Here is a 60,948-nt window from a genome sequence, read left to right as displayed (position 1 = left end):
GCTGGGGGCAGGGGGGGATTCAAACGTAAAAAGACCTTGCCAGACGCTCGCTCGCCTGGGTGGCCGAAGAGCTCCCTTTTGGGAGAGAAAGATGGCGAATGGGGCAGTTTCCCACTGTCCAGGGAAATGATGAGCATGCAGAGGAGGAATAGAGCAGAGTACTTGGAAACTAACCAGGCGGTGACACAGAGCGGCCCGAGGAAGAAATAGATGCGGAGGAAAGAGAAAGAGAAAGTGCCCGGAAAACTTCAGTCACAGTAGATAAAAGGTTACAGGTTCGAACTTTGCCAAGTGGAGGTAGAGGGTCAGGAGGCTCGTGCCAGAGGCTGGCAAACTTGTCTCTTTGGGAGATCTTCAACATTTTCAGCGTTTTGGTGTGGGGGGGGTGGTGGTGGTGAGAATTTCAGACGTTTGCCCCTGGGGTACTGCAGATAGATATGTTCAGGGCTTCCTTTGCGCCTGAGTGTCAGAGAAAAGGCAAATGGGCAGACAGTGCGGTCAGGAGGACAGCAGGGTGGTGGGCCCCGGCCTGACCCCCAGAAGAAGTAAGTGACGAGGAGGGGAGGGCTGCCTGTTTCACCTGCCGGTGCTGTAGGCTGGGTGTGTGAGTGTGCCCAGTGGGCATTTTGGGGCAGCGCATGTCTCTGTCCAGTGAGACGCAGATGCCTTTCCTAGGGCAGGATGATGGCCTGAAGCCTCTGTGCACTTGAGAAGACAGAGAATGTGTTCTGGAAGTCTGCATTTGAGAAAAGCAGTGTGAGTCAAGGTTTCCTTGCCTCCCTCCCTCCCTCCTGTGTGTGCTCACCTGGAGCATTTGCCAGCCGGTGCTCCCCAAGCCCCACCTGCATCTCTCCAGGGTCCCCCGGGGTTCCAGACCTCTCCCCAGCATCAAGGTCGTCCGCATCATCTTTGATTCAATGTCTGCCCTCCTCCCCTCCTCTTCCCTCCCTGCCTCCAGCCAGCTTTCTCGTCACTTCCTCACCTCCCCTGCCATTGTTGGCCTTGGTGGCCCTCCTCCCCTCCAGGCCCTCCTTCCCACAGTCTGAGCTCCTGTGGAGTCTCCTAGCGGCTCTCCGGCTCTCCGAGAGACCCTGGGGCAGAACCTGGGGGGCTGAAGCCCAAACACCACCCTTGGGGGGGTGGTCTCAAGCACTCTCTGACCCAAGTGCTTCTGTGGTCAATAAAGCTTCACTGCCTCCCCATTGCCAACAGATTAAAAGTCCAAACTCTTTAACTTAGCTTAGGAGTCTCTCCGAAGGCTGCTCCGTCTTCTACCGTGACCCCCCTTGCCCCCGCCCCCTGCCTGTCCCTGAACAGCCCTTTCGTCAGTGCCCGTGTGCAGCTGTGTCCTCAGCGGTTCCGCGCCATGTCACCTGCACCGCCCCGCCCCCCAGTCAAGGTCCAGTTCCAGCCCCACTTTTACGTGGTGCCGTGGCCTACCAACCCACGGCCCTGTCTCCCCAGAGCTTTATTCTCTGAGGTGTCCAGGCCCCGGTGAGATTTAAGATCTAAGGAGCTCAGGCAGGCACAATCCCGCCGTCGTGGGCTTTCTTTGGAGGCCTGGGGGCCTGTGACCATGGGGTCGTCTTCGCCTCCTGATTTTTGCCTTCTGTACATCTGCGCTCCCCTCGCCACATCACCCTGGGTGTCAGGTGCAATCAAAACTCTATCACATAAGAGACGTGGAGGCAGCGTTTGGGTTTTCTGGAGGACGTGGGCATGTTCCTGAGAGGCCTTGCCTTGTGCACCGCAAACACATGCACACACTTTTACAAGGGTGCCTTGGACGTTCCTGCCTGTAAGCGTTCTTTCTGTCCCCCATCCCTGCCACTGGAATGTTCCCTTGGCTCCAGGCCAGCGGCGTCCAGCCTCCTACTCTTGCCAACGACACTCTTTTTACTTGCCCTCTTGCCTCGCCCTGCTTACTCCTCCCATCCCATCACCCCCCCACACCCCCCAGCCAAAAAATCCCAAATCCCCCTGCTTGTCCCGTGCAGTAGTGGGTTCACCCTGTTCCCTGTGCCCTCAGGCTCTGGGGCCCTCACCTTCTACCACAAGGACTGATCAAACCCTTTCCCACATGCCCCTCCCCCCGCCCATATCATTACTTCTCTAGGGAGGTGTCACAGCTATTCCTGCCCTCCTCCCCCCTCTTTCCTCCCCAGGCACTTGTTGATGTATCTGTGACATCATCAGAGAACACTCACTGGCCCCACCTTCCCCGTGAGGCTCCCTCCAGCTTCCAGGCAGACACAGACTGTTAATTCTCTTTGTGCTCAGTACGGGGTCTCCCACTGGGACCACTGAGGCAGTGACCACTTTTGATAGCGACAATGACGGTAGTATAGGGACGTTGCCAGTAAATGAATTTGGGAGTGTTTTTAGAATGGAAAAGAGTCGAGCAGCGCTGTCCTAGAAGAGCCTACTCTAAAAGCGCCGGAGGACACAGGCGCCTGAAAAGTCTCGTACAAAAGGAGGAGACAAAAGAAGAGGAAAATGAAGGGAGATAAGGAGAAGGGCTCCCAGTGTTCCTGGAGGAGGAGGAAGTCCGTCACTGAAGCAAAGGCCGGGGGAAGGCCTGTAGCCGGCTGTTCAGTCTTTGGGCTTCACAGGAAATGCTGTGATTTCATTCATTTGCTTGTGGAAAAAATTAACCCCCCCCCCCAAAACAACAACAACAAAAAACCAAACGGCTGAGCCCTCCTCTGTGCTAGGCAGTGTTCTGGGAACTGTGAACACCCTCGTGGACATAACAGTCTTGGCTTTGGTGTCTGTGGAATTCGTACTAAGCGAAGTCAGACATCAAGCGGATGAAAGTCCCCCATTGTTGGGAGAGTTCTGAGGGGTGGGAGCGGTGGTGGGCCCTCAACTGGATCCGAAGGGGCAGGAAGGGATGGGGATGGGACAAGGGAGGCCTGGGAGTGAGCCTCAGGAGAAATGGCCAAGGGGTGGGATGTGTCCTGAGCCCATCGAAGAGGGGTACTTTCCTCTCAAAGAGGCCGAGCCCTTTTCCCGGTGTTAGACACCCTCCCCCGGCAGGGCCACCTGCTTCCCAAGAAACCCTCCTGGCTCCTTGCAAAGAACACTGGGGGAAAAGATGGTGATGGGTTTTAGTGGTTTCAGTTTTCTAAGTTTTTGCATTTCTCTTATGGAGAAGGGGCCTCCTTCATGCACACAGCTCTGAGGTCACAGAGAACCTGCAACTGGGTCCAGCTTCATCCCAGAAAAGGGCGCAGTGAGGGCTCGTGACAGCACGGGGAGCGGTCAGGTATGTTTCTGCCCCGTGGGGCGGGCACTCCAGTGTCCTTGTGAGGTGACCTCCGTGTCCTTCTCAGGGAGGTGGCCTGCCAGGAGTTCCCGGATTTCAAGGATGGCTCTTCCTGCGTAGGAACGATTTGAGGCCTAGGGTGACGTTAACCTTCTTCCAGAGAAGGCTTTCCCTGCTTTTCTGACAGATGCTTGCCGGCAGTACGAGAGCCGGGGCCACCATCATGCAGGCTCGAGGCCTGGGGCTCCCTGAGTCAACCAGAGGGCGCGGAGCGAAGCCACAGGCCCACGGAGGGCTGGCTCAGTTCTGGTTTTCCTTTGCTCTGGGGGTGTACGCCTTCGGGGGGGTGGTTGGCGAAGGGGGGTGCTCAGTAGGGCCCCAGACTGTGGTGGGCGCTGGGCGGTGACTTTTGCCCACGAGCCCATCGGAAGCACAGCTTAGTTTCTAAGTAGATTCATCTGGATCCCAGTGCCCTCGAGGCAAGAGCAGATTTGAGAGCTGGGTTTTCCGTTCTGGATTTTCTTCTCTGCGACTCTGCTCGTCAATTCCTCACTAGCTTGTCATCTCTTTGAAGCCTTTAAAAAAGAGTCTTTCTCTTATAATATCCCATCTGTTTTTTAATTTAAAAAAGAATAACTTTTTTGGGGGGGGTATGGTTTCAGTGACCTGATGGGCCATTTCCAGAAACAGATGTCTTAGTTACTTCTCTAGGCTCCTCTTTGCCGGCGGGAAGTTTCATCCAGCAGAGCTGTTTGTGGGGTGGGTGCAGGGTTGGGGGGGGGGAGGTGCGAGGTGGGAGTCGGGCGGTGGGGAGTGGGGAAAGGCAGAGAAAGGCCGGCTGGGCTCTAGGGCAGGCAGACGAGGCAGGCGCATCCGGGCCTTTGGAGCAGGAAGAGCTCAGAGGCACAGCCTCCCGTCCGAAGCTCCCAGGAAGGCTTGGAGGGTCCGGCATCTGGGCCACCCGAAGGGAGCCTCCAGAACCGGCACCTTCGTTTCGTTCACCAGCTGGCAAGTCTGTGTTTCTCTAAGGGGTTTGGGGCATGAGGACCACCCACAAGGAGAGAGGAGGCAGGAGTGCTGGATAAGCCTGCAGACCTTGGGAGGATCTAGAAGAGAGATCAAATTGCATGCAGATACAAAGAGCCGGCATACTTGTAGGGGACCCCTGCCGAGGCAGGGTTCCGTAGGATAGTCCACGTTTTTTCTGAACTTAGGCATTGGTATAGAAAAAGAGGCCCAAGTGGAAATCAAATGACATTTACATTTCTTCACATTCGCCTCGATTCTTTTTTCATCCGTGTATGTATTTTACATAGATAAAAGTACATACATACATATGTATATACAGCGCCTTCTGACAGTGGCCCGCTTCTGCCGTGCTCGTGGGTGCCTGTGCCAGTGACCCCCTATTTGGCCTGGAGCCCATCGCATTTAGATCTCTCTTTTTATAAATATCTAATAAGGAAGAAGACAGAGGCCATGGGGGATGCTGGATCCAGAGGGTCTGGCTGACAGCTGGGTGCTCAGGGGCTGGACATACCCAGGGAGCCCCGGGGACAGGAGCTGAGTGTAGGTTTTTTTTTTTTTCCTTCTGTTTGGAGTGAAATGCCACGCGCGCTGCAACGGTAAGCCATCTCTGCAAACCCCTACCCTTCGTGCAAATTTCTAAAATCCTTTGCAGGCATGGTTTAATTACGTTTGGAGGCTCCTGTCATCTCTTGGTCCTGCGGCATGCTGGGGGCATAAGTGGGTTTCCTGAGGACCACACTCTCATTTAACCCTTCTCTCCAGGGCGTGTATGTAGCTTCCAAGTTCCCATCATTATTAATGCATTCAAGAACATCCTTTTTCAGGTGTATTGCGACGCCTCCTGTCATCACTTCTAAGGGTTGATTCCTGGAAGTGGGTCACGGAGGGCAAAGATTCTTGGTATATTTGATAGTCGTTTTTGCCTTTACCAGGAGTTGCTACCAGTCAGTACCTCAAGAAGCCACATACGATGATGTAAATCTTGCCCAAGTGGCCCCACCCCCCACCCCTGTTAACGTGCCTTGTCCTGATTCCACACTTCCCAGCCCTAAGGTAGACTCCAGATGCATCCTGGAGACAGCCCAGGAGGGGAGAGGAGAGGTCCAGGGTGACGGAGGAGACTCTAGACCTCAGAGGATCGGAGAGGAGGGGCCAGGTACCAGGGAGGTGTGTCCGCAGGACCTGCTGGTGTCCCCTGGGACAGAAGTCTTCCTCTTTTTTTCTAATGATCACCCTTGGCCTTGGAGTTTATCAGTTTTGGATACCCAGGAAAACCAGGCTTCTGAGCTTGCAGGGGCTGGGTGGAGGGAGGTCCTCCACTTTCCTGCTGTCCTCCCGTGGTCTCTGGGAGAAACGTGCACCTTGGTGGTGAGCCAGCTGGCCTTTCTGCCATCCAGCTTGGGCAGCCTAGCTGGCAGGGGCTCTCTCCAACTACATAATTCCACACGTCTACTTCCGGTCAGTAAGGAACCATCTTGAGTCATTCATTCATTCATTCATTCATTCCACAAATATTTACTGAGCACCTACCATGTGCCAAGTCCAATTTTGGGCACTGGGGACACACTGATCTACAAAACACACCAAAAACCCTACACCTGTGTAGGCTTCGCAATCTCAAATGTTCTAGAATCCCTCTCCTCCCAGTCACCCCCCCCAGCCCAGAATCCCTCTCCTCCCAGTCACCCCCCGCACCCCCAGATTTATTTGTTCCTGAACCAGCACGGTCCCCGCTCTAGGACTTGTATCTGTCAGCCCAGGTGCATGGAGTTTCTTTAACTTCCATCACTAACCTTTTGGGGCTGGGTAGTTCCCTCCGTGGGGCAGAGCAGAGCTCCATGCTGGCACCAGCAGGCTTTTGCCAAAGGAGGAATTCAAGCTGGGGTGGGCTGCGAGGGGGCCAGATGCAGCCAGTGGCACATTGCCTGGGACTCAGAGGTCAGCTAAGGGAGTGACGGCAGAAGCTTTAAGCTTGAATGTCAGGACCCCAGGTCGTGGCATTGCTGGGGTTTTGAGGTCTATCTTCAGAAGACTGTAGCAATTGAAAAAAGACTTGATCCAGTTACGGTATCTTCTGGATACTTTCATTTGCGTTTTCTTTCCATTACATGGATTAAGAAATGGGATGTATAACATATTTGCATGATTGCAATTTAGCACTTCTCAAAACATGTACGTGACCGAGCTCCCCTACGACGCGCAAGTCACCAGCAGGCTGCCACCATGAATACAGCGGTTAGTTGAGGGCCTTCCCCATTGCGAGCACATTTTGGGATATTTTACTTGGGTATTGGGGAGAGAGTATATATCAGGTTCTGCCGTGCAACATGTCAACAACGCACTTTGCGTGTGCTTAAAAACATAAACTCTAAAAGCATCCTGGAGGGTTCAGGAAGACATCTTAGCCACTGACAGCCAGGCCTCCGTCCCCAGCCCAGGTACCGCCTTAGGTTCCTACTGGTCATGATTGGTGCTGTGCTGACAGCAGTAGTTTTCTTCCTAAGACACAATTCTCCTCTAAAGGACAATTCTAAGGGTGGAGGGAAAGCACCGTCCCTCCTTCCAGAACACCTTGGGTTTTCTCTTTTAGACACAACATTTGCATGATGTCAGTATCCTCCAGGCCTGCAGAAAGAGCTCGGTAGGTGAGAACCCGTTGGGTGGCTATATTTGATTGCTTTTCTGGAGCCCAGTAAAGGGTACCATTGTTTCTAGGAGGCCACTTCTTCCATTTTGTATCCAGCTCCCTTTCTAAGAGTTGGGTTTACCTGGCAGGGGGGACTCTCAGGGTATGTTTTTTGAATTGAAAAGCAATCCTCAATTAGACACCTCCTTGGAACTGGCTGCCAGCTCTGTCTTCAAATTCAAATGGAGATATACAAAGCTAAAGTTGACATCTCCAAAATGTTTTAGGGCAAGTTTATGAATGTGTAACCCTTCATTTAAATTGCCACCTAATTTTCTCTTTCCCTAAGTTATCAATACCCAGAATTGTAAGTAATTGAGTTTCATTAACCATTCTTGAGTCACTTGTTTGACTGATAAAGGAAAACTCAGGTCTTTGAGATTATGTTAGGGTAGGCCAAAATGCTCTTAACAAATAGACCCAAGATACAATAGAGCTCAAGGGCAAGAGACGTTTCTTTCTTTCTCACCTAATAGTCCAGGCACATGTCCTGGATGGTTGGAGATGGGGCAGAAAGTATACTGCTCTGTGCATTCCTATAGGACCCACACGGAGAGTGGCTCTGCCATTTTCAACAAGTGGCTTCCAGGGTTGCTATTCTGGTCATCATCACTCCGGCTCATGGGATGTGGGAGCGTATAATGCTTTTCTGGGCTACCTGGAAGTCATCCACACCTTCTTTCCACACTGGAAAGAACGCAGCCCCATGGCTGTGCCTATCGACCGTGACAGGGAAATGGTGAGAGCTGGTCAACCAGACACCTGACAGTCTTGGAAATGGAGGATGGATTTGGGAGGGAGTAGAGAGATTCGCCAATCTGGGATCTGGAAGAGATCGTCGGGATCTCCTTGTCTGATGGCCAACCCAGCACAAGCATGAATCTCCCCGCTCACAGAGCTGTGCCGCCGTCATGTATCTAAGCTGACTTTCTGATCTAGGACGTTGAGAAACGCTAGACATCGAGTCTACAGGAAGAAAACAGGAAGGGTCTCTCTCAGACGCAGGCTTTTGTCACTTGACAAAAATATGACACGGAGGAGGGAGAAGCGACTTGCACGGGAAGCCCATCTTTTGTGGCCCAGGGGGACTGGGATGGTGCCATATAGTCTTTCCCTTTGGTGTGGCCACCCTCTCTTCCCCTCAAATTCCTTCTCCCCTCACACCGCCCCCTGTCACAGCACCCCAGTCATCCCGCCCAGCTCCCACCCCCTAGACGCCTAGCTTGGCCTCTTGCAGGCACTCATACATGGCTTGGACTGCTGTCTTCCCTGTGGCATTGCAAGCTCCGTGAGCATTTGGAATCTGTCTTGTTTCCTTGTTTCCTTGGGCTTGAGTGCAGTGTAGTGAGTATTCTGTAAACACTTGTAGACAGTGGCGTTTATAAGAACTTGGGGGACGCTGCAGTGACTTGAGTCGGATGGAGATGAAAGTGACTCTTGGATGTCAGGGATGGACCACACCCCTCCTGCGGCCCAGACCCTGGTGGCTTGGAGCAGAAGAGGAGAGAACAACAAAAGGAGAGGCTTCTGACCTGGCTCAGCAGCAGTGAACCCAGCTCTGGCAGGGTCAGATCCTAGTGGGCAGCGCCCTGAGGCTCGGGGCCGTCTGGACCATGCCAGGGTGCTGGCGGTCTGAGGGATGCCGCTGGAGACTTGACTACCATGTTCCTGGAAACACTAGGCTCAATGGTTAGGGCAATAGCTTCCCAGAGCTGGGGATGCGACGCAAGGCAAGGATACTGAGAATGGACCGCAGCCCAAAGCAGGGCTTTGTGTGGGAGGGCTTTGGGGCACTTCACCCACCTTCCCTGCTTCAGTCCCCCAGGGATCTTTCCGAAGATGCTTGTAGGGGTGCAGTGAGAGGGAATCACTAATCTCTTGTATCCCTTGTGAAAAGATATCAGGTGAGCTCAATCTTGCCCTCTCCCAGCTGGAGTTTAAAGGAGTCCCAGCTGCTCCTAAACTCTGGTCATTTAGGGACGGGTGAATGGAGCCTGGGAGCCCAGGATTCCCCGAGGGACATCCCGTGGGGTAAATAGTCTTTGTCTTTCCCCAGCAGGGAGGAGGAGGGGTGCCTGGCATCGAGAATGGGAAAAGCCTAGAAAATACAGGTGCCTATGCTTCTGCCGTGCAGCTTGAGCCCTGACCTGGATATGAGACATACCTCGAAGCAGTTTCCCTCCGAGATTCCCTCTCCACTCCTACCCCTGGCATCTTTCCTACAGGCACCAGCCCGTCACCGCCCCCCCCCCCCGGCCCCCCTTAACCTAAAAGTGCCAGGTGCTTACTATGACCTAGCACGGAGAAACAGAGAAGGAGGGGAGGCCCGTCACCAAAGCCTTCCAATTCGGATGGTTCCTCTCCAACACCTGATGGGAGGCTGTCAGGGTGCCCGGGGGCCTTAAACTGCCAGCTGCCAGCCAACAGTGAGTCATGAAATGGTTTAGTGGGTCTTGAACAGCATCAAAACCGTAAGAGAAAATATCAGTGTGTGCTACACGTACTGGGGTAAGTACTGTTTTGTGAAACTTACGCTTCCTCTTGGAGTGCACCCGTGGGTGTGATGGGTACCCACATCATAGGCGCTTCTTACTGTGGTCCGGGGTCACTCCTGGAGTGAATCTCAGCCGACCCCGACTAATCCTGGAGTCGTGCAGAGTGAGCCCAGAATGGCGTGTGGGGAAGGTCCCAGAGGAAGGGGGGAGCCTTTCCATCTGCTTCCTGGGCTAGCTGTGGAATGCCCCCCCGGTGCCCCCTCACCCCTCGAACATCTAAGGTCGCTGGACCCAGCCTTTCTGGGCCTGAGGGACCGCCCTGAGCCTCAGGCCCCATCACTTCTTGGAGCAAGTCTTGCCACGTGTACTTGGGCATTTGACTGAAAGGGATTCGGCAGTTAGCTGTGAAAGTATAAACGACATGTCCGGGCTTTTCTTCATCTCTAGAATCCTGTGCATTTCTGAGATGCCCAGACTGGAAGAAGAGGGGTTTGCCTGCTGCCGCTTGGAAGAAAGAGGAGGAGGGGGTTGGCCTGCCCGCCTCCTGCCCCTGCCCCTGCCCCCACCGCCCCAAGCCTCCCTCCTTTCTCCCTCCACAGGCAGGGGCAGATTGGAACAGGGCAGCCTTTGGGGAGCTGGAACCCTCCTCTGGGTAGGTGAGGCCCCCAGGGGCCCAGAAATATCCTACTGGGGCTGGGAACAGCGTTGGGGGTGGGAGGAGTCATCCAGGACCAGAGTTCATGGTTTCTGTCCGAGAGAGACAGCTGTGGCTGGCCGCAGATACAGGAGTAAAAAAGCAAAAAGGCGAAGTGACCAGAGACGGGTCCTCAAGGGAGGGGGATTCTAGGGGTTTCTTTAAAAGTCCAGACTGAGAGGCATGGATCTCCGCCCCCTCGCCCACGTGAGGGAGAGGCAGACGAAGCAAAAGAGAAGAAAAACAACTCCTGAGGAAGAGTCACTTCAAGGGAAGGCTGCCCTCCCTTAGGGGTGGGGACAGTTCCCCCCGGGGGCCCGTGGCTGCCTAGGCTGCAGGCACTCAGGTAGATGAGCACATGACGACTAAACCTCAAACTCCTTCTAGCTGCTTCTCGCTGTGGGTGCTTTCTCTGGGTTTAATCTGGGGATTCAGAGGAATGGCAGGGAGAAGGGAGTATCAGTCAGCTGGCAATGCCAAAGAAACTTCCAAGGCTTTCCACGGACTGGCTTAGCACTTGAAGACTCTTTCCTGTTCTGACTTGAGCTTCTCAATCTTTCCTATTGTTTTTCTCATTAAAAAAAACCAACCCTGTTCCCACTTCCCACTGATGGTTCAGACCGTGCAATTCCTGCCTGTGGCCATGGCCACTCCAGTCATCTGAATGTCTGTTGCGGCCTTTCCATCTGGCCTGGGGCCGGGGGCCCTCTTCCCCTTCCCAGCCCATCACAGTGGATCCTGTACAATTACACTGGGCTCCTGTTCTATTGCCCCCTCTTGTTCTGGCCTGCATTTAAATCTTGTTGTTTAAAGCTCCTGACTATGAAATAATACCTACTTTCTGCAGAAAATACAAAAAACGCAGAAACGTATAAAGACGAAAAAGTCGTCCACAGCCCCTTCCTCTGACATGGCCACCCTGTACATCAGGGTGGATTTGTTGCCCGTCTTTCTTCTATGTGTCCATCTATTACATGTGATGGTTCTTTGAAACTCATGTCATGCTGTCAATGTAGTTTCTCACTTTAGCCAGTTAAGATTATAAAACAAATATTTTCCCATCAGGGTTCTTTCCAAACCTGACGGTTCACAACCACACAATATCCTATTCAATGAGGAAACACCGTTAATTCCATCGTTGGTAGTTTCCAAAAAGGTTGTGCTCATTGACAGTCCCATTAGCAGAGTAGGACGGTGCCCACATCACTTCCTGTGTCACTCTAGTGTCTTGAGAAGCAGGCACCCAGATGTATGTGGATGGGGGTGATGCCAGTGTGAAGGGGAAGGTGAGGAGGGGGGCAGGGCCAGCAGAAGAGCCTTCAGACGGAAATTTGGGAAGGCGAGAGAGGAAAGGGTAGTGTAGAAGTGGCTCAGACTGTGGCATGATTCTAAGAAAGTTTTGAGCAGAGGTAGGGAACCCCCAAACCAAAGTTTCTTGCAAGAATGGGCTGGTCTGAGGACCCTTGTCACTCTCAAGCTGCGGTTGGGACCCTTAGGGGTCACCAGGGGGCAGGCAGCTAGAGCTGTCAGTCAATTCTGCTTCCCAGGCTTCCCAGGCAGGCTCCCTGGAAGGGGACCTGAACAGCCCCACCCCCCGCCACCCTTCTTCACCTCATCAACTGTGAATATAATTAAAAGACACAGTTATTAACTGCAAAAAAGATCTCATTTTGCTGATGTGCCTTTTTCTGATTAACCTTGAGATCAAACATTTATCATGAATTTAGTTACACACTTGTATTTCTTCTAAAAATTGTATGCTTGGGATTCTCTGTCTGCCCAGGATTGTCTTCCTTATTGATGTATAAAAGTATTTGCTGTATTAAACCTTTTAGCTCTTTGTTCATTTCCTTCAAATATTTTTAGCCGATTTATCATTTCCTTTTATGTTTTGTGCAGGTTGTTTTTGATATGTTTTTAGATAACTCCTTCTGTTCTGATCATCACTTTCATTTACTTCATGATCAAAAAGCTTTTGCTAGGGGCACCTGGGTGGCTCAGTCTGCTAAGCATCGCGCTTCAGCTCAGGTCATGATCTCATGGTTCACGAGTTTGAGCCCCGCATCCGTCTCTGTGCTGGCAGCTCGGAGCCTGGAGCCTGCTTCACATTCTGTGTCTCCCTCTGTCTCTGCCCCTTCCATGCTTGTGCTCTGTCTCTCTCTCTCTCTCAAAAATAAATAAAACATTAAAAAAAATTTTTTTAAAGCCTTTCCTCACCTAGGCTTTAGTTAAATATACACCAATATTTCCTTTTAGATATTTTTGGATTCATTTTTTTTTTTTACATTTAATACACTCAAATGTTTTTGAGTGTATGTTATGAGATAGGAATCAAATTTGATTCCTTCCCCTTCCCAAACGGCCATATTTTCCAATTTCCCTTTTAGATAATTCAAACATTAACCATTGCTTTCTGGTATTTCATTTCTCAGATTTAAGTTTAAAAAAAAACCATATAATAGGTTTCAGGACTGTGTGGTTCCACTTCTTCAATTGATTTGAGTCTTGCAATCAGTAACACACTATTTTAATGACTGTATCAATAATAATATAGCTGGATATCTCTTAGGGAAAGTACTTCCTTGATATTCTTTAAACAACTCCTAACTATTCTCCTCTCATCATTTTTTCCCCTTCCAGATCAGCTTTAGAATCTTTCATCAAGGTAAAAAAAAAAAAAAATCCCACTGGAATTCAGTTAGGCTTGCATTTCACCTAACAATTACTTTGGTGAGGATTAACAGCATTAATATATTGAATGTTTCAATCCAAGGTTACGTCTTTCCATGAACTTTTCTCTTTTATCAATCTCTGTAAAAGGTTTGTGTTTTTAATATAGGTCTTTGACATTTGTCATTAGTGTGGTTTCTGAGTTTTTTCAATCCTCCCAATATACTCCTATATTTTCTGTTTGTTGTTGGAATAGAGGAAAGAAATCAATTTGGGAGATTTTGGTAGATTTGGGTAGATTTAGGTACATATTCCTTAATGTCTTATTAATACGAAGAATGTTCCAATTGATGCTCTTGTAATATCTTGATGAATAATCATATTATAGTCTACAGGACTATAGAAAGGAGTTTCCGCCTTTCTAACAGGTGTGTGGCTATTGTAGAGTGTGAAGGCAAGTTGGAGTGTTGTCCTCTTGCCTTGATGTTTGAATTTCCAAGTTCTGGGGTTGAATTTAGTTTGGAATTTCAAGTAACTGTATAAAGGATGGCCGTGATTTGGGGTTGGGGGTTGTCAAAATGCCGAGTGGGTTTAAAAAACTTGAACAGTGCTGTTCTGGAGTGCCAGATGGACAGGATGGGCTCTATTTCAGGAGAGTCCCCTTACTGTGCCCAACTGATATCCCTGCTGAATGCTAGGAGTATGCTTACTCCAGGATGCTGGCTAGGTGCTTGGAGAGGCAGTGGGATAGAGATCTTCTAGGAAAGCTGAGAATCCTAACAAGGCCACGGGTTGGAAGAATGTGGGGTTGCGAACGCACACACGAGCCAACAGGACCAAGGTTTCCCCTCAAATGAGCCAACCAGCAAAAACCAACCCCAAACAAGCCCTTTAGATGCTTTTCAAAGTTCTAATCCTTGTGCCTTTCCATCAGCTGTTCCAGAGGATGTTTCCCGACTGTTGGTTCATGAACTCTGAGAGGCGCATGAAGGAATTAAAGAAGATAAATATCCAATTTTCAAACCCTATAAGTTAAGTGTTTTTGAACAATTCCCCTTAAGGCCAAGTGTGGGTGCTATGTATGTGTATTGGTCACATCTGTGGGGTAGCTTGGGGAGACTCTCTGAGCATCTTTAAAACTTACGCCATCCTTGGGCGGCCTGGCTCTCACTGCCAGCTGCCATGATGTTTTCTGACCACCAAACAGTCTCAGTTTTTTTCCCTTAGTCCTTCGTTACTTGCTTTAGACCCGCTTTGGCCTCGTTAGTTAAAAATGGGGAGCAAAGGGAATCCTGGTGCTGAATTACAAGTTACTGCAGAGCACAAACATGGAAATAATTCTATAGAGGTGCTGCAGGATAACCCTTTCCAGGTCCCCAAGTGGTGATCATCTCCTCAAAATCCTCAGTTTGAGCAGCATTTTGAAGGACTCTTGCACCGAGAGGCCTCCGATTCCTCAAACACCATTGTTCAAAAGGAAAATGAGTGTGCATTTCAGGGAGGCAGAAATAAAAGCCTTCGTTTGCTGCAGTGTGATGTATGTGGAAGTGTGGAATAGGTGTGATCGTTCTCTACCCTTCAGAAACAAAACATAAAAATCATGACAGCAAATCCACGTAATTAAAAAAAGTGTATCTTTCTGCAGCTTTGATCTATTTTTCAGACTGTGATGGGTAGTTAAATTTCAATTTGTGTTCTATTTTTTGATTTCTCCAAACCAAACACAATAGAGGTTTAAACATACTTGTTGACTGTGCTTTTTCTTTTAGCCGGTATCATTCTGAGAACAGGTGTAACCAGATGCCCTCCTTAGCCTATAAACACATTTCTGAAATTACTCTAAATGCTCAATTAACTTTGAGCAAAGTAGTTTCCTGTATCTGCAAGAAATGTATGTTTTCTAAAACAAAAAAATAAATAAAAAAGAAATCCATGTTTTCAAAATGTCACCCCAGTAAATGATATGTCGACATGAGGCATGAGGATATTAGAGAGTGGGGGCAGAATTTGTAATAGCTGATTGAAAGTAGGGCCAGTTGTCTATCAAGGTATTTCTAATCTTGGCAATGAGGTCATGTTATTTGCATGAAGAAGAGCTCAGCTACAGTGGGGGACTTGTATCTGGTTCACCTAAAAGTGGGTCCAAGTTACTCACAAATATGAATGGAATTTCAGACTATATCCCATATTCTCGAACTGGAAATTCTTATCTGAGAACGACAGTTTCTATATGCCTTGTTTTGATGCTAGAATACAGACTTCCTACATGCATCAGTACAGGGATCTGAACTGGTCTCATTTAGTGTATTTCAAAGCCTTTTTTTTTTTTTTTTTTTTTTTTTTAATCAATGGAGCCAAAAATCCACACGAGCTACAGCCTTATGTTGTTCCTACGAGATGTCTCCTTGGGGTGATAATCAGCAAGCTAATTTGTCTCTAGACCACTGTGCTTAAATCCTTGTTTCTTGGGTATAATAGTAGCCAAAGACAGCTATAGTTGGGCTTAATCAAGAAAGAACTGACATTGGAACTTTAAAAAAAATTAAGAATTATAAAAGCATGAAAGAGACTGCTTACTGTAAAAATGTCAAATAATCTGACACTATATGTAATAAATGAGTGTTCTAATTTACCTGCTTTCTTCCTTCCTCTCCCCAGTACACCCCACCCCCCCAACCCCTCCCTGGATCTCATGGACAGATATGCTGGCCCTCCATTAAGGACGTATATTATCTGAGATTTTTTTATTGCAAAGAGAAATTGATAATAATTTGTGAAGATTAGATGTGGTTTCTGACTAGGAAGATTTTTTATTTTTTTCCTGGCTGCAGGCTCGACAGTTTGTCCGAAGCCGACCCCAAAGAGTTCAGTTCGAGGAGCCATCGCTTGATAGGCAGCGAGGTAAGAAACCCTCTCTTAGTTGTCTGCTGGACAGACTCGCACAGCTCTGCTACAAAGCAGCATGTGGCCAATATAGCCTTGCACATTTTGGTTTCTAATCATCCCAGTTAGATATCTTAAAAGTTTAAAGAAGGGTGATAAACGCAGCCCGATGTGATATAATCCATGGTGCTGGCCCCTGGTAGAAACGAAGTTATATTTTGTTTTTTTCAGATGTATACTATAGACCACATTGAACACTACCCGTGCTATTTATGAGTCAGGGAGATTTTCTGCTTAGATTAATAATCTGTTTCTAGAGGAACAGCTCATGGGAAAATATTCTCTTTTCCATGTTTAAACAGGGAAGGCCCGTTGCCTGGGCTAAAAAAGTCTTAGAATTTAGGTTTTGATAACTCTTTAGTGGAGTAAACAGAATCAAAGATCATTAGAGGAGACCATAGTCCCCAAGCAGACAGAAAGGACCACACATACAGAAGGAATGTAAATGTAGCTGCCTTAATTTTTTTTTTAATTGAGAGAAGCTAATCTCTCCCCTTTGAAAAACCCACTTGAACGTCCCTCTTTGTTATGTAGAGAGAGCAGTGAGAGCAAGCAGTTGCTTTTTTTATGGATTTAGACTGTTATAGAACCTTCCTTGACTTGCCCTCAGAAGTCTCCTGAATGCAGAGCTAATTAGGTGAGGAAGTAAATCTACTTGCATAGGAGCTAGAACCTTCTGGCAAAGACTCCAACCTCTAATTCCTGATATTCAAAGTCCTGAAGTCTTTTGGGATGGATAAAGGTGCGCCACACTCAGGCATAAAATTCCACCTTGACTACTGGCCCAGGCTCAATGTAAGGCCACATGGAGGAGGTCAGTTGGGGGAAGGGATGGGATTCTAGCACTCTCTGTGGGGATGGAAGCAATCCTTGACCCAGTCACTCAGGCACGCTGGACGTGCTTTGGAAATAGCCACCGAGTGTGTGTGTGTGTGTGTGTGTGTGTGTGTGTGTGTGTACACACCCATGCATACTCATAGGCATGCTCAAAGGTGGGGCCTAGGTTGAGTTTAACACCATGGAAGTGGGGTCACCTTCTCTTGAGGAAGTCTACAGCCTGCTCAGGGCATCGTCACTGCTGGACCAGCTCAAGTCCAGGGACCCTCCACAGGGTCAGTGTTCAATGATGACACCATGTGGCAGTCACACCTGACAGCGAGAAGAACTGGCCAGACTCCACCTTTCTTTCCCTGAGACGTTTGAGAGTCACACAGCACTCACATAGGATCCCAAGGAACCAGGGAAGGGCAAGCCAGAATGGCACCTGTTGAATCCCAGAATTTCTGGAAGCCAGTCTTTCTGGCCTCCTCCTTTCCTGTCTAAGAAGGTGCTTTCCAAGGACCCTCTCTGGAGAAAGGGTGTTGAGCAAGAAGTGAAGACCAATATTAAGCTTTGCCCACTCTGAGAGGTAATAAACCAACCGGGGTCTAGGCAGGCTGCACACCAGATTTGGCTGAGGGTTATCTGGTGGCAAATGCCCATTTAGATCCACCCCCGGGAGCATCGCCTTCCTGCTGTGAATTCACCTGTGATTACAAACAAGGAGATTGGTCTACTTCTCAGTGTTCAGCCACAGGTAAGTGGTACAGGCTACAAACTGGACACTGCGATGCAACTTGAGTCTCTGGAAGGATTTCTGAGCACCCCCTACTTGGGAGACAAAGGACCCAAGCTTCTTGGGGCAAATGACCCAAGGCAGCAGGGCCTCTCCACGGCGAAGGCACCAGGAGCAGGTACAAAGTGAGTTAAGTTTCCATGTTTAGAACCAGGCTCAAAATCGATCTGGCCTTTTTAAAACCAAAGGATAGAGATATGGAACAGAGAAGGACCAAAAATAAGCTAAAATCGCTATCTAGCCGCTCAGCCTTACTGCATGTGCAAGGTTGTCATGTGATTGCCATGTCTCTCCAGCCTGAGGCCTGTGGGAGCAGGTCTCTGGGAGCCCCAGTGACCATTGAGACCCTCAGGGCGGCTTCTGGCTGGCATCCACATGGGAGTTACCTGCAGGAGAGGAGCTCTTTTATCTCACCATTTGGAAGGAAGTTGGGAAGAAACCATCATCTGTTCGGAAGTCAGATTCAGCTGGGGCAAGAGGGAACTAGAAATTTCTAGAAGCCTGTTCTCTACTTTAACCTCCACTATGCTTACAGCACCCTGGGCATTTTCTCCCTGCTCTTAGAATTGTAAGTACAAACTTGGGTCATCATTTGGTTAATATCTGTCTCATTGTTCTAGATCACTGTTTTCCTGGGGGCAGAGATCCTGTCTGTCTGCTAGACACTTTTTAATCTTTATGAAGTCAAGGAGGTTGAAGTGTCCACACACACTTTTGTGGACGTGACCACCTGTCAGTATCCAGGCACAGAGTAGGAGGCGTTATCTGGGGCTATCGGGGCCACTTTGTTTTGAGTTGGGATGCTGCTTAGAGTCAGGGGACATGTGCTCAATGGCAGCTTCAAAGCTACTGTAGAAAAGATCCCCCCGCCGCCCCCCACTGACCCTGCTTTGGCCCCACTGACATACTTCTAAGCTAGTTTCAGGCTGTAATACTTCTAGGCCTTCCTTGTGATGATTGACTGGGGCAAAATGGGACAGAAAGAAAGGTGGGGGGGGGTCTCCCAGGCCGCAGGAGAGTTTGGGCCAACCTGGGGGACAGTTGCCATGGCTTAAAAACGTCACCCAAACATATAAGCTGGTCATTTGTTTCAGAAGGAACCTGGCTGAAGAGAAGGGCAAAGAATAAAGGGGTAACGGGTGCTCCTTTGGGGGGTCCTGGGATGAGGGCTGGTGACAGTTTCTGCCACTATCTCTGGTGTCCCTCCATTTTCCCAGTGCTGAGAGCACCATCATCGATACTCCAAGATTTCCTGTCTCATCTGGAGTTGGGGCTCCCAGGTGACAGTGCCCATCAGGAAATGGGCGGAGACTCTAGGTTCCAGGACGAAAGAATCAGTGTACATCAGCCAAATTTATAAAAGTTTCTTAGTAGTCAAGATCCTAATCACCTGCAAACCAAAAACAAAGAAAGTGCCAAAGCATAAAGCAAAAGCTAAAAGGGTGTTGGGGCTCCGGGGTTGAATTGGGAGTAACATTATTTCCCTCTCTCCCCACTGCCCGATTCGAAAGTCCATCATCCCATGCTAACCGGGGAGAAGGCAGGGCCTTGGGCTGGCTCGGACCCACCAGGAAAGGCTACATAGTTTAGATTTTCTTGTTTATTTGTTGGTCCATCTCCTCCTACTGAGCCGTGGGCATCTGGAGGTGGGGTCTGCCACGTGTTCCTGGTGTCCTGTACCCACCAGATGCATTTGATCCATGCTTAGGGGTGAAAGCGCCTTCGGAGCGGGGGTCCTTCCCGTGCTGTCACCTGGTTTCTATTCAGGCAAATGTTGAACACAATCAGGATATAATCCCCAGGACATGGCACTGGGCCACATCGTGGGGGACTCCCGCCTGCGTCATTGATGTGCAGGAGGCAGGGAAAATTCAGTTGTGGGGTGAAGAAGAAGAAGCTGATGGGTTTCAGACAATCATGGACCGCTAGTACTGGAGGGCCACTTCCAGGCCCTCAAGTTCAAAGACCTCATTTTACATCAGAAGCGACTGTGGCCTGGAGGGCCCTGTGTGTTTCCTTTGCTCAGGCCTTTCTGGGGCTGGGTCCAGGGAGCCTCCACACTGGACAAGGTGTAGCCTGCAGGGGTGGATCCCTGGGGCTGCTTGGTCACAGCCTATAGTGGCTTGCATGGCTTGGGCAGCTGCCCTGTCTTGCACAAGCCCCCTCCCCGGGTGGGGCCAAAGAGGGTTTCACAGCTGAGGGCCCAGGCACAAGGGACCTTTCGACCCAGAGTCAACAGGAGTTGCTCATTTTTGGCGGTGTGACCAAAGTACAGAGGGAAAGATACAGGAGGGCTTACTCCAGAGCACTTGACCCTCCAGAGAATGAGCCCTGGACTAGGGAACCCTGCCCCCACCCCCCAGAGGTCAGGTTGGCCTTCTCCTCTCTGATCGTCTTCTGGAGCAACCCCTACCTGATCTCACCCTTGCTGCAAAGTCTGCCCCATCCCCACCCCTCCCACACGTAGGAAGTATCAGGGACCACAGACGCTATTCCAGAGGTAGAAGCTGAGGGTCTTAGGAAGCTTTGACAACATCAAAGAGGAGAGAGGAGCAGGGGCCTCCTGTACACATCGAGTGTGAATAGAAATGGCACTTCAGGGGAAATAGCCAGACGTGGGCACCAATAGAAAGTGGCCCTCACGTCTGGGCCCAGGTAGACTTGGCTGTGTGCCTTGTGAGGAGCACCAGTAGATAGATGGATCAGATGGTGGGGAAATAGGATTGGCCTCATTCTTGGTCTAACACACTTTTCTGCAGAGATCCTCGTCACTCTCTGCAACCTACTCGTCAAGAAGAAAGGCCTGAATCACAAGAAGTAGGAACTGGTGGGCCACTGAGCCAACAGAAAGACAAGTGGCACCATTTGTTCCCTAAGCACAAGTCAGTTCAGGGGTCTGGGGGTCTCTAGGCAGCACACCAGCCGTCCTCTGTGAGCTGCCTTCTGCTTGAGTCACCTGGTTGGTGGAACAGCTGGTTGCAAATCTCTCTACTGAGATGCACCAGTATTGCTTAGGGCACGATGACCGAGGTCCAAGGAAAATATTCTCTGATGCCTGAAGAGATGTGGTCTAGGGGTGGGGGAAGAGTGGAGAGGGAGAAAAGACGTGTATAATCAGACTCATCCCTCTGGTGGGATTTCTATTCTGCATCCAGGATATAGTCCTTTCCTATAACCTGACTGCAAATGAACTCTTTGACTATGCTCTCAAATAATGGCCAGCCCCCCGCTGTGGAACGGCACCCAGTTCTTCCAAACCAGAAACCTCAATGTCATCTTTGACCCCAGCAAAGTCAGTCACTACTCCCTGGTGCCTTCCCAATGTCATTTGCTGACTCGTGCGTCCCCTAAGTCTCCAGATGAGCTTTGATCCTGGCTGCCAGGCACCCGAGCCTGTGCAAACGTTCCCAACTGGTCTCCCAGACTCCGGACACAACCCTTCCAGTCCTTTCCATGCACCACTGACAAGCGATTCTCCCCTGCCACCATTTCCTCCCCGCTAGGCTCACAGAACCTTCAACAGCTTCCCATTGCCCACAGATTAAAGTCCAAACTCTCCAACTTGGTGTGAGTGACCGGACAGTTTGTGGCTCCCTGCCTCCCTCTCTTGCTTCGTCCTTCTTGTCTTCTGCAGATGCCCTCCATCCCTGTCCAAATATTCCCTCAAATGTTCCTGAGCACTTGGTGTCCCCCCACCTGCTCCCCCTAAGCGTTAAATTTCCCTCAGATTCCAGCTGAAACTGGCCTCTGCAGTCATGCAGACTTCTTTAGGAATCTTAAGAACCAATTAGTCCCCCCGCCCCCCTGCCTTCAACGGTTCCCTGTATTTGTTCACCTCTTGCTAAAGACACTGTAAATTCCTTGAGGGCACGGATTGGCTTTTATGGTTCCGAGGCCTCGGCCTTGACCAACGGGCCTGAAGACTGTGCCTGCTGCCTCTCCTAGCCCGCGGGCTTACGATGTCCCCTGACCCCCCAGGACTGGGTTCCGGGAGATTGCAGCATGCCATTTGGAGAGGTGCATCTAACTGTCGACGCCGTACTGACGTCCAGGGTGGGCTGGAAGAAACTTGGACTGAGGTGAAAGAAACAGGGAGGAAGGAAGAGAGGACAGGAGAGTCTGGAGGTGCTCCTTGTGTTCTTGAGGGAAAAGGGGAACCTCTCTGGACCCATCAGCAAGGAATACCAACCCTGCCCCAGCCGCAGAGCGGAAAGCACTGTCACTGTGTGGAGCGTTCATCACATCCCTCCGGACTTCCTGGGCGCACACAGACGACATGGCTATAGGTCATAGGAGAAGCTGGTTGGTTGGACATAGTCTCATGGGCGCAACAGATCCATCGCTTTCAGGGGACTGGGCGTCTCAAGTGGACACAGAGCGACCCTTGCCATCCAGAGAAGAATGGAGAAAAGAGTGTAGGTAAAGATGCGGGCAAGCGGCTGGGGCTCCTGCTGTGCCCACCCGGGGGGCGGGCAGTGGCAATGTGGGGAGGCCCAGAAGATGACAAATTTCTTCTGTCCAAACTAAAAGACTGTCAAGTGATTCCCAAGGTCTCACCCTCTTCAAGCTGGAACTGAACACCGTTCACAGATGTCCTCAAACCCCAGCCATTTGGGGGTGTGGGTGGCAACCCACCCTTCTCTGGATTCTCAGGGTCAGGGAAGGCCTGTGACATGGAAGGAGTTTTCTGAGTGGAGAAAAGGGGTTGGGATCTGAAAGATGGGGGTCCTCTGCCTGGCGGGAGAAAGGGAGGGGGGCAAAGGCCGGTGCCCAGGATGTGGTGCCGACAGGCGTCATCCCGGCGATAGGGTGGTGCCTTTTCTTTCTCTGCCTCCTGCCCACCTCTCCCTGCCCCTTCCCCTCCCACCGGGGCTCAGCAGCCATTCACCTCAACAACTCATAAACGTCATGGAGAGAGGGGTGCAGGGGTTCAGGGAAGACAGACATGGAGAGGGATGCAGGCTGGTCCTGCCCACGCCTGGCCTGGCCTCCCTGAGACTTTGCTGGGCATCCAGCTCCCTCCGCCTCCCTGGGGGCAGAGGGGTGGGGGATGGGGCGGCTCTCAGATCAGTTCAGATTTGGAACTTTCCTTGGTACCCCTTGAGAATAAAAAAGGCTGTCGGGGGCAAGCTGAATAAGGCACATCACCTATCTTACAATAGTGTTTTTCACACCGTGGGTCACAAACCGTTAGTGGGTTGTGAAATCAGTTTAGTGGTTTACAGCCAGCACTTTAAAACAACGAGATTAAAAAAAAAAAAGCCTCAGTGTATCGTTTACAGAAAAGGTAAGTGGGTTTTTTTGTTTTTGTTTTTTTCTGATTATAGGTACATCTATCTGTGCCTATATCTCAATCTAGATTGTATAAAAATATCTGTATTGGGTGGGGGTGAAAAGTTAATTTTTTTCCATGGTTTTGGGGTCAAAAAAAATTGAAGAACATCGGCCTACCCTAGGATGTCACTGTTGGGCCCAGCTGACCCTGAAGTCGTGCAGGGAGGCCAAGTCTGAGGCTCAGGGCCTACTTTGGCCACATGGACTGGACACCCTGGGATTAGGTGACCACTTCATTGGGCCCCATCTCTCCTTGGAGTGAGGACATGTGGGGCAGCTGAACGAGGAAGACTGAAGACGAGAAGCCTCCTTTGGAGGCCTCTGAGTGGCTCTCTCCCCAGTATCTCACCGCTGCATCAGTGCAGGCATCAGCAAATTAATGAGAGGAGAGAGGAGGCCCCTGCTCTTGGGCACCCGCAGGAACTTACTCCAGCTCCAGACACACCGTAAACACTTTCATCTAACGGAAGATAAGCTGTGAAATCGGATTTCTGAACCACAAGACACTTGTGTAAAAACTGCATTCCATGCCAGGCCTGAAATGTTCCAAAGCTCAGTTCGCTATCAGCATCCCAGGTGGTGCAATTAATAAAGAGCTAGCGTGGGGCCACTGGCCCAAACAAGGCAGCTCCTTAGAACCTGAACTTCCTATTTGTTCCATTCCTTGGGTAGATAACGCCTGTTAATTACTCTGGAGAAATTATTTTGGCGAGGAGAGAGGGAAGATGGCGGCATAGGAGGACGCTGGGCTCACCGTGCGTCCTGCTGATCACTTAGATTCCACCTACACCTGCCTAAATAACCCAGATAACCCAGAAAACCGCCAGAAGACTAGCAGAACGGAGTCTCCCGAGCCAAGCGCAGACGAGAGGCCCACGGAAGAGGGTAGGAAGGGCGGCGAGGCGGTGCGCGCTCCACGGACTGGCGGGAGGGAGCCGGGGCGGAGGGGCGGCTCGCCGGCCAAGCAGAGCCCCCGAGTCTGGCTGACAAAAGCAGAGGGGCCTGATGGACTGTGTTCCGACAACAAGCGCGACTTAGCGTCTGGGAGGTCATAAGTTAACAGCTCTGCTCGGAAAGCGGGAAGGCTGGAGGACAAAGGGAGGGAGAGCTGCTGAGCCCCCTGACGACAGAGCTCAGTTTGGTGGGGAACAAAGGCGCTCGCCAGCGCCATCTCCCCCGCCCATCCCCCCGCCAAAATCCCAAAGAGAACCAGTTCCTGCCAGGGAACTTGCTCGCTCCGCGCAAACACCCAACTCTGTGCTTCTGCGGAGCCAAACCTCCAGCAGCGGGTCTGACTCCCTCCCGCTGCCACAGGGCCCCTCCTGAAGTGGATCACCTAAGGAGAAGCGAGCTAAGCCTCCCCTCCTGCCCCCGTGCACCTTGCCTACCCACCCCAGCTAATACGCCACATCCCCAGCATCACAAGCCTCGCAGTGTGCAAGTAGCCCAGACGGGCCACCCCACCCCACAGTGAATCCCGCCCCTAGGAGAGGGGAAGAGAAGGCACACACCAGTCTGACTGTGGCCCCAGCGGTGGGCTGGGGGCAGACATCGGGTCTGACTGCGGCCCCGCCCACCAACTCCAGTTATACACCACAGCACAGGGGAAGTGCCCTGCAGGTCCTCACCATGCCAGGGACTATCCAAAATGACCAAGCGGAAGAATTCCCCTCAGAAGAATCTCCAGGAAATAACAACAGCTAATGAGCTGATCAAAAAGGATTTAAATAATATAACAGAAAGTGAATTTAGAATAATAGTCATAAAATTAATCGCTGGGCTTGAAAACAGTATAGAGGACAGCAGAGAATCTCTTGCTACAGAGATCAAGGGACTAAGGAACAGTCACGAGGAGCTGAAAAACGCTTTAAACGAAATGCATAACAAAATGGAAACCACCACAGCTCGGCTTGAAGAGGCAAAGGAGAGAATAGGTGAACTAGAAGATAAAGTTATGGAAAAAGAGGAAGCTGAGAAAAAGAGAGATAAAAAAATCCAGGAGTATGAGGGGAAAATTAGAGAACTAAGTGATACACTAAAAAGAAATAATATACGCATAATTGGTATCCCAGAGGAGGAAGAGAGAGGGAAAGGTGCTGAAGGGGTACTTGAAGAAATTATAGCTGAGAACTTCCCTGAACTGGGGAAGGAAAAAGGCATTGAAATCCAAGAGGCACAGAGAACTCCCTTCAGACGTAACTTGAATCGATCTTCTGCACGACATATCATAGTGAAACTGGCAAAATACAAGGATAAAGTGGAGGCCTCTGAGTGTGTCTCTAGCCGTAGCCAGATCCCTCAGCTCTCCCTTACTGTGGTTGTTCATGTTAGCTTCTGAGATGTACGGACTGGAAAAAGAGAGCCCGGAAGAACTGGGTGATGGTGAGGCAGAATGGGAAAACAGGAGTTTGTCAGCATGTGTCAGCAGCCTTCAGGGCCCTGATGCTTATTTGGGCTTAGGGGCTGGGCAGGGACAGGCCCTTGCCTTAGCTAAAAGGCATGACATCCAAGATATGGAAGAGTTGGGAGGCCCCAGGGCTGGAGACCTTTGTCCTGGCAGATCAGTCCCAAAGGGCCCCATGGGGAGACCATGAGTGAGAGCACAAGGGTCTGGGGAGGGAGCAGGTCCCACCAGACTCCTCAGTTAGAGCGCTCCCTCTGCTAGCTGTGAGCTGCATTGGAGAAAGACAGAAGTGTGTCAAACTTTGATCATTCACTACAGGAATGCTTTGCAAATTACTAAGAATTAGAGACTAGCATCCGGAACACTGAGAGGAGAAAATGTTTGAATGTGTATGTGTGTACGCACACACACACACACACACACACACACACACACACACACGTGATGCCCTGAGTGGTTGCTAGGGGTGATGGCACGGCTAGGAGGATGTCCTGTGTCGAGCATCCCTGAATCTGGGTGGTAAGAATGTTACAGAGAGAGGTGGCATGTTTTACTAAGGAAAAAATTATGTAGAATCTAGCACACTGCCCTGAATATAGATTACATGCTTAATTTCATTGGGATGATTTTTTACCAAATTATTTGTGCTTGCTAATCACTGTGGAGATGCGGAAGAGGGTGGGTCAAAGTTGTCAGTGCCCAGGATGTGGGCAGCGTGCAAAAATAAAGGAAATTGGGATTCCAGTGTGAAATTAAAGCTTTGGCTTTCGAAGCTTAGCGTGTGCGCTGTTCTTTGCTTCCTTCAAAACCCCTTTTATTTCCCCGCTGAGAGAGAACCTTCTCTCATTTCCCCCCTCCTCCCTTGTTCCTTCGTGCGCCCCTCCTCCCTGCTGCCCAGGGCTACCCACGCCCCTGGCTTTCAGTGCACCACACGGAGGGTAGAAAAATGATCTGGACTAAGAGGAGCTGTGGATTTGGGGGTTGGGTCTAGTCTATGCTAGTTTCCAGGTCTGGGCTTCCAGAAGATTGCAGCTTCTGTTTACTCCCATTTGGGAGTACCAATAAAGGATCCTACCCGCCTCGGATTCATTACTGAGCCCACGTGAGACAGCAGAGGCTGTCTGGAAGGCACTTAGCTTGTTATTGTCATCTCCACCATCCCCGGGGACACCCTGAGGTGGCAGTGGCTGTTCATTAGTGGCCATGTCCCACGACTATTTCCACAAGCACTTTGGAGAGCCCCTGTTGGCTAGCGTTGTGCCTGGGGCAGGGTGGGGAGGGGACCCACAGAGGCCGGAGGCCAGAACGTCCGCCCTCTAGAAGGTTCCTGAACTTGTCTGGGTACAAACAGAGGCACACAATGGATGTGAAGGCAATGCCAGCTTGGATGAGTTTGGGAATCCAACCGCCTGAAATGGGATTTCACTGCTATTGTTGCTTTCAAATGGGATGCACGTTGCAGATTGAACTTCCGTGTGAGTGAAAACCCTTCCTGAGGCCCTTGGAAACATCTTCCGACTTCCACTGTGTGGACTTGAGTCAACGAAACTACCCTTTACAGGCAAAGGTTCCCAAGAAGACTTAGTATTAGAAGGTGGTTGGAGAAAGGAAACTCACTCAGAAACCACACGGGCGACAGAGTGACCTTTTACAAAATAAGATTTTACAAAAATTTGAGACCACACACGCCTACCGTCTCTTACTCTGTTAGCAGGTAGTTAAGTACTGCAGGACTCTTAATTCAGGGTTTGTGTCAATTCTGCGCCCAGGTGTCCCAGGGCATGGCAGCGAACTCACAAGAGTGCCACAGAATATTTTTAAAATGTTCAAAGTGAACACAGGGACATTTGCCAGGTGCCGTGCTAGCAAGTAGTTTGGACCTAAGTACCTATTAATGGGGCCATCAGGTGTATCTTTTAGCCTGGGGGTACTGCAAAGCATCACTGAGACACCAAGGGCACCTTGAACCAGGAATGTTTGACAGCCCTTTACGGGTTCGGGTGGCATCATCATGGGCACCATCTGACGGACAGAGGGCAGCATGCCGGCTCACAGACATCTCTTCTGCGTATCCCCTGCTCAGGTTTGTCATTGGCCAGCAACTCTGAACGTGCCATTGCTGATTTGTGTCTGTCAAATGGTTGCATGTTCGGGACAAGCTTGATCGTGATTCATAGCACCCACCGATAGTTGGGCCCTACAGGCAGCTGGGATCCCTCTGCCTTTTGGGCTGAGAAACAGCCAGTTAGCACAGTGGCTAACTGTGTCAAATGGACACAACAGAGGTTGGCAGAGTTTGCCTTTAAGCCATCTGATAACAGAGCCCGCTCCTCCTCCTCCCAGAGCTCGTCACATTTCTCCTTGCTGCAGGTGCCAGCTGGGATCTCTGCTCACTACTTCCTCCCTCCCATCAGCCTTCTCCCGCAGGCCCTCAAGGGGCCTGTCCCCGCTTAGCACCCCTCCCGGGACTGTGCATTCTGCCTTTCTGGGGCTGCTCTTGACCGTTGCCTTCAACTGCCGTTGGAATCTTCTCTCGCTAAAATTCTCAGCAGTTGGTGTCCCGGTTCTGCAGCCAAGTGGGCTGGACTATCATGCCTCAAGGACGCGGTCCAGACCTTCATGTGGGGACCCAGCAGCGAGCATGCTGGAAATGCCCAGTGAACTTGTGATAAATGATTCAATTATGAACTTAATTCCCAGCATGGGTTCTGGACCAGTCAGGGCTGCATATGACACCCTCTTGTCACTGCCTGATGATGGTTTTCCAGGGGCTCTCTCTGCCTTAGCTGAAGAAAAACTTGATGTAGTGGCCTTGCCAGGCCCAGCAGATGAGGTTTTTGGGGCCTGGGAGACTTTGGCCCCCTCGTATGGCCCCTCTCCTGTCCTCCCTGGGCTCTTGTGTGTGTCTTTCCCAGCAGGCACCCGGCCAAGTGCATCCAGCTCAGCGATGGGGCAGGGCTGTATGGGGATTTGTGTGCTGAATTTAATAACCTTTCTCCCTTCTCAGGGCGACAGAGGAAACCAGTATCCCCAAGGTGGAGGTGTCCCCTTCCCCTGGGAGCCCTGCCTCCTCACAGGCTGCCATGCTCTGTTGTCCCTGTGACTCACCAAGTGTGTGCAGAGGCTGGAGGGTGGGCAGGGGCTGGGAGGGGCTGGAGAAGAGGCCGGTCTTGCTTCTGACACTCGAACTCCTCAGAATTGCCACCCGCCCTGTGTGTCAGCACTGAGAGGGCATTTTAGAGATGGACAGAGGCCTGGCCTTTTCCATTTTTTGAGTACCTTGAATATTTGAAAAAAGAAGAAAAATGCCAGAATTGGTACAAAAAATTGTAGGTGGTATATTCTATTTAGATGCTTAATAAAAAAAATGCTGCTAAACACTTATAAAAATACAATGGCTAGGAGGACCCTCATTTGGAGAGAATGATTCCATAGATCCATAGACCATAGATTCACAGTCTATGATTTGAGGTCGTTTGTGAATGAGATTCAGAACACGTGGCTCTCCTGGTCCTCTGCTCCCCTTCACCTCCGTGTTAGATATGGGTGCCTTTGGCGGGGTGGGGTGGGGGGTCTCCTGCTGGAGGGCTCAGGGCCCCACTTTTCTACGGGACAAAAGCCTTCAGATCAACCTTGTGCCCCTGGGGAGAGGAGTGGTGCCCTCAGGGTGGCCTGGCCTGGGCAGGGAGGGTCTCCTTGCTGGGCTGGGGTGAACAGCAGGTGGAGGGACACAAACTGAGTCATCCGTGGGACACGATGCCCCCTTCTCCTGATGGCCTCCTCCTCCAGCCAGGGGCTCATCACTGGGGTATCTGGGTTACCTTGGTTACAACATGGGAAAAGGAAGTTTTGTGAATGGCTTCTCCTTGGGTGCTTTCAGACTTAAGAAATAGCTCCATCATTTGTGGCCAGCTTTCTGCTGGCTTCCTTCTGTGATGATAGCAGCCGCCAGTTCAACTCATGACATGCCTACATCAGCCAGGCATTGTGTTAAGAGCTGAAAATACAGTGGTTATTCACGCTGGCTGTCCTGGGGGCAGGGGAGCTGACCGTTGATTTGGGAGAAAGGCACAAGTGTGTGAGTCACCTCCATATAATGAAGTGAGCACTCTTCTTGGATTATGACAGAACCATAGAGGAGAGCCGCCCACCCAGGGCGGGGCGTTCCTGAGAAGGTTCTGGAACAGAGAGGGAGGCTGAGCTGAATCCTGATGAAGAAAGGACTTAGCCAGGCTGGAGTGGGTTGTGAGAAGATCCAAGGGATGGGGGCACCCAGCTTGGGTCGAGGTATAGAGGTGTGACAGAGCAAGGGTTGAGAAGATGGGGGCCTGAGTATCTAGGAAACAAGTAGGGGTGGATGTGGAGTGGGAATGAGGGGGCAGGGGTCTTATCTCTCAGACTGGTGAGGAGCAAGAGAGCGAGGGGGTCCGGTGGGTGTTTTGGATGAAACTCTTTAGCTGCAGTATGAAGAGACAGATCTCAGTGGGGGAAGGGGGGGTAGGGCTTGACTGGAGGAGGTAGATGATTGTATGTGTAGGGGCGGCCCTGGGGAGAAGCCATCAAACTAAGAAAGGAACAGAGTTGGGTGACAAGGTGTCTTGTGGCCTCAGGGGCAATGGAAGGGAATGTAGCTGGGCCAGGCTGATGTTGGGCATCAGCACTCAAGACCCTTCCATAATAGGAGTGAGGCAGCTGGGAGGGTGAGAGGAGCAGTCGAGAGGAGAAATCCATGGGGACAGATGTGTAAGGGACAAGGGGTAGGAGCCAGACAGGGGCAGGGGCTGGGAATGGGGAAGAGGAGAGCTTGGTGGAGAATCCAGAGGGCACGATTGGGTGGGCTGTCCCTCGTGTACCCATTTGGGCATTCTGTTCCACCAGCAAGTGCAGGAACTCTGGGGTCACTGACCTGAGGCTTCAGGGTTGATATCTCCCTCCAGAGCCTGCCTAACACTGTGCCTGACACACAGTAGGTACTAAATTAATGTTAAGTCCACTGAACACAAATACAGCATGGAGGCCAGTGAGAGGAGGGCTGGAAACATCCAGTGGATTTGGCAATGGAGGCGGGGCATTTCTGGGGAGTATTTCTGGGGGACAGGTGGAAGCAGAAACCAGATTTCTGGGGAGTAAGGGAGGAGGTGGAGGAGGCAATTTTTGTGGGTGGAGTTGGGTGATGCAAGGGGTGAGGAAATAGAAGACAGGGAGTCTGTCTATTCTTTCTAGAAGCTTGGCCATGACAGGAAGGAGAGAAAGGACAAGACTCATGGTTGAAGCACTTTTCAAACATTAACAGTAACTTTCATTGCTTCCCCCATCCCTACAAAGATTGCACGTTCCTTACAGAAAAGCTGGGAAATGCATATAAGGAGGCAAAAAAATCAAAATGAAAATCACCCGTTAATCCCATCCATTGGCAATATGCGCTGTTAAACCTTGCAGTCCTTGCCTTCCAGACTTTGTTGCTGTAGTTTTTTTGTTGTTGTTGTTTTTAGTAGAAATGGGTGTCGTGCAGCACATTTCTTATTTTGCGACATACCTTTTTCACTATCTCTTGTATAACTTCCTCTGTCTGAGCTACTGTTCCTCCAAAACATCCTTTAAAATTTTATCTATCTACCTAAATGGTCCAAATGGATCAAACCTCAACACTTACAAAAGAGGATTGATTCAGTGAGAAGTTGCCTTTTATTGCCTGCCCCTGAGCTACCGAGTTGGCCTTGGAGGCAACTGGTATTTCCTTCTTTCGTCCAATATGGTGATTAGATACTATTCCAATGCATGTGTCTTTCAAAAATTATTTATTTTTTTTTAAATTGTTTTTTCAACGTTTATTTATTTTTGGGACAGAGAGAGACAGAGCATGAACGGGGGAGGGGCAGAGAGAGAGGGAGACACAGAATCGGAAACAGGCTCCAGGCTCTGAGCCATCAGCCCAGAGCCTGACGCGGGGCTCGAACTCACAGACCGCGAGATCGTGACCTGGCTGAAGTCGGACGCTTAACCGACTGCGCCACCCAGGCGCCCCTCAAAACTTATTTAAACAACTTCTCATCTTAGATATTTAGACGTGACTTAGTTTTATTTTGCTATTATACATCAGGCTATAGTAAGTCTTCTTCTAGCTAAATCGTTGTGCACATACCTTGTCTTCCTAGACTACATTTCCAACAGTGGGAGTTCAGGGTCAGAAGGTGGAATGACAGCTACAGAAAACTTTCAATACCAGGTTTTCCCTCCAAGGAAATCAACGTCCACTGGTGTTCCCCTCTGCAGAGCATGAGAGTCTTTCTATCCTCACCTGCCCCTCCACCCGTGTTATTAAAACTCACTTCCTCCACCTGTGCCAACTCAGTGTTTTGTTTTTTGTTTTTTTTAAAGGTGCACGTGAGGGCCTCTAACCGTCACTGTGAGTTGCATTTTGGGAGAAACAAATGGCACCATGCGGGACGATAGGGGACCAGGTGTTGCAAAGGCAGTTCTGAGCCCGGAAAGGGCTGACCTGGCGGGAGGGCAGAGAAGATTGAGCTGAGGAGTGAGCTGGCTGGCTTGTCAGTGAGCACCAAGCCCGGGGACAAGGCCCTTCTTCATTTCTAGAACCCCCGCCCTGGCCATGAGGAGCAGGAGGGCCTCCAGAGACCTGGAAGAATTTGTGGGTGAGGTCCAGGGACAACTGGTATATGGTCTGGGCTGGTTTTTGTTCTTCTTTCAAGAGGCAATCCTGTGGGTTCTTTGCTGACAGCATCCGGGGCGGGGTTCCAGGAACAGCACGGAGCGGGGTGCATGCTCTTGGGTGAGCAGAGTCCGCCTCTCCCTTGACTTTGCCTTGGGGTGACTGCATGTGGCCTTGTGCTCCCAGATGCAAGGCTGCATGATTCCCGATTGGGGAAGAGAGGCAAAGGGCTGTTAGAGACACGCACCCAGCTGGAGCGAGCGCGGAGGAAATCTGCCTCCCCCTCATTCATACATTCCCGGGCTTGCAAGGTCGGCACTGGGTGTCGGATGGGCTGTGTTTCCTTTCACATTCACCCTTCCTTAGGGACCCTCTGGAAAGTCCCTGCTTCTCCCATGCTGCCCCCAAGGGGAGCTGCTTCTCTCTGGTTGTTTTGCATACAGCAGACACCAGGCCTTTCTCCAGACTATTTAGTGTGTGTGTGTGTGTGTGTGTGTGTGTGTGTGTGTATTTCCCCAAAAGAGAAAGAAAGAAAATCGTTTGGTTTACAGTCTGTAGTTACTTGTCTCTGGGTTAGGATCGCTGGAGGTTGCCCCCGCCTCGCGTCCAGCTTGACTTCCAAGTTTCTGAGGCCACATTTAGCCCCTACTCCCCACCCCTGAGCTCCTTCAAGGACTGTCAACTCCCTTGAAATTGACACCCCAGAGAGTTGGAACGGTCCCCACCCCTGAGCTCCTTCAAGGACTGTCAACTCCCTTGAAATTGACACCCCAGAGAGTTGGAACGGGAATCCTCACTCCCTGTAAATTTGGAGTTGTATTTTGTTGCTGCAGCTTGCTCATTTCCTGGTTATTCTCATGGATAATTCCTGGATTATCCATGAATTGGATATATATGTATAGATATATCTTCTTCTTCCCCCCCAAGGCCCTGTTTTTGTGTGTGTCAGGCATCATTTCCAGAGAGCCCACACTCCACCTAGATTCTGTATTGGTCTCTGCATGCGGGGTTTAGGGCCGCTGTTACCCAATTACCACAAACCAGGTGACTTAAAACAACAGAAATGTATTGTCTCACAGTTCTGTGAGTCAGAAGCCAGAAGTCAGGGCATCAGCAGAGTTGGCTTCTTCTGGAGGCTCTGAGGGAGAATCTGTTCCATGTCCCTCTCCTTGCTTCTGGTCGTTGCTGGCAACCCGTGGCTTTCCTTGTCTTGTAGATATATCACTCCAGCCTCTGCCTCTGTCTTCATATGGTGTTTTCCTCTCTGTATGTGTCTTTGTGTGTCCTCTCCTTATAAGGACAAAAGTCACTGGGTTTTAGGGCCCACCCCAATCCAGTAGGATCTCACCTTAACTAATTACATTTGCAAAGACCCTATTTCCAAATAAGGTCACGTTCTGAGGTTCTGGGTAGACATGGATTTTCAAAGGTCACCGGTAAACCCACCACAGTCTCTCCACCTTCCGACCCTTCCTTCCACCGATCCGTCCCATGCACCTCGCCAGAGCCATTTTTCTCAAACCTCCTTAGCAGGAGCAACCAACTCTTATGCCAAAAATCTCCACTGACTTCCCGCTGCCAACAGAATAAAGTCCTATCTCTTTAGCTCAGCTTCAGAAGACTCCCCATAGTGTTGCTCCAGCGATCTTTTTCACGTTCCTTTTCTCCACTCTCCTTCACACATTCTCCAGCTGCATCTGGAAGGTCTTCTGTGGCGTGGCACATGCTGTAAAGGGCTCTTGTCTTCTGCTAGGGCCTCTGTCCCTTGCCTAGATGCTGTCCTTTTCAAGCATCCATGTCATGTCATAGCCTTTTTTCTCTGATGAGAACATCCCTGGCCAGTCGAGATCAAGGGCTCAGCGCTGACCACAGACCAACTTAGATGCCACCCCCTTCCTTCCCCCATCCTCAGTGATGACCGATGCTACTCTCTGCCAAGTGGAATTTTTATCCAAAGATAAGCCTGTGTCTAATACGTCTTTGGGTCTTTGGATTGGAAAATGATGCATTGAATCTTGGACTTCTTGGCAAATGACTGTGGGTGCCGCTGCTGTGAGCACATGAGGGGGATGATTTGAATCTGAAGCAACCAGGATGCTCATGGGTCAGTGCATGAACTCCATGCCTATAGCCCCACTAGGTCTGAAGCAGATGAAGATCCCCTGTGCGGAGAGGAAATGAGGGGAAGGAGAGAATGGCTGCTGTATTGAGAGTCAAGGGCAGTGGTCTTTCAAAGGAAGACGTAAGAGAAGCAGATCCCTAAGGTTGGGTACTGAGGGGCACTGGGCTCAGTGGGAAGGGTTGTAGTGATATCCAGCAGGCCCCCTCCCCATCTTCCCTGATGGACGGTTGGTGAGCAAGATGGCAGGTGGGGCAGGGCTAGGGAGGGAGGTAAAATGGAGACCTAGGGTACAATGAACAGAATGGGTTCCAACACCTTTCACTTCCAGCTTTCACAGATGCCCTGAACACTTGAAAGCAACAAGGAAGTTTTCATTCCAAAGAGTGATGCTGGCGTCTTTTTCTAGCCCCTCCCAAGTGGCACTGATTGACCATTGACAACTGGCTCTTCAAACTCTCTTCCAAAGCATTGCATCTCTGTGGAGACACATGAGGAATGTAGTTCATCTGCAAGTAGGTTTCCTCTAAACTGTCTTGCCTCCCTGTGTTCTGTCTTTTTCCTCTGCTCATACCTCAGTCGCATCAAAGCCCCATAGGCATTGTCCCTGGGGATCAAGAAGCAGTCCACCCCAAAAGGAATAGCAGAGACATAAAGAATTGGAGTGAGAGAGAGTTCTGGGCAGATGCTCAAGGTGTGGGTGGCAGGTTGAGCCCACTGATTTGTGACATTCTGCATTTCAGGTACTGGGACATTTCTAACATCAAAATCTTTGAAGCCACCAGGGCTCTTTCTTGCTGGGTCTTGGCAATACTCCTTCATGTCATAGGTTTAGAAACTCAGGCTAAAGAAAGTACCCAGGGAAAAGTGCTTGCCCCTGGAAATGTTTATGATAGCTCTGCTCCTTCCTCTATTGACTCATAACTCCGCATGCATGGTCTCACCTGGCTGGGTTCAGAAAATAGTTATCTTATTATAAAAACAGTAAACCCTTGACTCCATTAAATGATTATAGCTTCTTAGACATCCCATCTAAAAGGTTTCCCATTTTTCTTCCTGAAAAATTGCCAATTTGTGCATTTCAAAGCAGATGGATCTAGTCAAATTTCCTTTGTCAGTAAGTATTCTGTGCAACAAATCTGTTTCCAGGTCCTAAAGACGACTTTGCTCAGGTTCAAGCCAACAACCTCCACCCCCCAACCAAACAAAAAGGAATGACCCCAGTTTGAGTTAGTCGTATCCATATACATGAAGAATATCCATGAGTTTGAAATGTTTTAAGAATCAGGAAGGGCGGGGGAGAGGAGACAAGAGGAGAAGGATGAATTGCTTATGATTCTGCTCTTAAGGAGTGATTTTATGTCACTTCTCCCTGCTACTGGAAGTTGCCATCCACCTCTGACCAAAGTACAAAGAGCATTTGACACAACATAAAACATGAAAAGAACTTTCAGTGGCTTAGTGTCCTGGCTGTGACTCAAATGTGCATGCCCAGGCAGGCTCCACAGTGGATGTCCAGCTCCATTGCTCTACTCTAGGAGGCTGAAGCAGATGTGGTCCATTAATATCACTGTCTTGCCAATAGCAGTTTCCATCGATGGAAGCTGGACTGATCCAACTGTAGTCTTACTTCTGAAACATCCAAGGATTCTAGGTAGCTGCTTTTGTGTTTCTTTTTCCAACTAGATAGTGAATTCCTTGAGGGAAAGGATAATGTCCATTTGGTTTGCATCTGTAGACATCAGCTCAGTAATTGGCACATAAAGGCACTCTGATAAAAAAATTATTTTTTTTTCAACGTTTATTTATTTTTGGGACAGAGAGAGACAGAGCATGAATGGGGGAAGGGCAGAGAGAGGGAGACACAGAATCAGAAACAGGCTCCAGGCTCTGAGCCATCAGCCCAGAGCCTGACGCGGGGCTCGAACTCACAGACCGCGAGATCGTGACCTGGCTGAAGTTGGACGCTTAACCGACTACGCCACCCAGGCACCCCCCAAAAATTATTTTTTAATGAAATGGTTTAAAAACAGCAAGATCCTCTGTAAAAGTAGGACATTATACTCCTCTAGTTTTCTTCAGAGCATATAAATATTTGATAGGAGGTTGCACCAGGACTGGAATTCTGACTCCTAGTGGTGCCGGGATCTGGGGCTCCGGGACTTAGAGACAGAAGAGATGGAACTCTGGTTCCGTCAAGGACAAAGCTGATGGGAAACTGTGGCATGGGTGTTAGGAGGGAGGGTGAATTAGTTTCCTATAGCTGCTGTAACAAATTACACCAAAAGATGAGTGGGTTAAAACAACACCAACTTATTAGCTTAACCATTCTGGAAGTCAGAAGTTCAAAATGAGTCCCCTGGGCTAAAATCAAGGTGTTGACAAGGCTGTGTTCCCTGGGGAGGCTCTAGGGGAGAATAGTTTTCTTGCATTTTCCCATTTCTAGAGGCCATCTGCATCCTTTGGCTCATGGCCTCTGCCTCCGTCTTCAAAACCAGCATCTTCAAATCTCTCTCTGACTCTTACCCTGACCCTCCTGCTTCCCTCTTTGACTTATAAGGACCCTGGAGATTACATGGGGCTCAACTGGTTCCCCGTCTCAAGGTTACCCGATTAGCAGTCTAAATTCCATCTGCAACTTTAATTCCCCTTTTCCATGTAACATAACGTATTCACAAATTCTGAGGAGTAGGGCATGGATGGCTTTTGAGGGGAGGCGTTATTCTGTTTACCACAGAAGGGCACCTGGGTGGTCATGGAGTCCAGCATCCTTGTGCTACACTTGAGGAAACTCAAGCTCCAAGAGTTTGTTGGAATTCCAACTGTTTTCCTCCACAGGAGAGTTAAGCTCACTCTAAGGCCCGACCGTCTGCACCCAGAGCCCTAAGCAAGACTCAGCAGGAGGCCCCTGGCCTCCTCTTCCTCCAGTTCTTTCTTCTACACCTGTGCCTCATTGCTTTCCCACCCTGTCCAGGGGAGGGTGCCAGGGTGTGTGTGTGTGGGGGGTCACAGTACACCTGACCCATGTCCAGACTGGATGGAGAGTGGCCATTTCATGGGGCCAGAGAATGGATTGGACCCATCCATAAGAGCCCTGTCATCTTGGCAGAAGCGTGAGCTCTTAGAAGTACAGCTTCTGGAGGGAGGGGAGGATAGGTGATGGGTATTGAAGAGGGCATCTTTTGGGATGAGCACTGGGTGTTGTATGGAAACCAATTTGACAATAAATTTCATGTATTAAAAACAAGAAGTACAGCTTCTGGAGCCACTTGTGTGGCTCAGTGACTTAAGTGTCGGACTTCAGCTCAGGTCATGATCTCACAGCTCCTGAGTTCAAGCTCCACACGGGACTCACTGCTGTCAGCTCAGAGCCCACTTCAGGTCCTCTGTATCCCCTCCCCCTCGTCCCTCCCTCTCCTCTTTCTCATAAACAAATAAACATTAAAGAAAAAAAGAATGGGTGTCTGCATGGCTCAGTTGGTTAAGTGTCCGACTTTTGATTTCAGCTCAGGTCCTGATCTCACGGTTTGTGTGTTCGAACCCTGCGTTGAGCTTCTGCGCTGACAGCGTGGAGCCTGCTTGTGATTCTGTCTCTCCTTCTCTCTGCCTCTCTCTCTCTCTCTCTCTCTCTCTCTCTCTCTCTCTCAAAAATAAATAAAATGTTTTTAAAAAAAAGAAAAAGAGAAAAAAAAGAAAAAAAAAGTACATCTGCCAGTTGCCTAACTAGGACACTGAACTCAAGGGACTTGGGACCTCAAGAATCTGAAAGCCTGTATTGTCCTTACTAGGAAGTCCATAAAAGGGGGAACTAGTGGGTGATCCCCAACTGGCTGGTTCACAACTGACACTGATATTGCTGCTGGGGCCACTGCTGTGGGTTTCTCAGCCTGGAGACCCTGTTGGACCATGGCCCATTCTTGGCAAAAGAAGGTTCTGGCTGCCGAGTGTCCTTTGAGCAGATGCTGGTGATTCTGGCCCCAGAGCTCAAGTTTAAGGCAGTAGATGGTCCAGGAGGCACAAGAGCAGGTCCCCAGTCAAGGCCGGGGCCAGAGGAGAAGACACAGGAGGACTTACTGCATGAGACATTTACTAGGAAAGAGCAAACCACCATCTGGGGGAGCAGAGGACCAGGGGACGGGACAGGTCTTATTCCTAAAGTTCCTTCCTTTCATGTCACTCTGTTCTGTGTAGCTGGCCAGCCCCTTTACCTTCACCACAGCCAACAAAAGCCTCTGGCCAAGGACACGAGGGCCCAGGACCTTGTTTGGAATTCCTCAGAACCCTGGGATGCAGCCAGTCTGGTGGGGGGAAGATGGGGTGTTAAGGGTGGATGGGACCACTGAGGAAGGCAGGCCAGGCCTCTGGAGGCGGTTGACATGGCTCTGTGAAACACAAGGGGACCATGGCCCCCTCAGCATAGGGCTATAGAGTTCCCCATCTGTCCCCTGGCAGCTGACAGGTGGAGACAAGAACCCTGACCCGAGAGGTGAGTGAAAAGAGGAGCAAGGTATCTTCACCCAGGGGAGAGCCCATGTCCTGTGGCTGAGTGCCTGGTGAGGTTGGGATCACCATGAGCAAGTTCTACTTTGATTGAGAGCCTCTAACCCAGGATTCTGGACCAAAAACTCAGCATCCTCTGAAGGAGACACAGCTGAGGATCCGAAAGGGCAGAGAGAGCTTGCGAGGAAACGGGTGCAGGTGAAACTGGGGAGAACAGGTGGAAATGGGTCAGGGATGTGGCTGAGGCTGAGGTTGGCGGTTCCAGTGATGATGGAGGTCGAGGAAGATGACGCGTCGGGGATCAGGATGTGCTTCTGAGACACAATATCGAGGAAGAATGAGGTGGGGGTATCGATCAGCCTGAGGGATATTCCTTCTGCAGATGGGCAGTGTTGATGGAGCCCTGCCTTTTCAGTGGTGCTGAAAACTGGGCAGCCCCAGGGAGGAGAGAGGCCTTATATACTTTGTCTACGCCTACAGCTGCAGACAAGAAGGCAGGGCACCCGCCTTTCCCCAGAAGAGTCAGTTGAGAAGGACATAGCCGCCGCCCCTAGGGAGGCCCCTGCTTCCTTCCTGTCAGGGCCCTCCAAAGGCTGCACAACCCAGGCCACCAGAAGTGAGCCCCCCTAATGTGTAGTGGAAAATGAATCCTAAAGGAAGGCCAGACTGCCACCTGACAAGCACCCTAGACTGGATGTCACTTGAAGCCTCCTGGGGCTCCGGTGCCCTGTGAATCTCTTCCTCTTGGAACCTGGGCAACAGCTATCTAGTGCCTTGCTGGGCCCCGGGCTCTCCTGCCAGCAGTGCCTGAGATGGGAAGGCTGAGAGCTAAGATTCTCCTTTAGGAACTCAGTGTTCAGTTCAAAAATGTGCCATGACCCATGGTGGCCCTTTTTCTCTTGGGGCTCCAGAGAGCTTCTGAGCTGGACAGACTGGAATAAGAGAACCCAGCAGAAATGGAGGGAGAAGCAAGAGGTAAGATCTCTAGCTGAAACGAGGCTGGGGTGGGGGGGGGGCAGCCTCTAAGACACTCTTCCTGGTGGGTAAGAGCTGAAGTACTCCAGAAAGCCCACCCAAGGAAGTCCCTGACCCCTGGGCACGGGACGGCCCCTTTGGGACTGATGAATTCATCAGGATTCGGCCAAGTTTGTGTTTCTCAGAGGGACCATGGCCAACCTCTGGTGCATAACTGTCTATGAGTGGAGACTGGATCTTGAGCAGAGAAAAAGTACTGTGGGCTCTGGAGCAAGGAGAACCCCCAAAGATATGGGATGGAGTCCGGCATTTCTGGGAGCTGGAGCAGGCCTGGGTGGGAAATGCCAGTCAGTGGGTGGCATGGTGTTACGAAGTTACTTCTTCCCAGAACTTCTGAGACATTGAATTCATTTCTAGAATTTCTGTCCTAAAACCATGAGTTAAATGTTCTGTGTTTTTTGTTTTTGTCTTTTTGTTTTGTTTTGTTTTGTTTCTCACCCAGTTAAGCACAGGAGTTTGATAATGGCCATCAGGTAATGTGTTTGGAAATCTGGTCTGCGAAGACCAACATCATTATATTTTAAAGCGCTGACGTGTATCTAAATGGCTATATTTTCAGATGAGCTTGAGTATGATTTGTCAAGATCTATAATGTCGCCATGAGAACTGTAACCACATCAAACCTATGGATTCACTGGGGAAGTGAAGCCATTGTTGTTGGATCTAGCGTTTTCAATTCAGAGCAGCTTGCGTAGAAAGGCAGAAGGTAGTGGTTAAGAACACAACCTCTGAGCCTCGCTGCCTGGGTTGGGGTCTCTACTTTGCCTCTCTGGCCTTGGGCAAGAGCCTTAAGATTTCTGTCCCTCAGGTTCCTCATCTGTAAAATGGGGATTAATCCCAGGGTTATTGTGAAGATCAGGTAAGTTAATAGATGTAAAATATATAGAACAGTGCTTGGCATGTACTAAGGACTCAAACGTTAGCTACTATTATTATTTCTAATTTTATTTTATTTCAGTTCTTTAAAAACTGCATTCCATTTTTGTGGATTCTGCAATGCTTATTTTATTATTTTATTTTATTTTATTTTATTTTATTTTATTTTATTTTATTTTATTTTATTAAGGAAAACTTACTCCTTCCTTTTTTTCTGACCTGACAGCATGCCCAGGAAACAAGGTGGTTTGTTTTGGGGCTGAGGATTCTGGAAAGATGTTAGGAACAATACACGGGAATGTAATTTTTCAGTATCCCTAATCTACGCTCAGCCTTAAGCCCTGTGCCCTTTACAATGGTGTGAGCTTGGTAAATCATCGATAAATAATTTCAATACATTCACCAAAATCATTTTTGGTTGTTTCTAGGTCCAGAGTCTGGGAAAATGTCATTGGAAAGTAGCTAGCATGGAAATGTGAGTTTCCCTCCCTCTACTATTCTGATATTCTCAGGAGCTGGGAAGCTGGCATAAAAAATAGTCAAGGTTTTAAAGCTGCAATGGACTATATTCTGTTTCTTTCAAAATTCTTTTCACATCCTCCCTGGCAGAGAGGCCTGCCTGCTTTCCTATCAACACTGAAGAATGTATAGCAGCATCTATATATACAGCCTGAGGTGTGCTCCCAGAGCCTGATGGTTGGAGCTGCCTCCCTGGCTCTTTCTTCCAATTGATGGAATGGTGTCTGTAAAAATGTTTTGAAAATATGAAAAGTGGCAAATTGGCCTTCATGACAAATAGAACTTAATGTAACATATTTTACACGTTAAATCTCCACGAACAAAAGCGATCTCTAATGTTTTCTTTCTCAGGGCAAATTTCTTGGCATTTACATACCTTCAGTGTTTTACTGTGATCCTGGCTGGTGGCGGGGGGAGTTATCATAATAAATAAAACAGCTTTCACCTGTATGGAGCTTATGATTTATCTGATAGCAACCCATTGTATCTCACCCCCGAGAGAGGTGGGGTGCAGGTGATGGGGAAGAGGTCCTCATGTTGCAGCCCCCAGATGGAACCTGTTTGACTCCCTCCCCTAATCCCCCAACTCCCTGCTCCTCCAAACCCTGGGCTGTTAAGTGCTCCTTTGAAGGAGAGGGAGTCAGAGGTATAAGAAATACCAGCTTCTGAGACTTTGATGGCTGAGCCCAGTATGGTCTGGGGTGTCTCTCCCTGAGTTAATGGCATGGGGACTCCCCAACAGCAGTTGACCCAACTGATCCACTCCACTGTGGGAAAAGTAGGCTCTGCTTCTCCAGTGTCCCAAATGGGGTGTGGGGTGGCAGTGGGCACAGGGGACAACTGTTGAGGCAACTTCGACCCTTCGACACCCAGGGTTGCTTTGGACAGAAGCTGAAAGGAGGAGAAAGGAAATGCACAGTGTTTGTGTTTTGCACTCCCCCCCCCCCCATTGAAACAGTGAAATTGGGAGGGGGAGCAAGAAGGGACAGGGGACAGGCTTGTTTATTTTAATTTAATTTTTTTAAGTTTATTTTGAGAGAGAGAGAGAGAGAACAATAGGGGGAGGGGCAGAGGGAGAGGGAGAGAGAGAGAATCCCAAGCAGGCTCCTCACTTTCAGCCCAAAGCCTGACTCGAGGCTTGATTTTATGAACCGTGAGATCACAACCTGAGCCAATATCAAGAGTTAGATGCGTAACCAACTGAGCCACCCAGGTGCCCCCAGGCTTGTTCATTTTAAGGAGAGTAGAGTGGAATCAGAAAAGATAGTCTCATCCGGATGGTAGTAAACACAATACTGTTTTTGAGTGCTTATTGCCTGCCTGGGACTGGCTACCTGGTACTCATCCTGGGTGTGGATTTCTCAAGTTGCCAACCATGGCACACATGAAATACTTCCTACAACTTGATTTCTACCCAGAGTTGTCATTTCATCTGGCAGTAGAAATTTAATGATTAATTCGCCATAGTTCAGCCACTCTGGGTTTTCTGAGCATGATTGGAATGTAACAGCTTGATTCTTTCAAAGCTCATCCATCACCCTTATGCCTCCCTCCCCTGGGGTTTTCACCCAAGATCTGAGAGCCTTAATGGTCACTGGGGGTGGGGTGGTGGGGTAATGACCAAGGGGATGGGAGTGGTGGTCTTGGGAGCCATTCCCTGTGGAGTACCTGTGGGCCTTCTCCCTGACACTTCTGGCTGTGACCCTCTTGGTCTGTCTGCCATCCCAAGCCAGCTCTAAAATGAATGCACTCGTGGTGGGGGCAGTTTGTGGTGCCTTGAGCTTTTTCTTATTCTTCAGTGCTCCTTTAAAAGTAATGTTATTTTTTTTTTAATAACTAGAAGTTTGTACTTCTTAACCCTATTTTGCCCATCCCTCCCACCCCGGCAACCAGCAGTTTGTATTTAAGAGTCTATTGGTATTTTGTTTGTTTTTTATTTCATTTATTTTTAAGTTTTTAAAGTTTATTTTTGAGAGAGAGAGAGGGAGAGAGAGAGAGAGAGCAAGCTGGGGAGGAACAGAGAGAGAGAGAGAGAGAGAGAGAGAGAGAATCTCAAGCAGGCTCCATGCTAACAGCCCAGAGCCCCATGCAGGGCTTGAAACTACGAACCGTGAGATCATCACCTGAAATGAAATCAGGTGTCGAAGGCTTAACCGACTGAGCCACTCAGGCTCCCTTTCCATATATAAGTGAAATCATATGGTATTTGTTTTTCTCTGACTTATTTCAGTTAGCATAATACCCTCTAGCTTCATCCATGTTGTTGCAAATGGCAAGATCTCATTCTTTTTTATGGCTGAGTAATATTCCATTGTAAATACACCACATCTTTATCCATTCATCTGTTGGTAAACACGTGGGGTGTTTCCATCTCTTGCTATTGTAAGTAACACTGGAATAAACATAGGGATGCACCTATCTTTTTGAATTCATGTTTTCATTTCTTTAAATAAAATTTTTTTAATGTTTATTTTTGAGAGAGAGAGCGAGACAGAGTGCAAGTGGGGGATGGCAGAGAGAGAGGAGACACAGAATCTGAAGCAGGCTCCAAGCTCTGAGCTGTCAGCATAGAGCCCGATGTGGGGCTTGAACTCACAAACCATGAGATCATGACTTGAGCCAAAGTTGGATGCTTAACCAACTGAGCCACCCAGGTGCCCCTCATTTCCTTTAGATATATCCCCAAAATGGAATTGGTGGATCATACGGTAGTTTTATTTTTAATTTTTTGAAGAACCTCCATACTGTTTTCCATAATGGCTGTACCAATTTACATTCTCACAAACAGTGCATGAGCATTTCCTTTTCTTCACATCCTCATTGACACTTGTTATTTCTTGTATTTTCAATTGTAGCCATTCTGACAGGTGTGAGGTGATATTTCACTGCAGTTTTGATTTGCATTTCCCTGATGATGAGTGATGTTGAGCATCTTTTCATGTGTCTGTTGGCCATCTATATGTCTTCTTTGGAAAAATGTCTACTCATGTCCTCTGCCAATTTTTTAATCAAATTGTTTGTTGGTTTTGGTGTTGAATTTTAGAAATTCTTTATATATTGTGGATATTAACTCCTTATCAGCTGTATTGTTTGCAAATAGTTTCTCCATTCACTAGTTGTTTTTTGTTTGTTTGTTTTGTTGATGGTTTCCTTGGCTGTGCAAAAGCATTTTATTTTGGTGCATAAAAGTAAATTTAATGGGGCGCCTGGGTGGCGCAGTTGGTTAAGCGTCTGACTTCAGCCAGGTCACGATCTCGCGGTCCGTGAGTTCGAGCCCCGCGTCGGGCTCTGGGCTGATGGCTCAGAGCCTGGAGCCTGTTTCCGATTCTGTGTCTCCCTCTCTCTCTGCCCCTCCCCCGTTCATGCTTTGTCTCTCTCTGTCCCAAAAATAAATAAACGTTGAAAAAAAAAATTTAAAAAAAAAAAAGTAAATTTAATGATTAAACTAAAAATCAATCCTCTGTAGACTTCACTAGGAATTTTAAAAACATGCCTCTAAGGATTCAGAAGTCCCACAATTTCTCTGTGCGCACCCTCTGGTTAGACCTGCCTTTCCTTAAGTAACTGTGTTCAAGTTAATAAACGATTTTCTACCCATTCTGTTGTGTTATGACTTAGTTACTAAGTTATTGTATTATTTCCCACTCTTCAAATGAATTGCTGGTGATATTATTAGTTTAGTAGGTTTCTATGGGCTGTACTTGGACACCTACCATCAACCAATTGCATTATTTCTTTGGGAAAATGTATTTTGAGTTTCTCACCCAAAGTATAGACATCTTTTTAGAACTCAAACCAGTTTTGGGGAAACTTCTTATGTACTATATTAAATTTTTGAAAAGTGTTTCTCTGGTGCACAATTTGAGAAAAATGTCATATTTTTATTATTTTGTCCTACGAGTTTAGCTTCTTCAACTATTCAAAATGGCAGGCAGGAAGTTGATACAATAGGATGGATTGTAAGAAAACAGGTTAAGAGACATGGATGTCTTTTCCCCTCCTCAGCCCAGGAAAGAGATGCTGGCATTGGGTTTCTTTATTTATCTCCTTTTCCTAAGTTTTTTCTTCAGCAGTGATGATTTGTATTGTGCGTTTTAGGAAGACCAAAGGGCTTAGGCGAAACTGAGCCCCTTAACGGTGAGTAAATGAAGTCCACTTTCAGCAAGTGAGCAAGTCAACCTGCAGGCCTTTATGCCTCTAAGGCCCCTGGGGGGATTACTGCTGATGGCTGAGGGGTCTGGGATGGCAAGAAAGGCTCAAAGAAGGCTTGATGAAGTCAGTGGAGCAACCCAATGACAGTGGGTATTTCCTTCCAAGGTGGGGAAAGAAGATGGTGTCACATTGTAAGACCAGTGCCCAACTGGTTGGAGTTTGGCCACATATTTGGAGAATTTCAGCTAGTGTGGAATTTCACTGTTTTCTCCCAACATTCCCAGATATACTGGATATACTTGATGGGTCTAAGTCACTAAGTTCTTCCTCCCTCCCCCTCATCCCGAGTTGGGGGTAGTAGACACTCTCAATGTATTGCCTGTGTGCCCTGGCATACCTTTGACTATTTCTGTGCATCCTTCACTTCTCTCCGGCTTTTGTGTGCTAGGAGTTTACATTCCCCTACCCAGCCCAGAGTCTGACTTGACCCCCCACATTTTTTCCCACACCAACCAAGGATTTAATAGAAATACAACCAGTATAGGAAAACAAACTACATAAACCCAAACCAGAATGCCAAGTGGTCAAAGCAAAGCAGAATTTCTGACCCTTTGACTTAGCCAGCACCCAAATAAAAACCAATAAAGATGATGAAGTTAAGAGTAAAGTACTTAATAGAGATCTTTGTCAGGAGCATTGGGAGCTGTTCTGTCTCCAAATGAGGAGACAAGGTCATGCTGTCTTAGTTACTATTGCTGTGCCCAAAATTTAGTGGCATAGAATAACAAGTTATTTATTTTGCTCATTAAGTCTGCAATTTGGGTGGGGCACAACGGGGACAACTTGTCCATTTGTCAGCTCTGATGACTCTACTGGGAGGAAGTTTCACTTCCAAGATGACTTATTCACATAGCTGGCAAGTCGGTGGTGGCTTTCAGTTCTTCTCCTCATGGATCTCTCCATGGAGCAGAGCATGCTTCCTCACATCGTGGCATCTAGGTTCCAAAGCAAGTGCTCCAAGAGTCAAGAAGTGGAAACTGACATTTTCTTAAGATCTGAGCCTGGAAACCAGCACAGCATCACTTCTGCTGCATTTTATTGGTCAAACAGAAAGTCCAGATTCAGGTGGAGGGGTCAGTATTAACACATTTTGCTGCCATGTTTTCAGACTTCAACAAGCATCTTCCACCAAGTTGTGATGGCTGACAACCTGAGAGTCATCTTTGTCCCTCCATTTCCCTCACCCCTTATGTTTAATGTACCACTAAGACCTGTTTTTTGCTTCTTTTTAAAAAAGTTTATTTATTTATTTGGAGAGAGAGAGCACAAGTTGGGGAGGAACACAGAGAAAGGGAGAAAGAGAATCCCAAGCAGGCTCCATGCTGTCAGCACAGAGCCTGATGTGGGGCTCAAACTCACAAACTGTGAGATCATGACCCGAGCCCAAATCAAGAGTCAGACGCTCAACCGACCGAGTCACCCAGGTGCCCTGAGACTTTTTTTTTAGTTATTTATTATGTTAAAATATACATACTATAAAAAGTATACAATCCAGTGGCATTTGCTACATTTATGATTTTTAATTGTAAGTCATTGCTGATTTCCCTCCCCTCTGCCCCCATCCCCTGGTAATGACTCATGTGCCCTCTTCTAAGGATTTGCCTATTCTGGATATTTCATATGAATGAGTTGTACAATATATGGCCTTTGTATCTGGCTTTTCCCACATAGTGTAATGTTTTTAAGGTTCATCCATGTTGTAATATGTATCAGTATTTCATTTCTTTTTATGGCCAAGTGATAGTCCATTGTATGAATACACCACATTTTGTTTATACACTTACTGGTTGATGGACATTTGAGTTGTTTCCATCTTTTGGCTATTGTAAATAATGCTGCTATAAATATTTGTATATAAGTTTTTGTCTGAACATGTGATTCTAATTCCTTTGGGTATAAGTCTAGGAGTAGAATTACTGGGTCGTATGGTGATTCTATGTTTAACTTATTGAGGAACCTTCATACCGTTTTCCATATTGGCTTCACCATTTCAAATTACCACAGCAATGTTTGAAGCTTCCAATTTCTCCACATCCTCACCAACACTTGTTATTTTCTATAGTTTGCATTTTCCTAATGACTAATGATGTTGAGCATATTTTCATGCATTTGTTGGTCATTTGTATATCTTCTTAGAAGAAATGTCTATTCAAGTCCTTTGGCCATTTTTTAAATTGGGTTGTCTTTTTGTCATTGGCCTGTAATTGTTTGTTACATATTCTGAGCAGTAGATATTTACCAGATCTATGATTAAAACTATTTTTCTCCCAGTCTATGTGTTGTCTTTTTACTCTGTTTGTAGTGTTCTTTGGTACGTTAAAGTTTTTAATTTTGATAAAGCCTGATTGATTTTTTCTTTTGTTGCTGCTTTAGCTGTCATATCTAGAGTCAGTTGCCAAATTTAAGGTCATGAAGATTTATTACTATTTTCTTTTAAGAGTTTTGGATCTTATATTTACGTGTTTGGTCCTTTTTGAATTAATTTTTGTATATAGTGTGAGTTAAACATCTAGCTTCATTCTTTCATATGTGGCTATCCAGTTGTCTAGCTAGCACCATTTGTAAAAAAAATCATTTGCCCATAGATGTATGGCTTCTACTCTGGGCTCTAAATTCTATTCCATTGATCTCTATGTCTACCACACTATTTTGACTATTCTTAGCATTGTACTAAATTTTGAAATTGGGATGTGTGTGTTCGCCAATTCTCTTCTTCATCAAGGTGGTACTTGGGGTCCCTTGTAATTTCATATGGATTTTGGGATCAGTTTTTTCATTTCTATAAAAAGGGCCATTGAGATTTTAATAGAGATTGCATTGAATTTGTAGATTGCTTCAGGGAGTATTGCCATGTTAACCATATTCTTTTAATCCATGAACATAGAATGTATTTCCATTTATCCAGCTCTTTAATTTCTTTGAGCAATATTTTGTAGCATTTAGTGTACAATTCTTGTACCTTCTTGGTTAAATTTAGTCCTGAGTATTTTATCCTTTTAGATGCTATAAAAATGAAATGAAAAAAAAATGAAAAAAAAACTTTCTTATTTTCCTTTTCATATTGTTCATTGTGAGTGTATAGAAATACAATAGATTTTTGTGTGTTGATCTTGTATATTGTAACTTTGTTGAATTCATTTATTAACTCCAATAGTTTCTTTGGTGTGGATTCTTTAGGATTTTTTCTGTATGAGATTATGTCATCTGCAAATAGAGTTTACTTCTTCATTTCCAGTTTGAGTGACTTTTGATTTTGTCTCTTGCCTTATTTGCCTGCCTAGAACTTACAGTACAGTATTAAATAGAAGTGGTGAAAGTGGGCATCCTTATCTTCTTATTTCTTAAAATTTTTTTAAATGTTTATTTATTTTTTAGAGAAAGAGAGAGACAGAGCATGAGGAGGGGAGGGGCAGAGAGAGAGGGAGACACAGAATCCGAAGCAGGCTCCAGGCTCCGAACTGTCAGCACAGAGCCCAATGTGGGGCTCAAACCTGTGAACCTCGAGATCATGACCTGAGCCGAAGTCGGATGCTCAACTGACTGAGCCACCCAGGTGCCCCTTTATCTTCTTATTTCTAATTTAGAGAAAATCTTTTCCGTTTTTCACCATTGAGTCTATTAGCTATGGGTTTTTCATAAATACCTCTTATGTCGAGGAAGTGTCCTTTGTTCCTAGTTTGTTGAATGTTTTCATCATAAAAGGGTACTGAATTTTGTCAAAAATATTTTCTGTATTGGTTGATAATCATATTTTCCTTCATCATATTAATGTGGTGAATTATGTTGATTGATTTTTTATGTTGAACTGTCCTTGCATTTCTGGGGTAAACCCCACTTGGTCATTGTGGTTAACCATTGTAATGTGCTGCTAGATACAGTTTTCTAGTATTTTATTGAGGATTTTTGCATCTATATTCATAAGGGCTGTTTGTAGTTTTCTTTTGATGTCTTTATTTAGCTTTGGCCTCATGGAATAAGTTAGGAAGTATTCCTTCTTCTTAAATTTTTGGGAAGGTTTTAAAAAAGATTAGTGTTAATTCTTTAAATGTTTGGTTGAATTTACCAGTGAAGCCATTTGGTCCTCAGCTTTTGTTGTTATTGGAAATTTTGATTACTGGTTCAATCTCTTTACTGGTTATAGGTCTGTTCAAATGCTCTATTAAGTCAGTTTTGGTAGTTAGGTGTGTTTCTGGTAATTTGTTCAATCTCACCTAGGTCACTAATTTGTTGGCATACAATTTTTTCATGGTAATCTCTTATAATCCTGTTCCTTTGGTTTCTTTTATTTCCTTATAAATGGTCTCCTTTAGCTCTTTGAGCATATTTAAGACTTTATTTAAAGTCTTGGACTGGTAAATCCAATGTTTGGCTTTCCTTAGGGATGGTTTCTCTCAATTTCTTTTTTTCTTGTGAATGAACCACATTCTCTTGGTTTTTGTTTGTTTTTGTTTTTTGTTTGTTTTCTTTACATCTCTTTGTCTCTCTCTCTCTCTCTCTCTCTCTTTTATTGGAAACCGAATGTTTTGAATATTATAATGTGGTAATTCTGGAAATGAGATTCTCCCCCATCTTCAGGATCTGTTGTTGCTACTTAGTATGGGATGTTGTTGTTTGTTTAGTGACTTTTGTCTTTGATTTTTGTCAAGACCATATTTTTTGTCATGTGTGACCAGTGGAGTCTCTTTTTAGTGACTGGCTAATACTTTGACAGCGATTTCCTTAAAGGCCTCGAGCAGCAAAAAAAAAAAAAAAAAAAAAAAGGGGGGGGGTGTGTGCCTAGGTGGCTCAGTTGGTTAAGTGTCCCATGTCCAACTTTGGCTCAGGTCATGATCTTGCCATTTGTGAGTTCGAGCCCCGCATAAAGCTCTGTGCTGACAGCGTAGAGCCTGGAGCCTGCTCCAGATTCTGTGTCTCCCTTTCTGTCTGCCCCTCCCCAACTCATTCTCTCTCTCTCTCTCTCTTTCTCTCTCTCTCTCTCTCTCTTTCAAAACTAAACATTAAAAAAAAGTAAAATAAAAAGAAAACTTTCCCAGGGTTTGCTGGTTGTCTCTGTGTTGGGGCACTCTTTCCATGCTTAGTCAGACCATTTATAACTCTGCCTTAGCCATCACTTCCTGCTTGTGTGGAGCCTAAAGGTTAGCCAGAGGTGAAAGCTTAGGGTTTTAGGTCTTTTCTGAGTGTGAGACACACACACACATTCCCCCTGATTCTCTGGCATATGTAGAAGTCCCCCAAAGCCCTCATCTCCCCAGGTATCTCCCTCCTGAGCTTCCTCTTCCCAGTCTCCTTAGTCCATCCATTAATTACCTTGTTTGCCATCTCCTGCCCCAGGAAGCTGTGGATAGAACATTTACCTTCAAGTACTTTTGACAAACGCCACCTGGGAGGCTGCCCTAGCCCTGAGAAAGTGCTAAGACTAATTCCTCAGGGATCCACCAGCCAGGTCAAATCATACAAACACAATTCCTGGAGAATGAAACAAAGATTTCCCCCTCAGACACCAGCCAGCCACAGCACATATGTGGGACACCATCCCTCATCCCTATAGCTGCTGACGAGCTGGGGACATAGCAGGTGGATAAGTTAAAACGCCACAGCACTCTTTTGCAAAAATTTCGTAGTTGCTTTCTTTATTTAACATTCTTCTGGTTGTTGTTAAGTTTTTGATTAGTTTCCAGAGTTCTAAAAAAGTTGATTCTGATAGTTTTTGCCAGTTTTAAAATTGTTTTTTGGAATTTCTTACTTTTCCATTTTCAGTGACATCATCTGTTGATTTTAGTTCTAAAATATCTCTAGAATATAGCTTCTTTTTATCCCTCCCTACTGCCCTCACTCTGGTCCAAGACATCATCTATGTCACCTCATTGCAATGCGTTCTTAACTGGTCCCCTGACTCCCACCCTTGTTTCCCTATAAGCTAGAGTGAGGTTTTAAAACACAACTCTGCTTATATTACTCATTTGCTTATTGTAACCATTATTTTTAGAACAAAGGCCTAAACGTTCATCTCTTCTGCTCTCTGAGTTTTAGCCCCACTCCCATCTCCAATGGACTTTGGGTGGAATTTTCCTTGTGCACAAAATGCTTTATCCATCATTCCACTTGTTAATGCATATTCACTTTTTAGGTCTCAGCTCAAGCATCACTTCCTAGTGGAAGGCTTCCTTGCTTGGCCCAGGCTAGGCTCCTAGCACCCTGTATTTTTCTTTTCTAGCATTTGAAGTGAACAGTTATTTATGTAATTATTTCGTTAACAGTTATCTCCTTAACTAGACTGTAAGCTCCATAAATGCTTTGTTTTGTTTACTGCATATATCCAGTGTCTAGCATCATGCCTGCTATAATGGGTTTAATGGTGGTCCCCCAAAAGATATGTCCATGTTATAATCCCTCATAACCTGTGGATGTGATCTTATTTGGAATATGGATATTTTTTAAAAATTAATTAATTGATTTATTTTTTTTTTTTAAATTTACATCCAAGTTAGTTAGCATATAGTGCAACAATGATTTCAGGGATAGGCCTTTACCCATTTATCCCATCTCCCCTCCCACAACCCCTCCAGTAACCTTCTGTTCTCCATATTTAAGAGTCTCTTATGTTTTGTCCCCCTCCCTGTTTTTATATTATTTTTGCTTCCTTTCCCTTGTGTTTATCTGTTCTGTGTCTTAAAGTCCCCATATGAGTGCAGTCAAATGATATTTATCTTTCTTTGACTAATTTCGCTTAGCATAATACCCTCTAGTTATATCCACATAGTTGTGAATGGCAAGATTTCATTCTTTTTGATTGCTCAGTAATACTCCATTGTGTATATGTACCATATCTTCTTTATCCATTCATCCATCGATGGACATTTGGGCTCTTTCCATACTTTGGCTATTGTCGGTACTGCTGCTATAAACATTGGGGTGCATGTGCCCCTTCGAAACAGCATACCTGTATCCTTTGGATAAATACCTAGTAGTGCAATTGCTGGGTGGTAGGGTAGTTCTATTTTTAATTTTTTGAGGAAGCTCCATACTGTTTTCCAGAGTGTCTGCCCCAGTTTGCATTCCACCAGCAGTGCAAGAGAGATCCTCCTTCTCTGCATCCTCGCCAACATCTGTTGTTGCCTGAGTTGTTAATGTTAGCCATTCTGACAGGACAGGTATGAGGTGGTATCTCATTGTGGTTTTGATTTGTATTTCCCTGATGATGAGTGATGTTGAGCATTTTTTCATGTGTCGGTTGGCCATCTGGATGTCTTCTTTGGAGAACTGTCTATTCATGTCTTTTGCCCATCTCTTCACTGGATTATTTATTTATTGTGTGTTGAATTTGATAAGTACTTTATAGATTTTATCTGATATGTTGTTTGCAAATATCTTCTCCCAGTCTGTCAGTTGCCTTTTAGTTTTGCAGATTCTTTCCTTGGCTGTGCAGAAGCTTTTTATTTTGATGAGGTCCCAATAGTTCATTTCTGCTTTTGTTTCCCTTGCTTCTGGGGATGTGTTAAGAAGTTGCTGTTGCCAAGATCAAAGAGGTTTTCCCCTGCTTTCTCCTCAAGAATTTTGGTGGCTTCCTGTCTTACATTTATGTCTTTCATCCATTTTGAGTTTATTTTTGTGAATGGTGTAAGAAAGTGGTCAAGGTTCATTTTTCTACATGTCGCTGTCCAGTATTCCCAGCACCATTTGCTGAAGAGGCTTCCTTTATTCCATTGGATATTCTTTCCTGCTTTGTCAAAGATTAGTTGGCCATACGTTTGTGGGTCCATTTCTGGATTCTCTATTATGTTCCATTGATCTGAGTGTCTGTTTTCGTACCAGTACCATACTGTCTTGATGATTACAGCTGTGTAATACAGCTTGAAGTCCAGGATTGTGATGCCTCCTGTCTTGGTTTTCTTTTTCAAGATTGCTTTGGCTATTTGGGGTCTTTTCTGATTCCACACAAATTTTAGGATTGTTTGTTCTAGCTCTGTGAAAAATGCTGGTGTTATTTTGATAGGGATTGCATTGAATATGTAGATTGCTTTGGGTAGTATTGACATTTTAACAATATTTGTTCTTCCTATCCAGGAGCATGGAATATTTTTTCATTTTTTTTGTGTCTTCTTCAATTTCTTTCATAAGCTTTCTGTAGTTTTCAGTGTATAGATTTTTCACCTCTTTGTTTAGATTTATTCCTAGGTATTTTGTGGGTTTGGGTGCAATTGTAAATGGAATCAATTTCTTGATTTCTCTTTCTGTTGCTTCATTGTTGGTGTAGAGGAATGCAACCGATTTCTGTGCATTGATTTTATATCCTGCAACTTTGGTAAATTCATGGATCAGTTCTAGTAGTTTTTTGGTGGAATCTTTTGGGTTTTCCATATAGAGTATTATGTCATGCGCAAAGAGTGAAAGTTTGACATCCTCCTGGCCAGTTTGGATGCCTTTTATTTCTTTGTGTTGTCTGATTGCTGAGGCTAAGACTTCCAGTACTATGTTAATTAAAATGGTGAGGGTGGATATCCCTGTCTTGTTCCTGACCTTAGGGGGTAAGCTCTCAGTTTTTCCCCATTGAGGATGATATTAGCATTGGGTCTTTTGTATATGGCCTTTATGATATTGAGGTATGCTCCTTCTGTCCCTACTTTCTTGAGGGTTTTTATCAAGAAAGGATGTTGTATTTTGTCAAATGCTTTCTCTGCATCCATTGAGAGGATCATATGGTTCTTGTCCTTTCTTTTATTGATGTGCTGAATAACATTGATTGTTTTGCAGATATTGAACCGGTCCTGTGTCCCAGATATAAATCCCACTTGGTCATGGTGAATAATTTTTTTAATGTATTGTTGGATCTGGTTGGCTAATATCTTGTTAAGGATTTTTGCATACATGTTCATCAGGGAAATTGGCCTATAGTTCTCCTTTTTAGTGGGGTCTTTGTCTGGTTTTCGAATCAAGGTAATGCTGGCTTCATAGAAAGAGTTTGGAATTTTTCCTTCCATTCCTAGTTTTTGGAACAGCTTCAAGAGAATAGGTGTTAACTCTTCCTTAAATGTTTGGCAGAATTCCCCTGCAAAGCCACCTGGCCCTGAACTCTTGTTTTTTGGGAGATTTTTGATTACTGATTTGATTTCTCTACTGGTTATGGGTCTGTTCAAATTTTCTATTTCTTCCAGTTTCAGTTGGTAGTTTATATGTTTCTAGGAATTTGTCCATTTCTTCCAGATTGCCCATTGTATTAGCATATTATTGTTTGTATTTCTGCTTTGTTGGTTGTGATCTCTCCTCTTTCATTCTTGGGTTTATTTATTTGAGTCTTTACTTTTTCTTTTTGATCAAACTGGCTAGTGGTTTATCAATTTTGTTAATTCTTTCAAATAACCAGCTTCTGGTTTCATTGATCTGTTCTACTGTTTTTTTGGTTTCGATGGCATTAATTTCTGCTCTAATCTTTATTATTTCCTGTCTTCTGCTGTTTTTGGGTTTTATTTGCTGTTCTTTTTTCCAGCTTTTTAAGGTGTAAGGTTAGGTTGTGTATCTGTGACCTTTCTTCCTTCTTTAGGAAGTCCTGGATTGCTATATACTTTCCTCTCATGACTGCCTTTGCTGCATCCCAGAGGTTTTGGGTTGTGGTGTTATCACTTTCATTGGCTTCCATGTACTTTTTAATTTCCTCTTTAACTTCTTGGTTAGCCCATTCATTCTTTAGTAGGATGTTCTTTAGTCTCCAAGTATTTGTTGCCTTTCCAAATTTTTTCTTGTGGTTGATTTCGAGTTTCATAGCATTGTGGTCTGAAAATATGCACGGTATGATCTCAATCTTTTTGTACTTGTTAAGGGATGATTTGTGTCCCAGTATGTGGTCTATTCTGGAGAACATTCCATGTGCACTGGAGAAGAATGTATATTCCGCTGCTTTAGGATGAAATGTTCTGAATATATCTGTTAAGTCCATCTGGTCCAGTGTGTCATTCAAAGCCATTGTTTCCTTGTTGATTTTCTGATTAGATGATCTGTCCATTGCTGTCCAAGTGGGGTGTTGAAGTCCCCTACTGTTATGGTATTATTATCAATGAGTTTCTTTATGTTTGTGATTAATTAATTTATATATTTGGGTGCTATAGCATTTGGAACATAAATGTTTACAATTGTTAGCTCTTCTTGGTGGATAGACCCCTTAATTATGATATAATACCCTTCTTCATCTTCTGTTACAGTCTTTATTTTGAAGTCTAGATTGTCTGATATAAGTATGGCTACTCTGGCTTTCTTTTGTCAACCATTAGCATGATAGATGGTTCTCCATCCCCTTGCTTTTAATCTGAAGGTGTCTTTAGGTCTAAAGTGGGTCTCTTGTAAACAGCATATAGATGGATCTTGTTTTCTTATCTTATCCATTCTGTTACCCTATGTGTTTTGATTGGAGCATTTAGTCCATTGACGTTTAGAGTGAGTACTGAAAGATATGAATTTATTGCCATTATGTTGCTTGTAGAGTTGAAGTTTCTGGTGGTGTTCTCTGGTTCTTTCTAGTCTTTGTTGCTTTTGGTATTTATTTATTTATTTAATTTATTTAATCTTTTCTCCCCTCAGAGAGTCCCCCTTAAAATTTCTTGCAGGGCTGGTTTAGTGGTCACAAACTCCTTTAATTTTTGTTTGTCTGGGAAACTTTTAATCTCTCCCTCTATTTTGAATGACAGCCTTGGTGGATAAGGAATTTTTGGCTGCATATTTTTCTGATTCAGTACATTGAATATATCCTGCCACTCCTTTCTGTCCTGCCAAGTTTCTGTGGATAGGTCTGCTACAAACCTGATCTGTCTTCTCTTGTAGGTTAAGGACTTTTTTCCCTTGATGCTTTCATGATTCTTTCCTTGCCTGAGTATTTTGTGAATTTGACTATGATATGCATTGTTGATGGTCAGTTTTTGTTGAATCTAATGGGAGTCCTCTGTGCTTCCTGGATTTTCATGTCTGTGTCTTTCCCCAGGTTAAGAAAGTTTTCCACTATGATTTTCTCACATAACCCTTCTACTCCTTTTTCTCTCTCTTCCTTTTCTGGGGCCCCTATGATTCTGATGTTGTTCCTTTTTAATGAGTCACTGATTTCTCTAATTCTTAAATTGTGCTCTTTTGCTTAGTCTCCCTTTTTTTTTCCTGCTTCATTATTTTCCATAATTTTGTCTTCTATATTGCTGATTTTCTGCTCTGCCTCATCCATCCTTGCCACTGTGGCATCCCTTTGAGATTGCAACTCAGTTATAACATTTTTTATTTCATTCTGACTAGCTTTTACTTCTTTTATCCCCACAGAAAGGGATTCTAATCTATTTTTGACTCCAGCTAGTATTCTTATTATCATGATTCTAAATTCTGGTTCAGACATCTTGCTTGTATCTGTTTGTATCTGTGTTAGTTAAGTCTCTGGCTGTTGTTTCTTCCTGCTCTTTCTTTTGGGGTGAATTCCTTCGTTTCATCATTTTGAAGGGAGAAAAGGAATTAATGAGATTAAAAATTTTTTTTAAAAATTAAAATTAAAAAATTAAAAACAACAAACACACAAAAAAATCAAATAAGTGATGCTAGATCCTAGGTATGTTTTGGCCTGGGTGTTGAAAGGGGCTTGACAGATTAGAGAAAAAAAGGGGAAAGAAAAAAAAAAGGAAATTGTTTGAAAATTTGAAAAAATGAATACACTGAAATAGAATAAAATGAAATAATGGAAGTAAAATAGGATTTGAAAAATTTACACAAAAGTAAAAAATATAGTAGAAGAAAAAGAAAAATACTTCTAATAAAAATTGAAAATAAAAATAAAATTTTTCTCTTTCTGTATTCAAGAAAAAGAAACGAAAAAGAGCAAAAAAAGGGAAAAAAAGAAAATTGAATAGATGGACCAGCAAACAGACTGAAATATGATTGAAATTACTTCGTTTTTCCCTAGAAGTCAAACTATGAAGCTCTTGATAGTCTGTAAACTAAGCAGGCGCAGACTTGTGTTCTGAAGAGCGAGGCTGGCCCAGTTGGGCGGGGCTTAGTGTAACAGCTCTGTTCTCCACTAGATGGCGCTGCCTAGCCTACTGGGGAGGATTGTTTCGGCGGCCTAGGTATGTATGCGCATGCGAGGGAGCAGTGGCAAGGGCGTCTCCCATCTACCCAGTCTCTGTTACTGGAACTCTGTTCTCAAGGATCAGCAATCGCGCAACATCCTTTGCCCCCGGCTTCCCTGCACTGCCCCCTTTTACACCCTCCCTGACGAAGCCGTCAGGTTGCCAGGCGGCACCTCCTTCCTGAGTTTTACTTCGATGCGGCTGTGTTTCCCGACCCCTCACTTCTGAGGGACCGCGGCTTTGACCTGCTCCGCCCCTCTGCGGGAGGGTCTCACCGAGCACCAGCCGGGTGCCCGCCGCCCCCAGGAATGTTTGTGGGACCCTGCTGCCCGGACGCCCAGAGACGGCGGCCAGGTGCCAGCCGCCCCAGAAAAAGTTCCCGCGTTTGTGTATCAGCAGCGTTTTAGGGACTGTGGACAATGATAACACACACGTGGCACTGGACTTCACCCCAGCGACCTTGTTCCAGCAACAGCCAATGTGGTTGTTCTCCGGGGTCTGCTGGCTCCACGGCCTCTACCGAATGTCCTTCCAGCAGGGGAACCGCTTCTCCCCGTGTGGCCCGAGAACCTCCCGGACCCCACTCTGCTCCTGAGGATCCGCCCTTCCCACCAGAGCTCCGCCAGGTAACGCTGCGGAGTTGCAGACTCCGTGCTCCCCGTTTATACAGTCTTAATGGAATTCACCCCTCTCCTTTCTCCCGTCTCCTTTTTTAGTTAAGTCTCTGCGGCTGTTTCCACTTTTCCACGTTCTCTCCAGCTGCTTTTGGGGGCGGTTGCTTTTCCCGTATTATACCCCCCGCCCTGCGCCGTCTCCGTCCTCTCTCCACAAGCAAAAACAGCTCCCTGTCTTCCGAGGCTTCTCTCTCCCCAAGTTCATCTTTCCGCGCCGCATACCTGCTGAGTTCTGTGGTTCAGGTTGTGCATACTGTTGTGTTAATCCTGAAATCGGTTTTGTAGGTTGTGCAGGATGGTTTAGTGTTGACCTGTCTGTATTTCATGGACGTGAGACACAGAACTTTCATGCTGTTCCCTGGAATAAGGGTCTTTGCAGATGAAATTAAGATTTTGAGATGTGGAGATCATCCTGTATTATTTGGATAGGCTTAAATCTGATGCCAAGTGTCCTTATAAGGGATCCACAGAGGAAAAGACAAAAGAGAAGGCAACATGACTACAGAGGTAGAGATTTGAGTGATGTGACCGCAAGCCAAGTAATGCCAACAGACACCAGAAGCTGGAAGAGGCAAAGAATGGATTCTCTCCTAGAGCCTCCAGAGAGTGTGGCCCTGTTGACACCTTGATTTTGGCCTCTTGGCCTTTAGAACTGTAAGAGAATAAATTTCTCTTGTTTGAGGGCACCCAGTTGAAGCCACGTAGGTTTTATAGCTGCCACAGGAAATGAATACACCTGACATACAGCTGGTGAGCAGCAAATATTTATTGACTGAATACACAAAAGCAGGAAGCGTTTTCATCATTTTGGGGTCATTGAGCTAAAATAAATGTTTCAGGATTCTGAGCCAAATCTAGGTTCCGCAAGAGAAGGTGTTGGAATTATTCGGGGATTGTACTTGTATAGTTAGGCCAGATTAATAACAGGTTACCCCCCCCCCCCCCAAGTAGCAGGAGATTAACACAATTAACATCTACTCCGGGTTCACGTTCCATGTGCAACATAGATCTGTGGGGGTAGGGTTGAAGAGTGACACTGCTCCAGGTGGTCACTTGGGGATCTTGTAGCCACACCATCTAGAACATGTGGCTTCTTTAGTCACTACAGATGGGGGAAGAAGCACAGGGGACTTCACATCAGTTCTGTGCTTCAGTCTGGCAGTGACTCACATCAACCCAGTCATGGCCCTTTAACTGTTACTGGTCACCTGACTGTGCCTAACTGGGAGGCCAAAGCGTCTAGAGTAGCATGTGGGAATTGGATAAAGAGCAGGTGTCTCTGCTGTGATGATGTTTGCCAAGAAAGTAATACCTTGTTCTTTCACTCAACATGTATTTGTTAAGCTCCTGTGATGTGCTAGGGCATCGTACCAGGGTCTGAATGGTGCCAGCCATTGGTCATCCATTACCATGAAGATTCGGGAACAGAAAGCATGAGTCTGAACCTCAGCTCCTCCATTAAAGTAACTATTTCACCCTGAGCAACTTTCTTAAACTCTCTGAGCCCCCTGGTATTCTTACCCGAAGTGCGCACAGAATGGGAATCTTCTCTAAGCAGCAGAAAGATTCTCTTTTGGGGGGAACTCCCCTCCTCCATGATTCCTCATCGTATTTTGGGTGGGATCACACCCCACTGTCATCTTCAGTGTTTGACTGATCTCAGGCAATCCTTGTAATGTGTTTCTGTGGCCAGAGTGGTTGGTTCAGGGGAGCATGTGATCTAAAGGAGGCTCAGGAGTTGTCCTTAATGGCTGGGGAAAGACGCTCTCCCTGTGGGTATGAGTGAGGAAGCCAGAAGCCCTCTTCCCTCTTTGCTGTTGGCAGTCATCCTGTAAACGTGAGCCCAGCCAGCCTTGAGATGACACTACATGGTGGATGGTAGAGATGGGGTTCTTGGGACATCCTTGAGCCCTAGGATCAGTCCTTGCCGAAGTCTGCCCCACCTCCAGAGCTTCCAGTAACATGAGCCAATAAATTCTCCTGAAAGGCTGAGCCAGTCTGGGTTGGGGTTTCTGTTCACTGTAGCTGAAGCACCCTAATGGGTCCACACCTTCCAACGCTATTATGAGGATGTTTGAGATCTTCCTGGTTTCAAGTATAAGTGATTTTGGACTGAAATCTGGACATTTTGGGTACTACGTTGTAAGACTCTGGATCTTATTTAAGTCTTGCATTTTAGCAGCCACCTCCGACACCCTTCTGGTGGGTGAAGGGGGCACCACTTTGTTCCTGCCAGGCCTCTGCCGATACCTCCCTGGTGGGGAGGGAAGTGGGAGGGGCATCTCCTTACTGCTGCCCATGTGGCCTCCAGTGACACCCTGGGGAGGTGATCTTGTCACCACCGAGCCGTGAGAGGTCCTGGCTCTCCACTGAACATCCTCTGATACCACCACTAGTGGTTGTCCAGGCTGCTCCCGCACAGCACCGCAGACGGGGGGCTTGAATATCAGAAATTTATTTTCTCATAGTCCTGGAGGCTAGAAGTGTGAGATCAATCAAGGTGTCACTGGGTTGGTTCCTTCTGAGTCCTCTCTCCTTGGCTTGTACATGGCCATCTCCTCCTCCGTATGTCTAGACATGGTTTTATGTGTGTGTGTGTGTGTGTGTGTGTGTGTGTGTGTGTGTGCGTGCGCACGCGTGTGTGTGTCTGTGTTCTAGTCTCCTCTTCTTAAAAGGACACTAGCCATACTGGATTAGAGCCTACCCCAATGACCTCATTTCACCTTAACTGCTCTTTAAAAAACTGTCTCCAAGGGGTGCTTGGGTGGCTCAGTCGATGATGCCTCTGACTTCAGCTCAGGTCATAATCTTGAGGTTCGTGGGTTCAAGCCCGGCATTGGGCTCTGCGCTGACAGCTCAAAGTCTGGAGCCTGCTTCAGATTCTGTGTCTCCCTCTTTCTCTGCCCCTTCCCCCTGCTCACACTCTGTCTCTCTCTCTCTCTCTCTCTCTCTCCCTCTCTCTCAAAAATAAATAAAACATTAAAAAATAAACATTAAAAAATTAAAAAAAAACCTGTCTTCAAATACAGTGACATTCTGAGTCACCCTAAAGAGGATGAAGTCCTGCTCTGCATACAGTCTTTTATGGCCTCACCCTGGTTGAGAAGGGAGGTGGATGG

The 60,948-nt window shown here is 47.0% G+C and overlaps 2 long non-coding RNA genes across 3 annotated transcripts; one reads left to right on the top strand and one right to left on the bottom strand.

Moving 5' to 3' along the window:
* Positions 1–230: 230 nt before the first annotated feature.
* Positions 231–23,198, bottom strand: LOC109500521. The gene is made up of 2 exons (XR_002158095.3): positions 581–23,198; positions 231–459 (listed from the first exon to the last, which is right to left on the bottom strand). It is a non-coding gene; the product is annotated as an uncharacterized LOC109500521 (long non-coding RNA).
* Positions 23,199–26,034: 2,836 nt separating this feature from the next.
* Positions 26,035–41,307, top strand: LOC109500520. 2 transcript variants are annotated; one of them, XR_002158094.3, is made up of 4 exons: positions 26,035–29,425; positions 31,294–34,442; positions 39,339–39,402; positions 40,767–41,307. It is a non-coding gene; the product is annotated as an uncharacterized LOC109500520 (long non-coding RNA). The 2 variants fall into 2 exon arrangements; XR_006598879.1 differs by having other exon boundaries at positions 26,039–29,425; positions 39,339–41,307.
* Positions 41,308–60,948: the final 19,641 nt, after the last annotated feature.

The sequence above is a fragment of the Felis catus genome, chromosome B3, assembly GCF_018350175.1.
Source record: "Felis catus isolate Fca126 chromosome B3, F.catus_Fca126_mat1.0, whole genome shotgun sequence".
Taxonomy (NCBI): Eukaryota; Metazoa; Chordata; class Mammalia; order Carnivora; family Felidae; genus Felis; species Felis catus.
The sequence above is the reverse complement of the archived record's forward strand: the minus strand, read 5'-3'. Positions and strand labels throughout refer to the sequence as shown.